Consider the following 72,089-nt stretch of genomic DNA (forward strand, 5'->3'; position numbering starts at 1 on the left):
CATTCACAATGGTAGACTGCCCAACAGTGAGGGACCTGAGGAGGTCAATGGCCTCCTCACTGAGGGCAGCAGGGGTGACAGGGGCAGGGGCTGAGGTGCCTGGGGCGAAGGTGATGCCCACCCTCCTGGATGAGCGGGCATGGGGCGAAGGCTGAGGGGCTGCTGGGAGGGCGGTGCTGGTAGGGGGGGTGGCGGCTGTACCTGTAGAAGTGGGGGGCACAGATGGTGCCGCCACCACAAGGGAGCTCCCATCGGAGGACGAGTCCGTGTCGCTGTTTGCTGATCCGCTGACCGCCGTGGTGCTCCCCTCACCCTCCGTCCCACTGGTGTATTCCGAGTCCGTGGTGTGGCCCTCCATGGCCATGTGGGACGCAGCCCCCTCGTGCTCCGGTGCCCCTGTACCTCCGCCTGATGATGCTGACGCACAAAAGAACAGGGAGAGCACAAAAAGGGGTGGGGAAACAGAAGAAAGACACGTTGAGTGCATGGCTTACCGCTACCGTTGGCGGACAATACAGACACAGCAGCCCCCTGCACTACGCCGCGCTCTTGGGCTCTACAGATGCAGTTCCTGGGATATGGCCTACATGGCTATGGTCCAGATCTGCACACATAGATGACACAGGGGCATGTATACCTGTACTTGGCACTCTACAGAGGTGGGGTGGAGTGGCACAATGGCCTGCATTATGGAGGGGCCTAGCCTACGGAACTCGCCCTGGCCTAGGGAAACCCACAGGCCTCCTCGCCCACCCAGACCCCTCCACTGCGCGCAAAGTCATCAGAATGAGAGTGTACTCACCCCCTTGTGTCTGCTGTGATGCCCTCATGCGCCCATCCAACTCAGGGTAGGCCACCGCCAGGATCCGGAACATCAGTGGAGTCAGGGTGCAATGGGCACCCCTCCCACGTTGGGAGGCCATCACCAGCTGAGCCTCCGCCGTCTTCTTGCTCCAGTGGCGAATGTCCTCCCATCTTTTACGGCAGTGGGTGCTCCGTCTCTGGTGGACCCCCAGGGTCCAGACGTCCTTGCCGATGGCATGCCAAATATCCTTCTTCTGGTGGGCGCTGACCTACATGACATGTACAGGGGAAGAAAAGTCCTTAACAACTGCACCGTCGAAGTGAGTGGCCCACATCCCTGCCCTTGCCATGTGGCGCATGCATTTACACTCCTTCATGCTCGCATAACTCTGCCCCCTTCCTACTTGGTGGTTCTCCATCTGCAGGGGGTGGGGTGCTGCTGTGGTGGTCCTGTGGCGGGCGTCCTGTCCACTAGCGCCTGCGGAGGTGGTGGGCAGTTCATCGTCCAGGCTAGTGTCAGGGGCCCCTTGGAGTGCCACGGTGTCCCTCATGGTCTTCTGTATGTCCTTCAGCACCCCTACGATGGTGCCCAGGGCGGAGCTGATGGTTCTGAGCTCCTCCCTGAACCTCAAATACGGTTCGTCCTGCATGCGCTGGGTCTCCTGAAACTTGGCCAGGACCGTCGCCATCGTCTCCTGGGAGTGGTGGTATGCTCCCATGATGGAGAAGAGGGCCTCGTGGAGAGTGGGTTCCCTAGGCCTGTCCTCCCCCTATCGCACAGCAGCCCTCCCAGTTCCCCTGTGTTCCTGTGCCTCTGTCCCCTGGAGCGTGTGCCCACTACCACTGCCCCCAGGTCCCTGTTGTTGTTGGGGTGGTGGGTTATCCTGGGCTCCCTGTAGTGGTGGACACACAGCTGATTGACGTGTCCTGGGGACGGAGGTATGGGCCCGCTGGGTGGGTGCTGTGCTGGTGTTACCAGAGGGTGGAAGGTCAGTGTTGGGCTGTGCCTGTGCGAGGGGAACCGACTGTCCAAAGGCCCACGATGGTCCGGGCTGGTCATCTAGGTCCAGTTGGCCAGAGCTGCTGTCATCACTGTGGGCCTCTTCTGGGGGTGGGGTAGAGATGTCTGGACCCTCCTCTCTGGTGACGTTAGGTAGTGGTCCTGCAGGGGTATAAAAGCATGATTATTGCATGTGTGTGTGTCATGGTGTGCAATGGGTGGGTGAGTGTGTACCCCAGTGCTAGCATTCCTGTGAGGGGGCTTGTGTGATGATGGTTAGGGGGTGTTATGCCTATGTGCAGTGGGCATGCTTTAGTGATGGGTGTCCATGCTTTGTTGTGTCATGCAGGGCTTGGTGTTGGGATGTGTGGTTTGTGTTATTAGTACATTAGTGAGGATTCGGCGTGATAGAGGAGGGGGTGAGGGTGGGGGTGTGTGATAGCATGCAGGTAGGGTGGGGGATATGATAGTTAAGATTTGACTTACCAGTGTCCATTCCTCCACAGACTCCTCCGAGGCCCTCTGGATGCATAATGGTCAAGACTTGCTCCTCCCATGTTGTTAGTTGTGGGGGAGGAGGTGGGGGTCCGCCGCCAGTCCGCTGTACCGCGATGTTGTGTCTAGAGACCACGGAACGCACCTTCCCCTGTAGGTCGTCCACCTCTTCCTGATGTCCTCCCAATTTCTTGAGTGCTGTCCCACTGCGTTGACCCTGTCGACTATTCTTCGCCATAGCTCCATCTTCCTAGCTATAGAGGTGTGCTCCAAATAGCTGTGGCTCTACCCGTACGATTTTCTCCACCATGACCCTGAGCTCCTCCTCAGAAAACCTGGGGTGTCTTTGGCGTGCATGGGGTGGTGTAGGTGATGTGTGGGGTGGTGTATGTGGTGATGAGTGTGGTGATGTGTAATGGTGTGGGGTGTTTTGTGCGTGGATGTTGTGTGGGTGATGGTGTTGTGTGCCTCTGTGTGGTGGGGTTGTCTATTGCTGTGGTCTCTCTGTCGCCTTCGTCTCTATTTTTGGGTTGTAGGGGTTTGTGGGTGATGTGGGTGTGTGTTTTATATTGTGTTGGGTCTGTGGGAGTGGTGTTTGTATGTGTTTCAGGTGTGTGTATTTTGAATTGTCTAATGTGGCGGTGTTTTGGAGATGTGTGTGTATTTTGAGCGTGGCGGTGTGTACCGCCAATGGAATACCGCGGTTGAAAGACCGCTGCATGGATTCGTGGGTTGTAATAGCATGGGCGTGGTTCTGTTGGCGTGACGGTGGAGGATTTGTTTTCGCCAGTTTATCACTGACCTTTGGTGTGGCGGAGTTGTGTGGGTGTCTGAATTTCGGCGGAATCCGAGATGTGGGCTATAATAGCTGTGGTGGTTTTCCACGGCCGCGGCGGTGTATTGGCGGTCTTCTGCACGGTGGTAAGTGGCTTTTACCGCCAATGTTGTAATGACCCCCAGAGTCTAGGCTCTGTACTGCACCCACTCTCTCTGTCTCTCTCCCTCCCTCTCCTCCTGGCTGTTTCCCTCCTTCTTCCTCCCTCTCTCAATGACTCAGCTCCCAGCACAGATAAAGTCTGCCACAGAATCTAGGCGCTGAACTCCACTCTCTCTCTCTCTCCTAGTACCTCCCTCTCTCTCTTCCTCTCCCTCCCTCTCTCTTCCAGCCCCCCTCGCTTTCTCTCTCCTGTGACCTACCTATCTCTCTACTCCTCCCTCCCTCTCACTCTCTCTCTGTCCCTCCCTCCCTCCCTCCCTCTTTTTCCATCTCTCTCCCTCTCCCTCTCTCTCGCCCCTCCCTCTCTCTCTCCGTGACTCAGCTCCCAGCACAGATAAAGTCTGGCTCAGAGTCTAGGCGCTGCACTCCTCTCTGAGACTGCAGGGGTTGGACGGGTCGGAGAGCCGCTGCTCAACGGGGGACCACAAGTAAGTGACCGACCCTTGCATTGGCGGGGGGGGCGGGGCTCCTGCACGGTATAGTACTGACACAGCTGGGAGTTTACTGTGGAGACTAGTACAGAACTAATGGAGAAATTATCAAACAAAGAAACCATTTCAAATAGGATTGTTTGCATTAGTCCTAAATAATTATTGAGGCAAACTAAACATAAGTGCAATGTTAAAGATGCATTGGCAAAGTCTGGAGGTCTCACCTTTTGGTCTCTTCTCTGCAGAAATATCGGTTTTGCAACTGCTTTTTTTTTAATGATGCTACTCAACATCGACAAAAAATGTGACTATCAGCATCGGCAAAAAAAGAAGGGTGATGATACATACGCTTCATGCATCATCCATGCGTGTGTTGCATCATGGTTGTACCGCAGCCACCACATGATGATCGGAACACATACATGAACACACGAAGACATGCATACTACATGACAGCGCTCATTTTTTAGGGTCGAGCGCACACGCTTTCTGGCCTCTGTTGAATCTCTCTGGGCTTTAAACCACACCCATGCCACGTCAGTCACTTCCATTGGTTCCTGGGCTTGCCTTTTAAAATTCGCTTGATTTCATGGTGAAAGGCACGCATACGTCATGCCTTTTCCAGTGTTTATCCCGCCTCCAGCGCACCGGCCAACTACTGAAAACTTAGGAGGCTCCATGTTTTCAGCCTGGCTTATGGACTACTTTATCTTTTTATTTTCCAGGCAGCGCGATTGCGCTCGCTTTCTTCTTTCAATTTATGTGGCAAGGAAAGTCCGGTTATTTTAGTAGTCTGTCTCCCTTTTTTGGTATTTCCCATCCTCTTATGTATTTTTTTTTAAGACGTTCTTTCTCCAGTGGTTTCAGCTTCTCCCCCCTTTATTTCTGCATCTCTTCCCTTCCTTCCATCCTGCCTACCTTTGTTTCTGTATCATTCCTTCTGCTTTTTCTGGTCTGCTTTTTTCCCACTTTTCTCCCCCACTTTTGTCTCTGCGTCCGTCCCTTTGTTATCCCATCCACTTCTGATTTTTTTTCTCTCTTTTGTTACTGCCCCTCCAGCCCTTTCTGTATCAACAAACATCTATTAAATATTTGCTTTCATCTGCCTCCTTTCTCTGGCACCTCAAACTCTGCGGGCCGTATTTATACTCTGGTTGCGCCGAATTTGCGTCGTTTTTTTCGACGCAAATTCGACGCTAAACTAACGCAAACTAACGCCATATTTATACTATGGCGTTAGACGCTTCGGGCGCCAAAGTGCCCGGAGTGTGCGTCATTTTTTAGCGTGAACCTCTTCCTTGCGTTAATGATATGCAAGGGAGGCGTTCCCGTCTTAAAAAATGACTCCCAGGCCTTTACGTGGTATTTATACTCCCGGGCAAAAGAGACGCCCGGGAGTGGGCGTGGCCAAAAACGGCGCATTTGCGCCGCTTTTTAACGCCTGGGTCAGGGATGGCGTTAAGGGACAAGTGGGCTCAAAATGAGCCCAGAGTGCCCTCCCCTGCCCCCAGGGACCCCCCCTGCCACCCTTGCCCACCCCAGGAGGACACCCAAGGACGGAGGGACCCATCCCATGGACATTAAGGTAAGTTCAGGTAAGTATTTTTTTTTTTAATTTTTGTGGCATAGGGGGGCCTAATTTGTGCCCCCCTACATGCCACTATGCCCAATGACCATGCCCAGGGGACATAAGTCCCCTGGGCATGGCCATTGGGCAAGGGGGCATGACTCCTATCTTTACAATGATAGGAGTCATGTTGATGGGGGATGGGCGTCGGAAAAAAATGGCGCAAGTCGGGTTAAGACGATTTTTTAGCGTCAACCGGACTTGCGCCATTTTAAGACGCCCTAACGTCATTTTTTCCCAACGCCGGAGCTGCCTGGTCTACGTGGTTTTTTTCCACGCACACCAGGCAGCGCCGGTCTGATTGCGCCGTCTAACGCCATTCCATAAATACGGCGCCCGCATGGCGCTTCAGAATGGCGTTAGACGGCGCAAAAATTTTTGACGCTAAACTGCGTTAGCGCAGTTTAGCGTCAAAAAGTATAAATATGGGCCTGCATCTCTGGCCCTTTATCACCGCCATCTGCCTCTTGTTCTCCAAACATTGTTTTGTATCCTTCTTTCTATTTAGATATTTTGTCATTTTTCGTGTTTGCCCATTTTTACTAGATCCATGACGTTTTTTCCGTTCTCATCTTTGACTCTGTGCTCTGATTTGGCTTTTGTACCGTCTGTCTCTCCCACAACCATCCTAATGATTTGGACACAAACTTTGGAAGCAATTAGGCCAGTACCCATTATAATGTTTGTAATTTAATTTTAATATTACAGAAGCTATTTTGGAGTAAATTCAGAGCAGTGAAAACCTTTTATCAGGTTCAAAGAATTCCTTATCTCATCCGATACCACACAAATTAATTATTGTTTTCTAATTGGCGTGCCAGGAGACCTTTGCTAATAAGGGCTTTGTGTTTTTGATGTTTGGTGATGATGCTGAATCAATGTTCTATAGTCTGGAGTCTGCCCAGTCAATCACTCCTGGCAGCCATCAGTCTCACGGTGTCAGATTGAGTTAGCTCTAGATGTGATGTGCTAAAGATCTTGGCTTCTCTTCAGAGCTTGACAATGTATTCAAATAGCAGCAAGAAAATAGTGCATGAGCTCGTACAGGCTCGGCGCAGAAAGAACGGGACAACGCTTCAAAGCGGAATAATACAATTGTGCTGCAGCTGGACTCCTCTGCAGCGTGGCTTTGGCGCATTCAGGCCCATATTTAGTCCGGGGATATTGCTCTGAACAATGTGGGGGCACCTTGGCTAGTACCAGGGTGCCCTCACACTAAGTAACTTTGCACCCAACCTTCACCAAGTGAGGGTTAGACATATAGGTGACTTATAAGTTACTTAAGTGCAGTGTAAAATGGCTGTGAAATAACGTGGATGTTATTTCACTCAGGCTGCAGTGGCAGGCCGGTGTAAGAATTGTCAGAGCTCCATATGGGTGGTAAAAGAAATGCTGCAGCGTAAAGGGGTCCCCTGGAACCTCAATACCGTGGGTACCTAGGTACCATATACTAGGGAATTATAAGGGTGTTCCAGTGTGCCAATCAGAATTGGTAAAATTAGTCACTAGCCTGCAGTGACAATTTTAGAAAGCAGAGAGAGCATAAACACTGAGGTTCTGGTTAGCAGAGCCTCAGTGATACAGTTAGGCATCACACAGGGAACACATATAGGCCACAAACCTATGAGCACTGGGGTCCTGGCTAGCAGGGTCCCAGTGACACATAACAAACACACTGACAACATAGGGTTTTCACTATGAGCACTGGGCCCTGGCTAGCAGGATCCCAGTGAGACAGTGAAAACACCCTGACATACACTCACAAACAGGCCAAAAGTGAGGGTAACAAGGCTAGAAGGAGGCCACCTTCCTACAGCTTGGTCGAGAAGTTAGGCTAATCTTGGAGACGTGCAAAGCATTTGTTGTACTCAAAGCATCAATCTTGCAACTCACACACTCAAAGGGTGGGTTGCAGTGGTGACAATGTTGACAACCAAGAGGGGTATCTTTCAGCCCAAGTGAGGAGATCTCAATGCGCATTTATTTCACCTCTTGGCTCAACTTGAGCAAAGGTAGGGTAAGATGTGAACATAAGCGTGCCGTCTTTTCTTCTTGAGATTGCCTTCTAAAAGTCCTCAAGTCATACCCTCCAGAGTCAGAGGGTGGTGGATGTATGGGCATTTTTCCACTGCTCCTAAATGTTCTATATGTTTCTCCCTTTGATGGTGGTGCTGGTGGTTCTCTGTTCTTTGCAGTCCTGTGGCTGTCATTGTAGTTCGAGTAATGCCTTTGTTGACATCTGGGGGGCTAATTTTGGTTTCACTTTTATGTCTTTTAGCTTACCACACTCACCTCTTCCGCCGAATGTGGGAGAAGTGGTATTTCCATTCTATGTTCTTCCCATGGGTTCCATGGTCTCTTAGTGAGTGGTTATGCAGCAGAGGTGAAAGTGGGCTAGTAGCCATAGAAGCCATGGAAGCATTGGAGTGGCTGTAATGAGCCACCCGCCTCCATGTTGGAGCGCCGGAGGACGGCTGCAGGAAGAAAGATGGCGAAGGGCTGAGGATGCTGCAGACGCACCCCCCACCCCTCTCTCCTCCGCCCTCCATGTCTTCTTAGCAGCCAAGCTGTGGAGCTGCCACTGAGCAGTTAGAGCCTCTGAACCACCCCCAGGACCTCCTAAGGGGCTGTAACGCCATATCAGATGTGAGCGGCCATCCTTACCTGTTTCCCGACTGGCTGTTGGTTTTCTCTTCTCTGTCCGCGCTGTGAACACCGGCATCTCTCCGATGATGATGCTCACTGACCGCCAGCCTCTTGGCACCTTCACTTGCAACAGCTGAGACTGCTCCAGGGTTGCACTGCGCTCCTGCCTTCTTAGGAGCCCGGCTAGCTCAGTGTGTGTGGGCCCCTGGCTATCAGCCTCTGCTCTTCAATTGCTGATGGCAGCTTAGGCTGGAGTGGGGTACCACTTGGCCCTATGAGGGTCTTACTGCCTGATGATCACAAGGCGGGCTACCATGGGTTGGAGGACAATAGCGCCACAGCACTGCAGTGCGGCAGCACTTTAGCAGGCCCTCGGTATCGGTGGTGTTGATCCCCACTTATTTCTCTCTTCTCTTGGGCTTGCCTAGGGAACCGTGCCTTGTTGATCCTCATTGATGTTTTGACTGCTGGTCCCTGCTTCCTAAGTGTAGGCGGCAGCAGGGGGCTGGAGCAAAGCAGAGTACTTGCAATATCACAGCACTAAAGCGGGCTCTCATTCGCTGAAAGTTGCTGTTCACTGGGGGGCTTTTTTTGCTGCGAGTGAAGCCCCCAATGGCCAGATTGCTCAGTTGAAGTGTGTATTTCATATCCCTGCTCTCATGTCTACCCTCCTGCTGCCTGGCTATGACCTTCTCTATACCTCTATACATTTACCTGCTAGTCTTGCTTGTGTTTGGTTGCTGGGGCAGTCTTCATGGCCCCTTCGAATCCCACAAGGATGGTCGTAAGCTGGGGTGGACGCAACACGCATGCCCCCTGGGCAGGACATTCCAGAGGGGCAGCTTCGGCTGTGCATACAGTTGGAAGCTCAGTGCCTCACCACAGTAGTGGCACTATAAGATTGGCAGACTTGTGCTTGATTTTTCCACTAACTGCCCAGCCTCAGCAGTCTCTGCGAGTACTGTCACTGCTGGGACCCCTTTTACTCTGGCGATTCCCACTGTCTATGACGCTTTGGATTTTACCTCCCCAGTCGCAATCCAGGTAGTTAACACTGTAATAGAGGGGGACTGGACAGGTCTATCCTCATCGCCTCCTGTGGCGCTCAGGGCCCCGAACCTGCCTCCCTAGGCAGTAAGGCATCCCAGTTGGCTATCATACGAGACTCAGCAGTAGCTACTGATCATGTGGGCCGTACACTCTGGGGCCTTCTCTCAGGATCTTGTGGGGCCATCAGATATGCTGGAGACCAGGATGCCTATAGTTCCTTCTGGAGGTGGACTGGCCATCCTCTAAGTAATGTTGATGTGGCTGCCACTGGTGGCGATTTCGGCCCTCACGTAATTAGCACCCCACTATTCCCACTCCTATCTAGATCAATTTGAGGAAGGTGTTGGGCACTAAAGGGGTGACATTTACTATTCTTCCTTCAATCTACACCTATTTGGGGAAGGTGTTGGATTTGCTTGTAATGGTGGAGAAATATCCCTGCTATCGTTGCGCTATTGACGTCCATTGCCCTAGTAGTTGTATCTTCAATTTGATTGGTTAGCTGCCAACTCTTCTGCATTTTGTTGACCATGCCAGGTGCTTCCCACCATGCTGGCTCTCTTCATAGAGCTTCTGCTGGAAAGCTTTCCTCCCTGCGATCAGCTCTGGGAGAAATAAGTCTCTAAGCCCTTGCTTAGCTCTAATAAACTGGTCTCATGATGCTTGCCTAGCCGTTGGGTGGATTGGCTTTGAAGCTTCGCTCCTTGTGATCTCAACTGCAGCTTGAAGACTCCTCGGCATGTTATGGTTCGAGGCCCTAGCTTGATTGGCCTTATAAGATATCGACTGTCCCCTGGATACGGCGTTATCTGACTACTTCACCTCAGTGCAGCTACCCCGGGTTTCCTGCATCCAGGAAAGTGTTTTGTGGAGGAAAATAGTTACAGGGGAAATAGCTGTCACCCTTGAAAGCATGGCAAATGCTAATGCCAGTGGAAGTGATGCCATACCCACCAAAGTTTATAAGGTTTTTGAGGCAGAATTACCCCCTTTTTTAACAATATATCATATAAAGGAACCTGTGTCCATTCAAAAGACTTTCAAAGAGTCTGTGGTATTGAGCTTCCTGAAAAAAGATAGGAATCCATTAGACCCTAATTCCTACCGCCCGTAAACCTGCTTAATCTGGATTATAAATTATTTATGAAAGTCTGGACTGACCAACTTGCACCTTGTGCCCACCAGATAATCCATCAGGACCAGCATGGCTGCCAATACCCATTGTCTGATTCAAGCTACTGACTATTTTATAACTAACAAAGAAAAGGCAGCAATACTAATGACTAACACAGAAAAACCAATCCATCTCGTCAACTGGCGGGCACTCTTGTTTAACCTGGGAAAATCTGGATTTCCATCTCCATTTGTCACTTTGCTTAAAGAACTTTTCAATGGATCATAATTAACTCCAAAGAGGCTGGGGCTGTAAGGATAAAGCGGGGTACCCCGCTGGGGTGTCCTCTGTCCCCACTGCTTTTTGTATTTTTATAGAGACCCTTGCGGTTAGGATTCATGCCAACCCTTTGATTTTGCCTCTTAGGGCTGGGATGGCGAAGATCACGTTGTTTGCCGATGACACAATTTTATATGTGAAGGCTGAGAGGGTAAACATTCAGAATGCCACTGACGAAATCACCTGCTTTATGCAAATAGGCGGATACAAAGTTAACCAAGCAATAACTGACCCTCTTTTGTTTAATGCAGCTCGTTCCACACTTCCCGCCAGCCTGCAGATGTTTTCAAATCACCCTATTAGATACTTAGGAATTTTTGTGTCAAACAACTGCTCTCCTATACCTTCAATAGTACTGTCGATGATATTTTTGATGTCCCAATATTCTTGACATGATATTTGCGTATTATGATATTGTTTCCGATATTCTGTCCAAACACCCTTAGTCTAATGAGTGCCCACTTGTTGCAGCTCCCCAGGTCACAGGATAGGTCCCGGGACAGACCTGGGCTTCTGTGCATGCACTAGATAAGAGTGAAGCTAGGGCCAAAAATCGATAGGCAGTTGTAGGAAGTTGGCTCTGTATGCACTATTTCAAAGTAAGGAATAGTATGCACAGAGTCCAAGGGTTCCCCTTAGAGGTAAGATAGTGGTAAAAAGAGATAATTCTAATGCTCTATTTTTGTGGTAGTGTGGTCGAGCAGTAGGCTTATCAGAGGGTAGTGCTAAGCATTTGTTGTACACCCACAGGCAATAAATGAGGAACACACACTCAAAGACAATTCCAGGCCTATAGGTTTGTGTATAGAAAAATATATTTTCTTAGTTTATTTTAAGAACCACAGGTTCAAGATTTACAAGTAATGCTTTAAATGAAAGGTACTTCACTTAGGAACTTTAAGAACTTTGAATTAGCAAAATACCATATACAGTTTTCACATAAATGACACATAGCTATTTTAAAACTAGACACACTGCAATTTTCAACAGTTCCTGGGGGAGGTAAGTGTTTGTTAGTTTTTGCAGGTAAGTAAACCACCTACAAGGTTCAAGTTTGGGTCCAAGGTAGCCCACCGTTGGGGGTTCAGGGCAACCCCAAAGTTACCACACCAGCAGCTCAGGGCCGGTCAGGTGCAGAGGTCAAAGTGGTGCCAAAAACGCATAGGCTTCAATTGAGAAGGGGGTGCCCCGGTTCCAGTCTGCCACGTGTGTTGGTTCAAAGTTGCTTCTTTGTTGCAAAGTTGCAGTCTTGGGTGAACAGAGCCGCTGTCCTCTGGAGTTCTTGGTCCTTCTAGAGCAGGGCAGTCCTCTGAGGCTTCAGAGGTCGCTGGTCCCTGTGGAACGCGTCGCTGGAGCAGTGTCTTTAGAAGTGGGGAGACAGGCCAAAGCAGTTTGTGTCTCCGTCTTCTCTGCAGGTTTTCAGTTCAGCTGTCCTTTTCTTCTTAGGTTGCAGGAATCTAGTTTCCTAGGTTCTGGGGAGCCCCTAAATACTGAAATTAGGGGGGTGTTTAGGTCTGGGAGGGCAGTAGGCAATGGCTACTGTCCTTGAGGGTGGCTACACCCTCTTTGTGCCTCCTCCCTGACGGGAGGGGGGCACATTCCTATCCCTATTGGGGGAATCCTCCATCTGCAAGATAGAGGATTTCTAAAAGTCAGAGTCACCTCAGCTCAGGGCACCTTAGGGGCTGTCCAGACTGGCCAGTGACTCCTCCTTGTTTTTCTCATTATCTCCTCCGGCCTTGCCGCCAAAAGTGGGGCCGTGGCCAGAGGGGGTGGGCAACTCCACTAGCTGGAGTGCCCTGGGTGCTGTAACAAAGGGGGTGAGCCTTTGAGGCTCACCGCCAGGTGTTACAGTTCCTGCAGGGGGAGGTGATAAGCATCTCCACCCAGTACAGGCTGTTACTAGCCACAGAGTGACAAAGACACTCTCCCCATGTGGCCAGCAACATGTCTGGTGTTGTGGCAGGCTGCTAAAACCAGTCAGCCTACACGGGTAGTCGGTTAAGGTTTCAGGGGGCACCTCTAAGGTGCCCTCTGGGGTGTATGTTACAATAAAATGTACACTGGCATCAGTGTGCATTTATTGTGCTGAGAAGTTTGATACCAAACTTCACAGTTTTCAGTGTAGCTATTATGGTGCTGTGGAGTTCGTGCATGACAGACTCCCAGACCATATACTCTTATGGCTACCCTGCACTTACAATGTCTAAGGTTTTGCTTAGACACTGTAGGGGCATAGTGCTCATGCACTTATGCCCTCACCTATGGTATAGTGCACCCTGCCTTAGGGCTGTAAGGCCTGCTAGAGGGGTGACTTATCTATACCTATAGGCAGTGTGAGGTTGGCATGGCACCCTGAGGGGAGTGCCATGTCGACTTAGTTGTTTTATCCCCCACTAGCACACACAAGCTGGCAAGCAGTGTGTCTGTGCTGAGTGAGGGGTCCCCAGGGTGGCATAAGACATGCTGCAGCCCTTAGAGACCTTCCCTGGCATCAGGGCCCTTGGTACCAGAAGTATCAGTTACAAGGGACTTACCTGGATGCCAGGGTGTGCCAATTGTGGAAACAAAAGTACAGGTTAGGGAAAGAACACTGGTGCTGGGGCCTGGTTAACAGGCCTCAGCACACTTTCAAATCATAACTTAGCATCAGCAAAGACAAAATGTCAGGGGGCAACCATGCCAAGGAGGCATTTCCTTACAGCAGTATACCAGATGTACAAAGTCAGGAGCCAGGGCAGGAGAAGGCAACTGTGCACCATGCAGAGACATTACCATCCCAACTGGGTGTCTGTGAGTCCTTGGAAGGTCTAGCTACCGGCAGCATTAGCTCTCTGACACACGTATTGTCAATGCTTCTCTGAACATGCCAGAGAGGGGTCTTCAGTGGAGTATTTGTCACTATCTGGTATAGGCTGTTAGGTTAATATTCCTCTTCCTAGGGAGTGCTTCCATGCAGAACATGAGGAGCTTTCTCCAGGAGCAGCATCTGGCAGGTACTACTAGGTGAATGCAACAACCATCTTGGAAAGAAGGTGTTCCCTACTGCAGTGCTACAGATCATCAGTCTAGGAAATTAAATCAGTTTACTGAACACATAGGATAATACATTTGCGAGCAGTGCTGCACCTAATGCAAAGGCTTTACTGTTGTTTATTCCATACTATGTTTTCTATGAGTACATGCGTTCCTAAATGCCATTGTGCAAGGTGCAGCCTGTCTGCAGCTCTTTTTAATATAAAGTTGTTTTTTAACTGTCATTTTCACTAACATAGCTGAGAAGGCGCCTTTATTTTATGTGTGCTTGTGTTAACTTTGATGCATTAACTCTGTTGTCTCACTTTCTCACTGTTCCCCTCTGCCTCACCCCAGTCTCCCAAGCAACTTAACTATAACACACTGTCATTTGTGCTTCCTCTAAGCTCATTCAAAAACTAGACCACTGATCTGGCATGTGAACTCCATTGGCTCACACGAGGAATCCCCTCATCAAAGATGGCTGCTGCATCAATAAGATAAGGCTCCACCATCATAGTTGACAAGCTTTGACTCACGAGCCAATGGCGATCGCCAACCTCGCTGCAATGTTTCTTCTCTTTCCATGATAGCGCATCTCCTTCCGCAGGTGCCCCATGCACTGTGGTTGTGCTCATCCAGGACCAGCAACAGGCTATCAGCCATGTTTAATGTGCCCTCCTCCCTTTCAAGAGTACACCACCTCAGCCAGCTGCACTCCTCAATACAAGAAACATTTTGTCAGCCTGAGGATGATGAGTCACATTGCTTTCCCTGCATCATAACCAGACTTAAGACAATCTAATAGGGAAACTGCTTTATCAGAAGTAAGGATGTTCCAAAAACCTTGCCCCATTCATCCTTCCGTCCAGTCCATCGGTATGCCCCTCCCCTCATCGGCTCTGGGGTCTGTCATTCATCTTCTTGGTCAGTCTCTGCGTCTGATGCCACTTCTCTCTCCCGCTGCTGCCTCCATGCAGCATCCCACCTTGGGCCTGATCCTTGTAACTGGTTACAACCATCAGCCTCTTTCTTCCTTCCATCCATCCCCCATGTGTGCCTGCACCTCCACCCATCCGGGCATGCCTCTGTGCCCATTTCTTGTCTTGCACAGTCTCTCCATCTGACTGACCCACAGATCCATCCTGCTGCTGTCTCCATGTCCCAGAGGCCTGTGCCACATGTCTATCTATCCCTGTCAGCTTCTGCCTCCGAATGCCAAAGCTAGACCTCTTGGCTCTGTCAATGCTTGATGCTCCTGGGGCTCCTTCCCCACTTTAGGCTTTCTTCCATGCTCAGTTTTCACCACAGAGTCACCTTTTCTAAAGCAGAAAAATAGTGAACAGAGGTGGCAAGATGTCCATGTGCGCCCAACGAGACACCTTGAACTGCAGTCAGCGCTGCCTCTATGATGTCTACCAACAAGTATTTCTTGTTATATTTGTTTATATGTGTACATTACATATCCTAATTATCTGTTTTCCTTCTTGCAGTGACACAGTACACCATCACCTACTTCAACATCCGTGGTAAGTGGCAGATCATCTCCTCTTTTAAGTGCACAGGGAAACACTGAGTAAGGTGGACTGAGGAGCACCATGAGCTGCGTGACCTCAGCCTGCGTAAAATGGCCGCTGACACCTTTCTTGGCCCTGAGCTCAAAACAGAGAGTTGATCCTATTTCTCTACTGAGTCTGGAGCAAAGGAATAGTTAGAACCCTCCGGAAGGACCACTTTGTCTAAAGAGAGGTGATGTCATTGACTACCCTCTGTGGCTATGCCACCACCTCCCACCTGTGGCATTGAGTACTACAGCAGCCTTGGACATGACTGCCCTCTATGGCCAACAGCATGTGCTGCAGCAGTGACACAACTTCCCACCTGTGGCATTGAGTACTACAGCAGCCGTGGATGTGACTGCCCTCTGTGGCCAACAGCATGTACTGCAGCAATAACACAACTTCCCACCTGTGGCATTGAGTACTACAGCAGACATGTAATTGACTGCCCTCTGTGCCGACAGCGTATACTGCAGAAATGACACCACCTCCCACCTGTGGCATTGTGTACTACAGCAGCCATATCATTGAGTGCCCTCTGTGGCCAACAGCATGTAGTGCAGCAATGACACCACCTCCCACCTGTGGCATTGAGTACTACAGCAGCGTTGGACACGACTGCCCTCTGTGGCCAACAGCATGTACTGCAGCAACGACACAACTTCCCACCTGTGGCATTGAGTAGTACAGCAGACATGTAAGTGACTGCCCTCTGTGCCGACAGCGTGTACTGCAGCAATGACACCACCTCCCACCTGTGGCATTGTGTACTACAGCAGCCATGTCATTGACTGCCCTCTGTGGCCAACAGCATGTACTGCAGCAATGACACAACTTCCCACCTGTGGCATTGAGTACTACAGCAGACATATAATTGACTGCCCTCTGTTCCGACAGCATGTACTGCAGAAATGACACCACCTCCCACCTGTGGCATTGAGTCCTACAGCTAGCATGTCATTGACTGCCCTCTGTGCCGACAGCATGTAGTGCAGCAATGACACCACCTCCCACCTACGGCATTGAGTACTAAAGCAGCCATGTCATTGACTGCCCTCTGTGCCGACAGCGTGTACTGCAGCTATGACACCACCTCCCACCTGTGGCATTGAGTACTACAGCACCCTTGGACATGACTGCCCTCTGTGCCGACAGCGTGTACTGCAGCAGTGACACCACCTCCCACCTGTGGCATTGAGCACTACAGCAGCTGTGGACGTGACTGCCCTCTGTGGCCAACAGCGTGTACTGCAGCAGTGACACCACCTCCCACCTGCGGCATTGAGTACTACAGCAGACGTGTCATTGGCTGCCCTCTGCGGGACTGAGTACTACAGCACCTGGGTAATTGACTGCCTTCCATGGCCCCATGAGCACTGCAGCTATTTCATGAGCTGCCTTTCCATTCATTTAATGAAGTCTACAGTGATGTCCTACTCTGCCCTCTTTTGTCATTGAGTAGAACTGTAGGTAGGTCAGACCCTCTCACCCATGGGCAGAAGACCAGGTAAGCTCACCATGTTTATGTGGTTCCTAATACTGGTGAATAAGGTGCTTCTAAGTAATTTTGCAAAGCAATAAAAATCAACATCAAGTTGTTTTGTGAATATGAATAGGTGAGTTTGGTGTGCTTGTCTCAGAGTTCCAAGCTCATTTGTGCATCCAAGAGGCATAGGTGTGTATAAACCCCTTACAAAGTCTAGGCTCATGGAGACTATGTATGCATGGCATGTAAATCATTTGCAAGTATGTGTAAGTCTACAGTATTGTGTGTGACTATGTAGTGCAGATTTAGAGCAAAAGAAACCACGAGGACTGTAGAATTCTGCTTAGCTTTTGTGGGAACAGTCTTTGTGTGTGGTATGTTCACTAGAGAGCAGGTATTTAATAACTGACCACCGATTATTGAAAGTCTGTTGATGAGTTTAATCTATCAATCAATCAGAGCCAATCACCTGACAGGGTATCAAGGCGCTTGCATGTTCTGGAGGCTCATTCGAACAGCCAGGTCGTGAGAACCCTTCAGAATTCTGGAAGTGAAGTGATGGATGGTCCAGAGTTGTGACGGGAGGCTGCAGAAAAAAAAAACAGGAGGAAACTCAAGGAGAAATCAGTGAAAATGAAGGAAAAGGATGGTGAAGGAATACAAAAATGGGGGAAAAGCAAGGAGAAGGCAGTGAGAATGAGGGAAAAGCAAGGAGAAGGCAGTGAGAATGAGGGAAAAGCAAGGAGAAGGCAGTTAGAATGAGGGAAAAGCAAGCAGAAGACAAGATCAGGAGCGATGCAGCAGCACAAGGAGAGCTGGACCTGGGAGTTGCATCTTAGCTGGTGTTGTCGTAGTCTTCCTGTGGGCTTAAGGTGAAAGGACTAGCATGCTGTGATGGCATGTGCTGGAATAAGCTTAATAGCCTTGGGTTGAGACATTGCGTGATGTGACGTTATATAATTGGGCGTGATGCCTGAGGGGGGTGGAGTGCGTGCTTGTGATAGGGTGTTGTTGTTAGTCAATGCTTGTTTATTGGCTATGTCCCAAAAGCACAAAAGCATATAGAATTGGCATAAAAATAAAAATAAAAAACGCACTTGAATTAGGTAGTAAGATAATGCGTACTATAGCATGCTGCATAGAGGAACATACATGTGTCAAGTACATTAATACACTTTCAATGGCAACATTAAAAAGTGTAGAGAAAAGAACAGACCAGCAGCCGAGTGCAGTAAAACTAAGGCTCGTCAAACAGCAGAATGAAACTTTATGGTTTATTTCGGGGGTTGTAGACCGAGCTGTGATTTCTTTTGGTCACTTTGGAGTTCTGTGATTGGTGAGTTAGAGACTAGCACAGAGGGGGAGGTAGTTAAGTCCAGTCAGATCTAGTGGAGGTGGGTGGAGGGGCTCCTGAAATTCTTCAGTCACACACCTCTTCCAAGAATACTTCAGCTGGATTCTAGTTTGAAAGCTTTGGGTTCAGTGTGTCTCTTGATTGCAGTGACATTGGACCTCATCTTTGCATCCACTGGAAGGAAGTGATTCACTTCTAGGCTGGAATCCCAGAATCCGTTTATCATGCTGAACATAAGGATATTTGTACTATGTGAGGCTGAACTGGAAGTACGCCTTCCTCACAGGTGTGCATAAGGCAACTGGAGTCATAATGATTTTGAAATATTTTAAACTAGATCCTTGTGACAAGGCCAGAGTTTTGCATTTTCACTCTGATTTCCCTCATGGTGCAAGGAGGCATGTGCTGAGGGTGTGCCAATTACATATTGAGCTGATGAACAGGTGTGTGAGTCCTCAAAAGAATCTGAGCTCAAAGATGCCTTCTTCAGCAGCTGAGTTCATCCACACTGACAGACCGTGGAGATTTATAATCTGATAACCAAGGCTTAGCAATGTTCCATAGCTCATTCCAGGCCTGGAAAACATTTAGAAAGGAAAAAAAGACTTTCCTTTCTAAATGCAGAAACAACCTGCCTTAGCCATTTTAAGAGGTATGCAAAGCATATTAGTGTGCAATGTCATGGATCAGCTTAGCTCTAAAAATTATTTCAAAGGAAGAATCAGTTATTGTACTTTTGTTTACGTTCATACTGCAGGACAGAGAGCGTGTCAAATGGCAGTTTCTCCCATAAATGAGAAATCTTTTCAAATTATGCCTCCACTGAAAGGCCAAATCATATTTGAATGAATATTCCCAGAATATATTTTGATCACAGAACTGCACAGTATGTGTGGAGAGTCTGTAGGTGCAGCAGTTGTAAGGAGATGTGCCCGTATGTGCAGGAGGAGCTCAGTAGGAATACAGTGATCGTAGTAAGCAAGGGTGGGGTTGAACCCACGAAGACCGGAGGGTCCTCAAACAGGTGAACAAGCGCCATGAGGCCCACCTGTAAGACTCGAGAAAGGCCAACAGTTGAATAAGGCCAGGCAGGAGCTGGAGCCCACGGCAAAGCTTGACTCTACTTGAGAGGAGGAACTCAGTGGAGGGTTGAGTAGCTTGAAGAGCCCGAGTGTGAAGGATCCAAGCACCGAACCCCGAGGGGACCTGAGTGGACCTGAGAGGACCTTAGTGTACCTGAGTGAACCCAAGTAGACCTGAGTGGACTGGAGGGCACCTGAGTGGACCTGAGTGGACCTGAGAGGAGCTGAGTGAACCTGAGTGGATCTGAGTGGACTTGAGTGGACTTGAGTGGACCAGAGGGGAACTGAGTGGACCTGAGTGATCCTGAGTGGACCTGAGTGAACCTGAGTGAACCTGAGTCGACCTGAGTGGACTTGAGTGTACTGGAGGGCACCTGAGTCGACCTGAGAGGACCTGAATGGACTGGAGTGGACTGGAGGGGACCTACGTGGACCTGAGTGGACCTGAGTGGACCTGAGAGAACCTGAGTGGATCAGAGGTGACCTTAGTGGACCTGAGAGGAGCTGACTGAACCTGCGTGGATCTGAGAGGACCTGAGTGGACTTGAGTGGACCAGAGGGGAACTGAGTGGACCTGAATGGACCTGAGAGAGGTTGAGTGGACCTGAGAGGACCTCAGTGGACCTGAGATAACCTCAGTGGACCTGAGGGGACCTGAGTGGACCTGATTAGACCTGAGTGGACCCGAAGGGAACTGAGTGGACCTGAGCACAGTGGAAGTAGAAGGGGCAGGTGTGCTGATGCCAGGCCCTGCAGACCATCTGCCTCCTCTCCATTGAGTAGCACGATAAACCCAACCCCAGGGGTTTCTTCCAAGCAGCACGAGTAGTCGTTGTCACCCCAGGAAAGATGATAAAGACATTTACAGTTGATACAGCCAACACAGTAAGGGATTAGTGGTGGGGTAAAGGCTAGGAGTATGCATTGCATTGCAGAGGTCCAGTAGGCATAGGGCCAGCATGCAATAAGACTATATTATTTCACTAGACACTAAAACCAGACTTTGGTGCAATGTATGCATTTGAGATAATTCCATTCCAAAGTGCCTCGGAGCAAAAGCAACCAAAGAACATAGGCCCATATTTATACTTTTTTAGCGCCGTTTTTGCGCCGCTTTTTGACGCAAAAACGGCCCAAACTTACAAAATACAATTGTATTTTGTAAGTTTGGCCACTTTTGCGTCAAAAAGTGGCGCAAATGCGGCGCTAAAAAAAATATACATATGGGCCATAGTGCTTTGTTCAATGCTTTCAGGGAAACTTGAACTGAATGAAGTTAAAAAAGCCTGTGGTCTCATTCCAAAAACAAATAATTTACAAAATCATTAACTTCAGGAAGGACAAGTCCCAACACAGAGGAGATTTTTGTTCCATAGATCACTAATAAATTAAGCACAAATAGTAGTCTGCAATCGGGTATGTTCGGAGCCCCCCCCAGTCCTGCAAGGATACAGGAGACATTGGAATCAAACCAAATCTAGGATCTCAAATGACAGTAGAAATATAGGACATTTTGCAACCCATTTTTAATCAATCAATCAGGATTTATGAAGTGCAGCAAATCACCTGTGAGGGTCTCAGGGCGCTGGCATTGCTAGCTGCTTCGCGGTGGTCTGTTAATTCAAACAGCCATGTCTTGAGTCCTGGAGTGATGCGGCGATCCTGAGGTGCAGGGGAAGCTCGTTCCGAGCTGTGGTCATTAGGTGAGAGTAGGAGGATCCTCTGATGTTGGATCAGCAGATTTGGGAGGTGTCAGCGAGGAAAAGGGAGGTGGATATCAGGTGTCTGGTTGGTTAGTGGAAGGTCACTCATTAGTTTGTTGATGTATGATAACTTGCTGAATGATTCTGATCACTATATTGAATGAGGTCACATCAGCTATATTGAAACATCTCCCAGATAGAGTTTGGACATCCCAAATGTGACACAAGGTCCCATAATATGCCGAACAAAGACAACAAAAGTGCAGAAATTTGAATTCAACCACCTGTTCCACAGAAAGCTACCAAAATGCATCAAACAGGTGGCCTAGGGAGCACAGCCCGTTCCAGCAGCCGAGAGTGGTCACCATTACTAAAGTGCACACAGCTGGACGATAATGGAAGAATGAGTAATTCAAGGCAAACAGGAATTAAGGGAGACATTAATGAAGAAAGCGAAGAAAAAAGGATCTAAAGAAGTGTGCCTGATCTTATTACAAAAAATGGAAGGGAGGACAAAACAATAAAAAAGAAAAGAGGACAATTGATGAAAACGCCTGAGATCGCTGTGCCTGGATAATACCTGTATCAGCAACACAGAAAGGGTAGATCTAATTCTGAACCTAAGTGCCTCATATCATCTTCTCCCACAGACAGCATTGAAAAGAATGACAAGATGTCAAACAAAGAGGCCGATCCCAAGAGACCCTTAGTGAAGGTAGAAACAGAGAAAGGCAGCGCAGGGCCACACTTGGATACCAGGAACGGCAGAGACGCGTATCAGAAGAAACAGATGAACATCTCATTCAGCTGCAAGTCACGCAGAGCCCTGATGACATTAGAGGAAAAAACTATCTGCAGATATAAATCATAAAGGTTACCTACAACTCTAAGAAGAATTCTGGACTGCACAAGGACCACACCTGAACTCATGAATTTAAAAGTAGTGGAGGTATTTGCAGTGTGGGTCCCAGATCCATTCTTAAATCTTTCCAGGTAAAATGGGGTTGGGTAGCCATGAGGCTCCCTCCAGGCCCGAATTTGGCCCTGGGGACCCCATACCCCAGGTCCCAGCCTTAATTGAATAGAGGAGGGGGGTGTGTGGCCCCGCTCCCTGGACCGATCTCGGCCTCGGGGACCCTATCACCTGGGACCCGGCCTTCAATAAATGGAGGAGGAGCATACATGCCAACCCTCCCGATTCAGGCTGGAGACTACCGGTTTCAAGGCTAGTCTCCCTCCAGCCGATTTCTGCATGTAAAAACCCGACTCCTCTGCGGGCTTCAGCTGACAGGGCCCGGTCTTGTGTAACTCACTGCCAGTAACTTACTCCTGCATGTCAGTCCACAGCACTTGCATCACGCTTTCTCTGCATGCCATAGAGCTGTCTCCATGCTCCTGACAGGTAAGGAAAAAAAACGTACACTTGCATATCTAATATCCTACTCTCCAGCACCAGACTTCCAAATCCCATACATAACAGTAACCCAATTCAGACCCTAGTAGAAGTCAATGGGGAAAATACATTCTTCTGACTTTTTTCTACATATCTCCCACTTTTCTCTTCTAAAATGTTGCCCTGTATGGTGGGGGTTTGCACGGCCCCCCACCCGGGCCGATTTTGACCCCTGGGACCTCATCCCTGGTGCCGAGCCATCTGTTCTGGGTGCCTCCCAGAGCAGTCATTGTGTTATGGGACTGCAGGGGGAACTTCAAGGGCCCCTGAGGTCCCAGCCGGTTGCCCGCCTCCTGCGGGTGCCGGCATTGCTTTTGCACACAGGAGCTGCTAAACATGCAGCTCCCTGTCTGTAAAAGCAATTGTTTCATCTGCTTTCCTGGCCGAATCTCTGCGGGCAGGGAAACAGAAGAAACTTCCACTTCCAGCGGGCTGGAGCACTTTAACAGCTCCCGCATGTTGGAGCCAGAGTATTTGCTCTGACTTGGTGGGACCTGTCAAACCTCCCACCAAATCACAACAAACAGCTATGTACCGGGGGTTGGCACCCTGTGACATAGCAGGAGGCAGCCCTAGAAGGGGCGTCGGTCCCTAGGGCCATTATTGACTCCTCAAAGGGGATGCGTGCCCCCCCTCAAACCTTTAATTTATCCCCAGGAGAGTGGTGGTCCCCGGGAGTCCACAATGGACCCCTTCATCATCCTATTTCAGCCCCAGGGAGGTGGTGGTCCCTGGGGCTGCGGGGTGACCGTGAGCTAAGGGGTCAGGGTGTCCCTACACTGCCCCCTTATCTTTTTTTTCATTTTTTCTTCCTAGTTGGAGTGTTGGCAGCCAATCAGATCTCAGCATGAGATTGGGAGTATTGGCAAAGCCTTCGCACCTCTAGATATTTATATTTCTTTTTCTTTTAATATCTCAAAAACTACTGAACCGATTTACACCAAACAACAAATGGGCTTAAAAGCCACTTTCTGGACCAAAAGCTACCTTTCTGCCAAATTTGGTATAAATCCATCCAGCAGTTCGGGCTGTAGTTGTGTTCAAAATTCCTATTGGAATTATAATGGGAAATGCACTTTTTTGACCCTCCCTCCCTTTTTCTCAGCCCAGCTTTACGTATCACTCCAAAATTTCCATGTACAACAAGATTCTCAGGAACACTTAAAAAAATTCTTGAAGATTTGTCAAACGGCGCCAAAGGTATAGCCAAGTCAAAAAAAGTATGGTAACTAGGTCCAAACTATAACAACCTACTGGTGGCCGCTGGTAGGTAATATATGTATAAGTATATTTCAAGTTGGGTCTTGTTGGTTACAGGGATGTTATACTTATGCTCACATTTTAAATGTACCAAACTATAGAAATTCACCTGTTATAGTTAACTATAACTAGCGCTCCCACAATGCACAGTTGTTTATGAATAACTGTACAACAAACGTTGGAATGATAGTAGCAATGATGTTATAAAAGATGTAACGAGAGCTGTATTATTTAATCTATTCGGTCTAAAAATTTAGACCATTAAAAGACAGTATGACAATCATAGATAACAGTAATAAAAACTTGTGGCCGGCATTCGAATAAATACCGTTAGTACATTCCTTGAAGCTAAAACCGGTAGCATAATCAATTTATGGATACAATAAAACAATCATACATGGCAATAGTAAAAACTTGTGTCCATCGTTCAAATAAATACAGTTAATACATTCCATAAAACTGAAGCCGATAACATGGTCGAATTGTGGACTGATACATTTCTTGTCATGTCAATGTAATTTGTAAGATGCCATGGCAATTTAACTGAAAATTAATCTATATGAACTAGTAGGGCCTCAACTTCTCACATGAGGGACCCAATGATCCTAAAATTCCTAAAAACCACACGAGGGTTAAATAAAATTCCCATCAGAGTCAAGATACATGACACTTCTAAGTGTTAAAAAGAGAGAATAGATATATCTAATTAAAATCCCCATCTATAGACAAAAGAATACCTAGCCAACTTAGAGCCCCAGGGCTAAGGTGAACCTATGACGAATGGACCAAGCTTCAGACAGATATTTGGTGACTGAGCTTACTACTAATGTGGATGCATCATATTTGCATATTATGATAGCATTAGCTCGGTCCTGCAGTAGTAAGACTTTACACAGAGGAATGATCCACCTCCCTCTGGGGCTCTTGTATAAGGGGCAGAAAAACAGCACGTGCTCAGTTGTTTCCTTACATTGGTGACAAAATATACATCTGTCGGTCATGGGTTTACTTGATGACCAGCGAGCCGTGAAGCTGTTAATGGGCAAAGTGCCGTATCTTAGCTAGAGAAATAGGGCGCGGGCACGTGCAGGTATAGGAAGGTCCATGAGGTTCTTGGGCCGGGGTTCATGTTTGACTTGCAGAAATTCTACTGTTAACCTGCCCACCCTGTTACGGTGTAAAAGATCTTCGTTGGTTTTCTCCCAATATCTCCCTTTGACGAGTTGCCTAGCGTTAGCAGGGATCAGCTCGGGATACTTCCAGTAGTGAGGGAAACCTAGCTTATCCCAGGCAGATTTCATCTCCTTCAGCCAAAGGATTTTTTTCCCATCCCTGTGAAGATGTTATAAGTTCTCTTACCGCCACCCTGAATGGTTCAAGTTCTTCAGTTTTCCATAGACGGATCCAGTAAGAGAGCAGTCTCAGACCCGCTGTGGCTTTGATGCTGTTTAGTCCTAGGTCGAGTCTGAGAGGGGTCATTGGTGTACCCTTCCCTAACCTGGATACGTGTCTAAGGAAATGATTTTCTTTAGTTTGTAAGATGTCCAATTTTCTGGGAGAACCCCAAAGTTCCGCTCCATACAGGGCCGCCGCATGGATTTGGACTTTCTAGATCTCGGAGATTGGATATAAGGGGGGGGCCTGCTGCAGTTCTAGCCTTACGTACTAATGCCCCACCTCTTTGGCTTATAATGAGTGCCCCTTTGCCAATAGCAGCCTCCCAACTGCCTGTGTACTTTAGCCTGATGCCTAAATAATCAAACTCTGCAACTCTTTCCAGCGGAATTGAATTCATTGTTATTCTTGCACGAAGTCTTTTTCTTGAGGCACTGTATATCATAAGTTTTGTTTTCTTAGCATTGACATCCAACACGTAGTCTCTGCAGAAAACACAGAATTGGTTGACCAAATTTTTTATTCCCATCGGTGATTTAGCTAGCAGGATGGTGTCGTCCGCATATAGCAGACGCAGTATTTTCTTTCCGGACAGTTTGGGCGAATCATTTGTGCAATTCTCTAAATATTGGATACAATTATTTATGTATAGAAGAAAGAGGGTGGGGCTAGGACACAACTCTGTCTGACTCCTCTTTTGATAGCTACAGGGTCTGTCAATTCGCCATCCTTACCACACCTAATTTGTGCGTAGGTATTCTTGTGCAGTAGAACAATGAGCTTCAGGAGGCCTATTGGAATGCCCATATTGGATAGTGTCGACCATAACAAGTTCCTGGGGACCAAGTCAAATGCGGCTCTGAGGTCAATGAAAACCACATACAGATTTCCCCCCACAGGTCCACATTCTTCCATTTGATTGCCAGGAACCTCAGGGCTTAGTCTATGGTGATGACTGCAGGTCTGAACCCTGCCTGTAGATAAGATATGGCTTCAGACTCTGAAATCCATTCGTCAAGATGGAACAAAAGTTGCTTTGCATACATTTTTTGGGAGTTGTCAAGTAGACATATCGGGCGGTAATTGGCAGGATCACTAGGACTGCCTTTTTTGAAGATGGGAACTATCTCGGCCCCTTTCCAGGAGGGTGGAACAGGAGCTCCTGCTACAACTGCATTACAGATTAAGTTTAAGTAAGGGGCCCATATGTCAGGTCTTGTCTTATATAGGTCGCCCAGGATCTTATCAGGACCCGGGGCCTTTCCCCAATTCAATGAAATTATTGCAGCTCTAGTTTCAGCTAGAGTGAATTGGTTCGGGGTGGCCCCTTGGATTGAGCTATCGTCAGGGGTCCTAAAGATAGCTTCGGATGGCCCTTCATATAGTCGACCAAAGTGCTCAGCCCACGCTGCAGGGAGGATTGAGGTACCGGGCGGGGAGGATGAATCTCTACTGTCATCTGCTATCAAATTCCAAACCCTAGAAATATCGTTTGCTTTTGCAGTCTCCAGGATAGCTACCCATCTGGCCTCCTCCCAGCTCCTGCGTGCCCTAGAACTTTCCTGTTTATAATCCTTCCTTGCTTTTCTTATAAGTTCTACATGACCCTCTTTCAGTGTTCTCAATAGCTTATGCTGGGCTTCCCTGCTGGGCTTCCCCGTGTTGCTAAACCACCTTGCACTGCACTTTTTCCTAGGTTTACTAATGATCTCTTTTGTGAGAAAGTACTTTAAAGAGTTGAACAGTTCAGTGTGAGCTGCTAATAGCCCGTCACCGTCCTCTAAGTGTAAAAGCATGCGCTCCATTTGGTCTGCTAATAAGTTGTATATTAATGAAAGGGAATCAGAGGAGGTAATAACAGACTCCCATTTGACATTACGTCTATTATTTGTCAGGGAGAGCTGTTGTGCATATGCCTTAGGGTGGGGAACTTCAAGCGAAGGCAGCAGACCCCTAATCGATAAAATCAGTGGGTCATGGTCACTCTCTTTGTGTTCTTGCACCCTCATGTCAGACATATGGCCCCACAGTCGAATGTCAAGTAAAATATAATCAATCTGGCTCCTGTGAGCTCCACGCCTAAAGGTGAAGTGCAAATTGGTATCTGAGCGGGAGCGACCATTACAAGCTCGAAGACCATGTGTTAATGTAATATCAGCAACTTGATGCGCTATTCTATTTAATCTGGGTCTTTTATTTGACACTAACTGGGGGATGCCCCAATAGGCGTCCTCTTCTTTATATAGCTCTTGGATCAGAGTGTAGGGCTCGAAGGTAACATTAAAGTCCCCTGCTATTAAGATGAAATGGGATGAAATGTTGTTATGGAGAAAGCTATCCAATATGGTCAGGGCATCAGAATCATAGTGACTGCCCACACTCCTGTTATAGATATTAATTATTAATAGAGGTCTCTCCTTGAGGGTCGATACTAGCAAGGCCTGTAAGTCAGGGCAGCCCATATCTACGACTTCAACCTTGCACCTGAGAGAGCTGCTTAGCCATATAAGTAGCCCTCCTGATGGTCTCCCAGAGGACACCTTGCGCGCTGCAACCCAGTCGCTTTTAAAGCCTAGTCTATATTTGGGCCCCAGCGTCCATGTTTCTTGGAATAGACAAATCTGATGTTCGTCTATAAATTGGCCCCATCCTGGGATTTACATTTTGCTCTCCAGCCCTGCATGTTCCAGCTAAGAACAATATCAAATGCGTCTGTTTTAGCTTGCCAATCTTCACTCGGGGTTGCTCACTGGGAGGGGGGATACAGCTAGAAAGCTTAGTGTCCCACGTGATCGTACCTTGACCCTTTTCTTTCTTACCCTGTAGATTATTCACCCCACTAGGTACAAGACCAGTCATATTCATGTCTGATAACTTGACAGAAGAAATAAACCCAGGATTGCAGGGAACGCTTGTCGCGAGGGATCCCCCCTCCTCACTGGCTACGAATGTGATATTCTTACTAATTCCCGGATTGCAGGAATCTGTCAGAGTGAATGGTATGGATGAAGTAAATCCACTAGGAACTGGGTAGACGTAATATCTGGAGTGATTTGCAGTGCATGGCAAGTGTGACCCATAGATTCCTTAGAGCACAAGTTATAGTTACTTGAAATAACTCTAACTATAACAGCTGAATTTCTATGGTTTTGTAGTTTTAAAATGTGAGCCTAACTATACCACCCCTTTAACCTTTGTTTTTTTAGTGGATATTTAGTGGATATGAGTATATATATATATACTCATATCCACTAAAAAAACAAAGGTTAAAGGGGTGGTATATATATATATATATATATATATATATATATATATATATATATATATATATATATATACATACACAATATACTATGCTTGCAGACATGGAGAATTACAACAGAAAATGTGATGGTAAAATATACACACGAGAATGTAGTGAGCAGTTTCTTTCAACATATATAACAATCACTTTAATGTAAATCAGATTGAAAAGGAGCTGTGGCTCAGCATGCGCTATAACTTACAGAGACATTCTCTTTCCTGTAATCAACTATGTACAGAAAATAAACACATTGTCATACATCTCTCCTTTCTGCTCATCACTGTTCCTTTTCGAAAATTAGATCATAAGGTTAAAAAGCAGGTTCTTGTTTTCTATGTTACACTGCAGCTGCAATGGTGCTCCGTGACCTCCCTGTATCTTGGCAGCTGGTTCTGGCAGGAGGCATTATGAGTCGCTACTCAAATGTAAAGAAGCATTACTGTTGAGCAAGTGAAGTATTTTGTTATCGCAGGTGACTATAGCAGTCACATCTTGAGTGTTATAAGGAAACTGGAGGGTGGGATTCAGACTCCCATGTGTTATATGGCTCTATAGTGCAGCTGGTATGTATCCCCACATGCAATATCTTGTAACATGTTTGGAAACTCCTAACCCTCCTCTGTCTTCTTCCCTGTAGGCCGCACAGGGGCCATGCGGTACCTGCTGGCAGACCAGGGCTGTGAGTGGAAGGAGGACAAAGTGTGCTCTCAAGACTGGAATGATGGAAAGGTTGAGCTCAAGAAGACAGCGGTGAGTATTTATGAAGAAGGATTTGGTTCCTATCACGCCTCTCGCTACGGTGAGTCTTCGTCGTAAGCTGAGCCAGTGTCCAGCACCTCTGACAGGTCCATCAGTATCTTCCTTTCCAGCTGTTAAGTGTCCGCTCACTCTAAGGTGTCACCAAGGAGATCCAGAGGAAATGTGTTTGTGTTGAGTGCTCGGTCCTAAGGTCCATATTTATGGGTTTTGTGACACCTTGCTGTGTCACAGGGTAAGGGCACGAATGTGCGGTATTTAAAAGAATACATCTGTGCTGACGCCCTCATAGATATCATTTCAAGGTTTGCTCCACCTTTGCATCAAAAAAAGTGATGCCACTGTGGCACGAGGGGCTCATATATACACCCTTAAGTGTTGAGTGGAGGTGGTGCAGGTAATAGTGGACTTCCAAACTGGGACATGAGCTGGGGTTATTGGAAGACAATTCTTTAGGGGAAGGGTTGCTAGTGCTGACTGAAGAGGGTAAAGAACACACTTTTCTGATGCAAGCTTTGATTGTAGCCTGGATGAGTGGAGATTCTTGTAATGAGAAAAGGATCATGACCTTGAAAGCCACAGGATCACCTTCCAATGATGTATGATGATATTTGTGACTTTACCTCAGGGCTATGATGTGAACAGCGTTCACTGGTCTGGAGAAAGCGGGATGTGGACACAGTCATTATGGGGCGTGTCTGTCTTCCAGCTAGACAAGGCTGCATGGATGGCTTGTTTGGGGCACAGCATGGCGCTATGAGACTGTGCTATATTGGTCTCATTGCAAACCCCTCGACTCTTACAGATAGGGAGGGAATCCCATAAACATTGCCACATGAGCCTGGAGGTTCTATGAAGTGCACCTGGCTTACAGCACACATGGGTACTCATGGGGTGTCCAGGCTGAGGATTTGACTACCCCTGGTTAAAGTCCCAGGTTACCACCTAAAGCTGATCCGTAACCGACTGGTTCGTGAGCGGGTGCCGTCAACCGTTGAGGTTTGACTTATATCTGTTAAATTCATCAGGATCCACTCACTGCTCCCAGTGCATTGACTGTTTCTTCTTTCTCCTGCTTTTTCAGGTTTTTGGGCAGATACCCATGTTTGCCGATGGTGATTTTATCATGTTCCAGTCCAATGCCATTCTCAGATATCTGGGGCGAAAACATGGTAAGCACCATCCAAGGAGGTGTGGAGCACTGTCTCATGATGGGCTTTGGGGTATCCTTTCTTTAGGTAGAAGTAAGGAGTAAGGTGAGCTTAGAGGGAGTTGAAGGTCTCACAAATGCTCAGTTCAACAAAATCATCAGTGCCTCAAGAGCAATGAAGCCCTCAGTACACCAGAGTTCAGCGAAGGTTTTAGCACCAGGACAAGGAGAAGCCTAACAGGGGAAGGTTTCTAATCTGGCTTGCTGTGCTCACAGGAGGCTGAACAAGCATAGACTGGTTGTGAAACCTGCCTCTATATCTGACTATTCCTGGTTTAGTGTGTTGCCTCCATTCCATCCTCTTAAACATGTCACCTTCCCTCACAGATCTCTATGGGAAGAACATCAAGGAAGCTGCGCTCATTGACATGGCCAACGACGGGGTGGAGGACCTGCGTGAGAAGATTTATAAGTGCGTTAAACAAGAGTGGGTAAGTTTTTCTTTATGTTTATTTCAAGGGTGCCTCTAGTATGATGGGTCCTCTCCTAAATCAATTCATGGCGCCAAAAGAGAAATCGGCAACAATGCACAGAGGTAGCTGGCCTATCCGGAAATGAGGTGACTCCCACCAGTCTATCTCTCTGTGAGGTGCAGAGTAAATCATGTCAGGCAAGTGCATAGAAGCCTACCCAGCTATGACAAATTGTGACGCTTCTTGCCTCAATTACTCATCAGTAGCATTAGTCTGAGTACTTCCTATGCCAAGGTTAATGACAAAATATGAGGCGTTGAACCTCCAAGACACACCCCATATGAGTAAAACAATTGTCGGTGTATAAATCTCTCCCACCTTCCTTACCTTTTTTAGTTATTGAATCAAGCTATTGAGCAAAGTTGGCCTGGTCAAGGAACTTTGCAAGTAATCTAATTACCAGTAAGTAATTGAGGTATTACCTCTTCGTACTCCTTTGCTGCAATGAATTACCAATTGCGAAATAGCAAGCAAAAAAAGATACCAGGAAAACAGAGATGCAGAATCACCTCACAAAAAATGTTTAATCAATCAACCACCTTTCTTTGTTGCATCACAGCAGATAAGACTTTTGAGCCAAAAGCATTTTGGATTTCTGGCTTCTGTAACCCTCTGTGAAGTTTCACAAATGATGGTGACAGTGCCTCCCATGGGGCAGCTCTGCATATTTCTGTCACAGAGGCACCTTAGGACTCTGCTACTGAGGTCGACAAATCACTTGTCAATCTGCCTCGAAAGCTTGGGGAAGAGGCCTTCCCGCCTTCTAGTATGCTAAGGTGATCATGGATTTGACATATCTGCTAAGTGATTGCCTTGATGGTTTTAAAACTTGTTTGAGAGGACCAAAGCTTCAAAAAGAGAATTTGACTCATATCTAATCAGAGCAACCCATTCCAAATAAGCCATGAGAGCCATCTTAACATCAAGATGAAGACCCTTCTCCCCAGTCTTGGGGTAGGGAAAGACCAGTAAGACCATCTCTTGCTCTGTAGGAAAGGTCGAATGAATCTTGGGCATGAAGGAATGGCTCAAATGCAGGACAACCCCAATCATGAACATTTAAAAAAATAGATGTTGAAAGGACAGAGAACCTAATTCTCCCAATCGTCTTTCAGAAGTTAAAGCAACAAGACAAAATGCTTTGAATGTCAAAAGCCTCAAACAGTGAAGTGAAAAAGTTCAAATGGTGAACCCTGCAACACTTGTAGGACCAATAAGGACCGAATGAGGGTCAAGAAGAAGGTCAGTATTATTAAAGCCTTTGAACAGTCTAGAAACTAAATTATTGTCATTGTCTAGGTTTCCTCCTGGACCTCAAAAGACTTTGCCAACCGCCCAGTACAACTTCAAAGTTGCAGTTTAAGGCCCAAACCAAACCGCCCTGGAGATACTCCAGAACCTGACCTAAAGTTGTTGTTTGTGGACATTATTGTTTAGATGTGTACCATCTAGAAAAGGTACTCCAATGACGATCATATGAGGATAGAGTGGACGTTTTTCTTGAGGCGTGGACAGATAATCGTCTATCCACCAGTGCAGACCTCTCAGACGCTAGGCTGCCAATCTAAGCCTTCTCAGGCTGCTGACATGACGATGAGGGTAAACAGTGTGGAAGTGACTTAGGGAAGAGGTTGTCCCCAATCCACTTTCATAATTGCTACCAGAGTGAACCAGGCGAGTGAGGCCAGGCTGGATCAATAAGAATCATGTCCACCAACTCCCTCCTCAGACTGATCAAGAATTTCTGAAGAAGAGGGAATTTCTAAAGAAGAGGCCCTGTGATCATGGACAAGACAGAGCATTGAGGCCCCAAGTGCATTCCTTCCTTCTCCTTGCACAGAAAAGTGGAACTAAGGTGTTCTGCTGGGTGGTAAATAAGTCTATGATTGTGTTAGAAATTGGGTCTCCAGTTGGCAGAGGTATGTACACTGGCCAAGTAGGGACAACAACCTTAGTCACGGTAAGGCAGATACATAACCTAAATTAACCTGTGCTTACCCGCTGGTTGCTTGGCACAGAGCAGACAGGCTTAACTTAGAAGGCAATGTGTAAAGTATTGTGCAACACTTAAATCACAGTGACACAGTGAAAGACACCACAAAAACACTCAACACTAGTTTAGAAAAATAGAGAATATTTGTCTAAATAAAAAAGAAGACCAAAACTACAAAAATCCAATGAAACAATCAACAGTTATACTATTTCCTCACAGAAGAGTTGAGTTCATAAAATAATAGCTGAAAATCTCCTTGTGGTATTAGAGGAGTGCTTAGAACCTCTGTAGTGCCCAAGTTATAATGTTGAGCAAGGGAAAAGTGTTTCCTTCAGCGTTCCCCCCCAATAAATCAATATGTGGCGTTAGAAGAATAGGCTTGTGCTGGAAAATATGCAGGCACTCCCTTTATGGGGAATACGGTAGTACTCTAGGTGACTTACGGAGTGCAGCGGCAGCTCTCCTGGTAGTGTTGGGCTTCACCGGAGTCCGACTTGGACCACACAGGCAGTGGCACCAGCACAATCCTTGAGATAAAGGGGGACCTGTGGCCGGGTTGAGGGTGAGCTGTGCAACATTGGCAGGCCCTGTATAAGGGGCCTGTGTCCTCGGAAGTGAGATGTCTATCTCCAGCCTTGCGGCCGACATAGTACCGCCCATGCAATTATGAGCCGGTCTACCGCCATGGTTTTCATGGCGTTAGCAACGCCACGAAAACCATGGCAGGAGGCCCTACCTGTGAGAGGGAATTCCTTCCCTGTCACTGGTAGGTGGCTCCCTCAACCCCCCCAACACTCATCTGATGCCCCCCATCCCCCCTCCATCCAAACTCACCCCCCAACCACCCCCATATACACACTAACCCCCCCAGATACCAAACTATCACCCCCACCCCCTCCAATACACGCACACCCCCCACCCGCTCCGATCCACAAACGCTCTCCCACCCCCCATACACGCACACAGACACACACACACCACACAACTGACCCCACCCTCCCACAGCCACACACGCTCACATCACATAATGAAACAACAAATTATAATTAATACACAGTGCAAACACTTGTTTATATAGTGGCACAGTAGCAGTTAATTGCTGGTCCCCTAGGGCCATTGGAATTTTGAAGTGACAGGGTCAGGTTTTCTCCACAGAGCCATCACATAAAAGCACTGACTGGTTGCAAGGAATTAAGCCAGAATACCACCAGATTAAAACAAAGTAATTTTTCCTTTTAAAGGATTTCCTAGAAAAAAAAAAAAAACACTTTGAGGGTCATTATGACCCCGGTTGTGAGTGTTAATATGGCGGTAGTACCGTCAACAGGCTGGCGGTACTTACTGCCACTTCTCCACTCATACCACCATGGCGGTATCAGTCACCGGCACAGTACCACTGGCAGCATTATGAGCCTGCCTACCACCATGGTTTTTGTGGCGTTAGCAACACCACGAAAACCATGGCAGTAGGCCCTATGGGTGACAGAGAATTCCTTCCCTGTCACCGGTAGGCAGCTCCCCCAACACACATCTGACACCCCCCACCCCCCCCTCCATCCAAACTCCCCTGATCATCACACCCCTCCAACCCCTTCGATCATCACACTTCCCCCCCACCCCCCATACACGCACACACCCGCAGACACGCACCTCGCATACACTCAATCACTCACACTGGCAGGCACGCATTCATACATGCATAGTTCCAGACATGCTCACACACATTCTTACACACAATCACACTGACATGCAGACACTCACTCACTTCACCATTCTTCCACACATTCACTCACACGCATACAACCATGCAAACAACACACACAGACGCATTCACCCACACACTCCTACATTCATGCACACAACCACACACACACACACACACACAACACCCCCTCCCCTGCTGGAAGCCCGACTTACCTTTGTCAAGGAGGTCTTCCGGCAGGGAACGGGAAAGGGCACGGCTACTGCCAGCAGAGCCCCACCATTAGAACACCGCCAGGCCGTATCACAGGTCATGATACGCCTGGCAGCGTTCTACTGGCGTGGGGGTGCTGGTGGTTCCAGCGCCAGATTTCCACCATCCGCCAGCATGATCATTGCCAGATTTCTGCCCTTCTCGTGATGGAAGTCCGGTAGTGATCATGATATGGTGGATGGATGGCAGCCGCGGTGACAGTATTTTGGCAACCGTCACCGCAGCGGTAGGAGGTTTTTACCGCCAATGTCAAAATGAGGACCTTTGTGTGTAAGAAGAAAAATAAATTACCTCTCATTAATGAGTAAGGCACTATGCAGCACAATTAATAGTCTCCTCATTGTGCAACATTAATGGAGGCATGCTAGGGCCAGGTACTACCCTGCTACGCTCTGCAGTCTGCAGCTTGGTGAGCTGTAATGTGCAATTTATGAACTCACCTTCATTCCGATGGCCGCCCTTCTCTGACTGCCTTTCAACTCTACCCGGACTCCAAGGAGGAAGATGAGTACTAATAATAATACTACGTCACACACATCACGTATAAAATGTGGATATCCTGTCTGTCGTAAGTAGACTGTGAACAAAACGATGCACTGCAGCACAGGGAAAGGAACGGGATATAGATTTTATTTGACACATTCGTCACAGAGTATCCTATCTGCCAAATTCTAAATCAGGCACTTAGTCCCACTTTACTCCCCAGGCTTCGCTCTCCAGTACACGTTATTTTCAACAAACACCTTCACTTGGCAGTAAGGAAAGTTAATCTACTGCAGGGCTAAGCTAGAAGGATCAGGCTAGGTAGAGGTTTTGGAACAGAATAGTGGGGTATCAGTGATCACCATGTGCTAAGCTTTGGCTTATTCACTCTCTGTAGTTGATGAATGACAAAAGGGACAGAGCTTATCAGAGAATGACAGAGTGGAGTACTAGTAGGAGGTGACTGAGAAGGTGTTGGGAAACACACCTTGTTTTTGGTTTATAATGCATTGAAAGCTTTGTAATGCCACATCAACTGAGGCAGACGCTCATTACACAGCCAGCACTCCAGTGCTGAATTGAACCATGCTGCAGTTAGGTCACGGGTGGCAGAATACCATGGGCAGAGAGGTGATGAACAATGATGACTCAAGGTTGGATATCTGCCTTACCTAACAAATGCAGTATTCTTAATTTGTCAACAGGCAAGCAATGTGACTTACCATCAACCATCCCTGCTGCCGCTGAGCCGCCCGCTCCAACCGCCTCTCGGGGGCACTGACGCTGCTGACACTGCCGACCCTGAGACTGGTGGTCTGTGCGACTAGAAAAAAAATCAAACATTTTAGATGCAGGATTCAACCTCCTAAGTGATTCTTTTTATTTTTGAAGTACAACCTCAATACCTCACTACAGTCCGGTTAGCAGTATCTTCTACTGAAGCTATTACCTTGGGAGGTTTGTTGGTTGACAATGCTAGAAAACCGAGGTAGTTAAGCTAAACTAAAACGTTTTGTAATGGGGGCGGAGCACTGCAGGGGCCCCCGTAAGAGGGCCCCAAAATGTATTTCACTGTCTGCCTTGCAGACAGTGAAATACGCGACGGGTGCAACAGCACCCGTCGCACCTTCCCACTCCGCCGGCTCTATTACGAGCCGGCATCCTCGTGGGAAGGGAGTTTTTCCCTGGGCTGGCGGGCGGTCTTTTGGAGACCACCCGCCAGCCCAGGGAAAAACTCATAATACCCTCCGCGGTCTTCTGACCGCGGAGCGGTATTACGGAGGGCGGAATTCTGGCGGGCAGCCTCCGCCGCCCGCCGGAGTCATAATGAGGGCCATGGTCTTGGTTTGCAAATGCAATGAGATCTCATACTTTGCTGCACTGTCATGGAAACTGCTGGTATACTGTACAAATGAACTGATAACACAACACTGTGGGTGTCCATGACCATGGCCACTCTCTCATTGATTGTTTGAACATGAGCAAGAAAGCTTTTTCACTTACTTGGGCCTGCAATCTTCACAGTACCAAAAATCAAATCTGTTCTCATTGTCTTAAAGTACAACAAGAAATATGAGGGGAGAGGGAAAGCTTACTAGCAAAGCAAAAGAAAGCTACAGAGTACAGACAGGAGGAAATCAGCTACAGAAACATGAAATACAGAAAAAACGATAATGCAGGGATAACAGGAATTAATTAACAAACATTAGATAGAGGAGTGAAAAAGGAGACAGTATACAAAATAAACAAAGCACTATTATTCTAATAGTGGAGACAGGAGACAGTATACAAAATAAACAAAGCACTATTATTCTAATAGTGGAGACAGGAGACAGTATACAAAATAAACAAAGCACTATTATTCTAATAGTGGAGAGAGGTGACAGTATACAAAATAAACAAAGCACTATTATTCTAATAGTGGAGACAGGAGACATTTAGGGAAATGATAATAATGACAGAACTGGGGCCAGCAGAACCATTGGCTGTGGTAATGGTGGTGGTTCCACCTGCCGCGGCACTGGTGGTGGCAGCCTGTGATGCCCTCTTGTCCTTGGGTACTGATGTAAGAAACAAAGACAAAAAAATAGATTAGTGGTACAGTTATTCTTCCAAAAATATTTTGACAGGCAGACACAGTAGCATTGTACTTTTCAAAATCAGATAGCCTATATTACTAATATTATTGAGCTGACCTATTCCTAATTTCATAAATGTAAGCCCTATTTCTAATTTCCTAAACCTAATCTAAATTTTGAACTACTAATGCATTGCAAATTTGCATCAAAAGATCTTTGCTCCTCAACCCCTTTCCATGGGCAACTCAGTCTCCTTTTTCAATGCATAGATACTACACATCACTGGGAGACTGGGACTGAGTGAGCTGCATAAAGAAGGGCACAGAGAAGGGAACACTAACTCACTCATATAGTACCACTACCTTAGTGACAGGACAGAGGAGTCTGCACGACTTAAATAATATGCCCAAGCGAGTGCTGACGAGTACGAGTAGGCAGCGCCAAGCACCTGGCTACATCAAGCTGGATCAGATATCATTTGTAATGTAAACTTAACTTACCTCTGAGAGTGAGCAGCATGCTATGTGAGAAAAAATATTAGCATTTTTAGGAAACAAAAATAAATAATTACTCGCCAAGCCCCACAACCTTGACACCCAGCAGGTTGAGCAAATACTGTTCGCGTTCAATGATGTCCACCCAGCAGTGCGTCCGGTGCTGTTTCGTGTGCTGCAGCCCAGTCCTACTGCACACTCATCGGTGCACTCTCCCCCACAGCAGCCGATGCTCCCGCAGGGCGTACTGTCTCCCAGGCCTGCCACCAGCATAGAAGGGAGGTGACTCTTCACAAAAAAAAACATCACGGCCACCTCCACCTCTGAAAAAATGGGGCAGGGCTACAAACCTTGGTGGCGGTGGTGGTTGCGGCGGCGACAGCAGGGTGTGTGGCTTGTTGCAGCCACACTGGCGCTGCAGTTTACTGCCTGTTCAGACATGGCGCTGGGGTGAAAAAAAAGAAGAAATAGAAAATCGCAAATCAGAAAGAAAGGAAGAACTAAAAGAAGTACAAAAAAAGGAAGAAAGGGAAAACAAAAAACTCAGTGAGATTCCGAAAGCACAAAAAAGTCACAGGAAATGTAAAAAAAAAAAAGTGAAATACACACACAGAAAGACACATACAGATAAAAAAGATAGATAAGGGGTGGATGAGTGGGGTGAGTTGGCGAGAACAGAAAGCAGGTAAAACAAAATGGCCACCAATGCAGACCGCTTGGTGCCGTTCACGTGGATTTTTCAGAGCATAACGTGCTGCTTTCCTGAAAAAGCAGCGTGAATGGGCAGAGGAGCATTCTTCTGCTCGTTCGTGGAGTTCGGTGGAATCTCACTCAGTGTTCTTTGGAACTCTGTGGAATTTCGCAGAGCAATACTCCCACCCAAGCCTAATTTTTATTTGGGTCAAGTGGGAGAATGCTGGATGGTAGGAGTTACGTGGATACCTCCTGATTCTAGAAGCTTCCATCACAGTAATGCAAGGCAAATGTGTCATTTTAGGCAGAGTTTGAGGTATGCAGAACATTGTGGGTAAGTGAACATCATGGGATCCACACAAGGCATCCCCTCCTGGACTCTCCTCAATGTCTAATTTTTCAAAATGTCTGGGTCTCGTAGTTTTCTCTGCGTGGCGGCCTACTCAAGCCTAAAATGTGTAGACATTCGCCATCGCAAGTGGGACAATATTGGTCTCCCCTCTCCTGGCCATCCTATGGGATGGGATGTTATAGTCCGCAGCAGACAAGAAACATTGTTGAGGCTTCAGGGGTGAGGGAGGGGCCTGATATCAAGTTGGGCCAGACCCACTCTATTATTTAATGAAAATGATAGTCTCGCCATCCAGCGGGCTTTCTTTCCTCAGGGACAATTGGGGCAAACTTCCTCTCTGCCATCCAGGGAGGCCAAAATACTGGTTTGTCCCCTTTGGGGTGAGAGTATGGGCTAATGCCAGAGTGCAATGCATGCACCCCTTTCTTCTGCCCCAAGTGCAAAATGCCTGTTATTCAATGGGCTTTATACCCCCAGGGGGCAGATTGAGGGCAACCTACCCAACTGGGACAAAGTTCCCATCTGCCCCACAGGCAGAAAGACACTATTGCCCTTTCTGGGGTGGGGGTAAGACGGTAAGACTTGATGCTAGAGTAGGCCACCACCTCCTTTTGCCTGTTTGGGTGCCATTTTGAATTCTCTGGTGTGTAGTGGGCTTTCTGCCCCTACAAGGTCAAATTGGTGGAAAATTGCCTGTCTGTGCCTGGGGAGGGCTAGGAAGACTGGTTTGTCCCTTTTGGGGTGGGAGTGCTGGCAATGCCAGAGTACAACTCCTGCACCTCTTTCTTTTGCCCCAAATGCAAAATACCTGGTGTCTAGTGATCTTTTCAACCTCCTGGGGGGTAGATTTGGGGCAACCACCCCAATTGGGGCAATCTTGCTAACTGTCCCAGGGGTGCTGAAAGACTGTCTACCTTATTGTTTGGGAGGGTCATGGTCATGCCCATGGTGGACAGCCCCCCTAACCTTATATTTCTTTTAAAAGTTCCCTGGTGTCCACTGGGCTTTCTGTTTCCAGGGGGATTGTAGGGGTAATCATGGGGTAATCTCTCCCATCTGCCCCAAGGAGAACAGAAAGACTGCCTTTTTTGTAGGGGCATTGCCCTTCCTCCCATTGTGGGCAGCCCCCCACTGCTGTATTTGTATTTAAAAAAAATAACTTGGTGTCTAGTGGGCTTTCTCTCCCCCCAGGGGTGGATGATTGAGAGTAATTACCACATCTGCCCCGCCCCCAGGAGGAAGAAAGATAGATATATTTGAGGAGGTTTGGGGGAGCACAAGCCCTTGCCTAAGGGGCTGTTCTCCCTATCCCTGCTGCCTAGTGGGTGGATCCTTGCTTGGGGATTGCCCTTCTGTGGTGATGCCCAAGCAGGGTCCACTGGGCAGAACTGGATAATACAGATTTTCTCCTTTCCAACAAAACTTCTCCCAAAAGAATCAGTGCTCGGGGTGACTGAGATATGCCCCCAAGCACTGATTCACTGAAAGTGAAACTAGCCCTTCGGTGCGCTGGGTGCGCTGATCATCATTAGAAACAATAAAAAAGCCCAGACTGCCCAGGAAGCTCTTCTAGAGCAGCCCGAGCTGCAGAAGAAAAGAAACCCTCTGGTGCAAACCAGAAGAGGAGCCTTTCTAGCCATCCCCAGTGACAGCCAATGGCTGACCGATGCACCAAAAGGTTGATGTCAGAATCCTCAGCTTTCAGTTACCCATAAATCAAGCGATGGGCTGACATCTCTGATCCTCTGATTTCCAGGTGCAGGCCTCAAACACAAGTCTCGTGAATTTAGAGCCACAGCTATTAAACGCATCAAAATTAATGAGCTGTGTGTTTAAGGACCGGCGTATCATCTGTTTTTTCCTGAATTAAAAGGCGCCGCTGTCAGAATTCTTCTGATGTGCCCTTATTGAACCCTCTTTATTTAAGTGCATAACTAACATTTTAATCACAGGGAGTATCTGCGCCTCTGTCGCAACAGTAACAGGAAAATAAAAAAGCACTTGAAGCGTTTAATGCTGGCATGTAATAGCGCTTTTTTTTTACTTTAACCCAGGTTGCACAGCAGCTCATGCTGCTGTGCAACATATAAAAAAAGGTATAAAGCCAATAGAGAATGCCTAAGCGAACCCTATTGGCTTAGCCAATGCTTGTTTCACCTTTTCCACTTCTATTTTTAGCCAGCCTTTTTTTCTCAGCTTGCTTTGTTCCTTTTGTTAATCTTCTCTGTTCCTTCCTTCGCTTCCCTCTGCCCACAGCTGCATGGTTCTCATGCGTTCTGTAACATTGGACGTTTATCCTTTTCGGTTGTGGCCATTACTATCCGGTCACGTCACGTCACTGTCGCTATCTTTGCTGTCAGATTTATAGTAAACCAGTCCTGGGATCTTTTGTTCCAGTTCATAGAGGACTGGGCTTGGCAGTTCAGCCTGGTCTATTCCTATTGCAGCAGGGTCAAGACTGATTTGCATATAGATGGGTCCAAACTGAGGTGGCATGGTGTGCAAAATAATGATGGATTAGGGTGCAGACTGATTGATTACCAGTGTCTGAAATTATTTCAAGCAGTCCATCCCTTACTGTTTTGTATATTCATTGTGTCACCCTAAGTAGGACAGGTATGCCCAGCCCTGGTTCCCATGCACACTGAGTCACTGCAACTAAGCTGTACTTGGCTGATGAGTCCATTACCAATGAAACACTGGTCCTGGGTTGCTTGTGTTCTGGTTCAAGAAGGACCTGGGTTTGCAGTTTGGGTTGGACTGATCCTATTGAAGCAGGGTTGAGACTGATTTGCATATAGCTGGGTCCAAACTGAAGTGGCATGGTGTGTAAAATAGCAATGGATTGGGAGGCAGCCACTAGCGGCTTAGATTCATTCAAGCATTCCATCCATCACTGTTTTTTGTATTTGTCAGATTTATAGTGGCAAACTTTTTCTCTTCCACTGGATGATTCCCTTCCTAATGGAGCGCTAGCGTTCGATAGATTTTTCACCTGTTAATTGTCCGAGATCTCGTTTTGGGGCTCTCTGATATGTTTGTTCATTTCTCCCTTGCAAGATTTCTTCACTTTCTCCCCGGTGTCACTCTTTAGAGGTAACAGCATTTCATTGAACTGGTTTTTAATCTGTTCTCTATATTTACTCAGGAGGGTTCTTTCTTGGCTTCTGGGTTTTTCCTTAGTGTGACATTGCATGTTTTCTGATTTCAACGACCTACGCTGTTGACATTTACTAGACCTGTAGTCATATTCGGATGGGTTTACTGGCCCTGTTGACACGTGGATGGGTTTACTAGACCTGTTGACACATTAGGATGAGTTTACTAGAACTATTGACCCATTAGGATGGATTTACTAGACCTAGTAACACATTTTGATGTGTTTACTAGACCTGTTGTCACATTTGGATGGGTTTACTAGACCTGTTGACACATTAGAATGGGTTTACTAGCCTTGTTGACACATTTGGATGGATTTAGTAGACCTGTTGACACATTTGGATGGGTTTACTAGGCATGTTGACACATTTTGATGGGTTTACTAGACCCGTTGACACATTTGGATGGGTTTACCGGACCCGTTGACACATAAGACCTCCAAGGACATAATGAGGGACTTAGTTTATTTAGGAAAACCTTGAGGGATATACATAGATGACCTCTTTCTGAAGTTAGAATTCTGTCTACTTTTCAGAAATCCATAGCTTTCCTCGACCACCCCTAGGTTTCACACTGGTTTCTACCTGAAAATAGGTGCAGGTGGAAAGCACAACAATAAGAAAACTGTCTGCCTATTTGAAAAAAGCCAAAACTGTGGTAAATAGTTAGATTGATTCACCTATGCATGTTCCTAAAAGCTGGGGCAGTGCTAACTTTAGCACAAAAGGCCTTTGGTTGATGCCATTTTTAGGAAAAAGAAAATACACTCATCTGGAGCACTTTTTCCTACTTTTTCAAAAAGACTGAAAACTTAGCTCTATTTTACCTATTTTCTGAGTCCCCTCAAGGGGAATCCACAAACCCTGGGTACGTTTAGAGTCTCCAGGATGTTGGAAAAAAAAGATGCACACTTTGCTTGGATACCTTATGAGGACAAAACGTTAAGGAAGCCTAAGTGTGAACTACCCCAAAATAGTCAAAAAGGGCTCAGCACTTGAAGGGGAAAAGGCCCAGTAGCTAAGGGGTTAAACCATGCACTGCTGTGCAACATGTATGTGTAAATGTAACTTGGGATCTGCAAGAACACAAGGGTGAGGGAGTGTGGGACAACATAGAAGATGGGAATCCACTGAAACAGTTGCCCACCATTCGCAGGAACATTCTGACTTTTATCTGTGTCGTGGGGGGTGTTCATTCTTAGGATTATGGAGATGTGTTCTTTGGGAAGTTTGCTAGCTTCTTTCTCAAGGTGGTGTCCCGAGTAGAGAATCTTCCTCTGGCAGTACTGCATTTTGAAGGGCGCACCTTGTGTCTGTTCTCTGCAAAGTGACTCAACAATGCAATTGTCTCTTGTTTGCAGGCCTCTCAAGATATTGACACCACCAATGGGTTATCAATGCACAGCACTAAAACCAAACTGCAAGGCAGCTGGAAGGTCTCCAGATTTCTCTTTAATGCATGAATAAAGATTAAGGGGCTTTCTGTATACTCCTGTGGGACTCTACACCACACAACAGTTTTCTAAAAAAAAGCAAAAAGTAGTTGGCCATCCTGATGTAAAGGAATGGAAAAGAACGCTCGACAAAGATCAATGAACGAGAAATACTCTGCATCACCTGGAATCTGAAAGAGATTCTCTGCAGCATTCATTACCACGAAACGTCACGGGACTAACATTTGGTTCGCATTTCTAAGGTCCTGACCGATCCACCATCTCTTGTTTTGTTTTTCCAAACCCATCTCTGGTGAGTTGCAAGGTCTCACTAGCACTTTCTTCAAGATAATAATGGATCTGATGACAGGAGTGATTCCTGCCCATGCTCAGGGGTGAGGTTACATTGAGGCATTAAGGGATACCCTGGATTAGGTCTCACTTTGATTCTCATTGCATTGATATTTTTAATCAATTAATGTTTTTGCCTGTAAAATCCCAGACTTCCTATTTTACTGTACATTATAAGTCAGGAGGTAAGTCTTCCTTGGTTAGAACTGGGAGCAACCCAACTGCTGTTCCTCATGTTTTCAATTTAAAATCTACCCCCTTCATTTTGCAGATTAAATCCCTCCCCAGCGTGTTTACTGGACTAGAGTCACATATTACAAACTGATGGACTTTTTCAAGGAAACCTATCATTACAGGGACTTTAGTTGAAATTGGGTTCATACTCTGTTGTGGATGCCTACAACTTGGACTTGATTTCCCTAGAGGGTTAGATTTGGGACCTCTACTGTTCTCACAATGTAGTGGGTGGCATCATTATCGATTAAAAATGATACAGAATGGTAATTTACTTTTCTCTCCACTTATGGTTGACTCTGGTCTACTTCTAGAACTGTTCCAAGTAGGCATTCCTCTTCCCCTCCCAGGCACCGTCATTGTGACTGATTAGTACCCAGTCCAATTGGACTGTCAAAAACTAGGAACTGTTAGAAATTTTCAGCAAATATGAAAGGGTTGGTTCTGCTGCACTGTAGAGTTTGGATTTAGACTGTACCTTCTGTTTCCCATATTTTGTTGCCTCAATAGGCTTGGAGCACATTAGCATTAAATTACATTTGAACTTATTCTGCATTGGCACTGCATTCACTTTTGCTTTCTATTTTGAATATACTTTTTACTCAATTTGGGTTCAGCCTTCATTCTCACTTCCAGTGACCCACCTTGTTACAAATATGGTAAGCAGTGGTTTTCTTCAACATATTTATGTCCATCCCTGTATTTGAGTAGGTAGCCAGCCCTTGGGCTGTACCTCGCGGACCAAAATTCCCTGTCTACACCAGCTGAACACCACCTTGAAAACCAACTCTGCACCGACACAGGGAATAGAATTAAACCCTGAATCTGTCACATCCTTTTTGAACCAGCTTTGTATGTGTTTATATGAATTGATACTTAATCGTCTTTTGCTTTGCTTCCAAATTGTCAGTGCAATATTTTGCACAGCCAACAATCTCATCTAGTGGCTTTGACTGCCAACAAATTACATTTTGCTCTATATGGGAACTAATTTCTGTACGCAACCTGAGTATGCACTGGGACAGGAATCCACCAAGATTCTCCCTTTCTGGATTTTCAATGCCACTACGCTGTCTGAAAACGTGCATCAACCTCCTATAATAAACATGCACCAACTCTTTAGACTGTGAATTTGTCCTGGTTATTTTGAACGAATCTAGATCTTTCCGAGGGACCTTCATTTTGAAATGAGGAAGTACCTGGTTATATGAGAGCAGGAGAATGCACATTCATCTGGGCCTCTCTGTGGTTCATTATTGGGCCAATCCGCAACTACATTGCATTCTGCCAACAAATCCTTGGGGACAGCAATTTCAAACCGAAAGCACCTTTAAGATTTTTACAATCCTTTCAACCTCGGTGCACCATTTGTCTGGATTCTTTCTTAACTTTGGAAACTGATGTGTGAATAAATAAGATCAGAGTGACTCCAGAGCACATGGACATACTCACCTCCGTGTACCTCTGTCAACAGGAACTCTCCAACCTCTGAGTCACTCACACTAGCTCTCACGTACATTCCTCCTGTTCCCCCTCTCTTTTTCATCCTATTCCCTTCCCGCTTCAACCATTAATTCTTCTATTTTTTTACTTTGTCCCACACTGTATTGCTTTCCCCCAACTTGTTAAGTGCGCTGTACGGGAGTAATCCAGAACAGGTAAGTTGTGCACATACTTTATTTTAGTAACAAGTACACCAAGTAAAAGAGCGGTGCCAGCTTGCTCTCGGCTCTCCATCTGCTCACAGCCAGATGCCATCCTCAGAATTCCCACTACATTCTGATTCCCGCCAGCATTCTCTAAATCTTCCTAACATTCTGGCCACAATGTCCCACACAACTCCTTAACATGCCCTTTCAAACTTGCCAATCTCATTTTCTTTAATTCACCATCTGTCTTCACCATCCTGAAATTTGTTTGCATGCTCTTACTTTCATTCAGATCAATTCCAAAATCCTCAGCCAACTCCCCCAATCTAGCATGTGCTTCACAGGTGTATCTTGTGGTCTCTCCACTCAAGAACATAACCCCAGCCCCAATGAACATTTTTATCAAGTCTAATTCAAGAATCTGCTTCACTAGCTCCTCAAATTCCGCTGTTAATTTTACTACATCTATGTTTTTTTGGAACTCTCTTCTGATTGGGATTGTGTTTCAGAAGCAAAAAGCTGTAGTGATAACAGGTACAAGGGTCATACCAAGATGGACTCAAAGTAGCAGGTTGGAAACATCCCTGTGAGGGTCCTTGTGCCAAAGGGCCACTTGCACCTTCTATGAGGCCCCCCTTCTGCTGTGGAGATTGCACTACACATTGAGGTACAACATTGTATGGAGTTGTTCAGGAAATCAATAAACCATCCAAGAACTAATCTTCTGTATCATTCTCATTCACAGGCTCTCCCTTGTCGCCCGACCTCCCTTTCTCTGTATTTTTGCCTGGTCTCTTCCTTTACAATTGCAGGATAAAGACCCATGCCCTTAAGCACACTCTCTCATCACCTCTGTTGCCTTGCGTTCTTTTTTGACCCCTTCAACCTGCTTTTCCTTTTTGTGTGCAGCATGTCCCATGTATTCATGTGCTTCAAATTGCATGGGTCTTGGGTGAGGGTTCATCGCATTCATCACTTTTCCCAAATTTTCAATGTTTCTCACATTGAACGTGCCATAAAGTGGAAATAGCAAATGCGCATCTCTCGCTGTTATCTTATTGTTTGACTCCAAACACTTGTGTGAAGTTCGACATTAGTGGCCATATTGCATATGGGTGAGCTCTCCGAAGGAGCTTATTCAACCTGGCAAGCAGATGCATCATCATTCCTCAATTTTTTCTATTTTGCTATTTACTTAAACAGATTTAGGGCCAGATTTAAAAAAATGGCACTGCACCCAGTGCAACATCATATTTCTTGCACCCCTTTGCGCCCCCTAACTCCACCATGTGTGCTCCATACCATGGCGGTAGTTAGAGTACTAGCGTCAAAATCTTTGATGCTAGTTAGCTCTACAGGATTAACTGCAAAAATGTTGATGCTAATCCTGCAAAGCCCTTTGTAAACAATGGTGTGCCTTCTTATAACTCTCTGAGCAGGCATTGAAAGTACCCAAAAAAATAACGAAAAGAAATCTCATAGATGTTCTTGGCCAATTTGTTTAGCCCCCACCTAACGGGGGAACACCCCCTTTGCATACATTATGCCTGGCGCAGGCATTATGTAGCACAAAGGGTTACCAAGTGGCACAAGGTATGCATTGTGCCACTTTGTAAATTTGGCACTGCGATTTTGGCCTCGTTGGGCCACATTAGTGTAAAACAAATGACACTAATGTGGCCAAAGAAGGCACTAGGGGTCTTAAATCTGCCCCTTAGTTTCCCTATTCACACAAAATAAACACAGAATGTTTCTATCCCAAATTAAATGACTACCAGTTTCCAGCAAATCACAATGCGATATTCATTGACACAAATGCCCAATCCCAGTGCGACTCCATGTAACCAACCAATTGCAGTACAGCACCAAATGACATAACGATGAATCCTAGCACTGCAATCAAAGCTGAACAACCAATCTCAGCATGACACCTAAATGATATAGCACACAACACAGCAGAGGGCGATTTTCACTTCACTCCCTTCTGCTTAGCATAAACAAAATATCACAAAGTACAACAATTCTCGTCTGCTTTACCTAAAGGAAAATAGAATCCGCAATCTCTATAAGGGTAATAAGGAATGGCATCCTCCTGGCACTACCAAAAGTACAAAGCAAGCTCCTGGCCAGGAGTAGCCCATTCCGACCTGCGGGATCCATTCCTGTGCACAACTGAACACCAATCTCAGTTAGTACAATGCCACAGCAGACATTTAATACGTCCTTATCTATGGTGTGGCCATAGTGCCTCACAGTCCAATACCTGAACCTTAAGAGACAAGTCAAATGCCGGTTACTTTTATGCTTATATGTCTGCTGGTCTATTTGCATGGGTACCTGTTTGGCTGTTGACCTTTGAACACAGACACCTGTATGTCGGTTGGTCTGTTTGCATTAGCACCTGTGAGCTTGTCGGTCTGTGTAAATGAGTGCCGATACATTTGTTGTTGACTATGTTGTCTATAACATATACATTTTTCTGGAAACGTCACTTGTGCATGTGTGTGGGTACTTTTGTAGAGAGTTATTTAATTGGATTCCTCTGTGTGTTTAGTGTGTGCTCATTGGTAGGTGCATGTGGTTGTGGGCCTTAAAATTGTTAGGTCTGCACGCATGGGTGAGAGTTTTGGTCGATGTACAAGGAGTATCTGTTCTTATGGAGGCCTGTGTGCTTGACTACCTGTGAGTCTGTTTTTCACTGTACATAAATGCCCATATGCATGTTGAATATTGCACATGGACATGTGTACGCCTGCTCTGTGTACAGTGGTGTTTGTGTGACTGCTCGTCTATTTGCTTGGATTTCTCTGTGGGTTGTTGGTCTGCATACACAGATGCCTGCATCTCTAATAGTCTTTATACCGTTGTGTCTGTGTGTCTGCTGGTATAATCTCATGACTGTCTCTGTTGGTCTGGGTACACAGGTGCCTGAATGTCTGTTGGTCTCTTTGGCTGGGTACCTGTATGTTTTCTGTTCTGCATACGGCTACCTGTATGTATATTGGTCTGTTTGCATGGATAGTTGTTGGTGGTGCCTATTGGGTATTTCAATGTTTGGCTTATTTCAACACAGAAAACCAACAAAGAGAAGTACTTAGAAGAGCTGCCGAATCATCTGAGGAATTTTGAGCGTCTTCTCTCCCAGAACTCGAGTGGATTCATCATTGGCAGCACGGTGAGCTAAGCTGAAGGTCCATGATTGCCCTCTGAAGGGGTGACACCAACCTGCAGGTAAAAGAGAGGTTGGGCTTTGGAAAACTAAAACGCTGCAGACTTCCAGTTCATCGTCCCATGGAACTGTCCCTTACAATGCATTTTGGTAACAGAGACATTTACTGCCAGATTTACTAAGATTGTGCCTTACCTTTGCATCGTAGTGTGTGTATAGTAAATATGGCGCATCCATGAGCCACAAACGTACACAGCGAAATGATTTCCCAAGCGAATGCAACCCAGCACTGCATGAGTCTTAGTAAACCTGCATCATAGTGGGAGAGCGGTCTGTGGAGTCTTCTCTGCAGGACTGTACAGAGTAACAGAGAGTGGCAGGTACAGAGGGGCGTATGGTCTATGCCAGTGATTCTCACAGTATGACCTGGGGCCTCATACAGCCCTCCCGACCTTCACATGTGGCCCCAGCAGAACGACTGCACTGGGCTGCCGTGTGCTTGATCGAGCAGTAACATTCAGAAAGATATTGAAGAAACAGCTAGCATTTATTTACACTAGCTGAACTATAAGAGAAGAAGCCGCTAAGGTGTCCTGGAACACAACTTTAGGAAAGCATTATTTTTATAAAGACATTTTGCAACAAACGTGTAAAAACATGATAAAGGGCCTGATTTAAAGGTTGGCGGACGGGTTACTCCGTTATTAATGTGACAGACATCCCATCCCCTGTATTACTATTTCCATGGGATATAATGGAATTGTAATATGGTGGACGGGTTATCTGTAACATGTGTGACAGAGTAACCCCATCCATCAAACTCTAAACCAGGCCCAAAGTCTCTCCAAAATTGAAAAAGTATATTCCATGAATATGCAGCTGTGTTTTCCCCCAGGACGTCTGATGATATCAGTGGGGTTAGAAGTATTTGTCAAACTGATAGTTTTCAAAAATGAAGGTAGAAACGTTAATGCCTCCGCCCACCCTGACAGTGCCAATAGTGGCAAGTCAGTTGCCACATAGAGCCTTTGGGTGGTCTAGGTTGTTATTATACATGGATAACATTATAGTTTGTTAAATAAAACTCAAGAGAGAAGGTTTTGTACAGCGCATATCCTGAACTCATGTATTTGAAGGTGGCCCTATATATCATAACAAAGAAAAAAGAGGCAAAATAAAATTTGACAAATGTCTAGAATCACACAACTTGGCCTAATGGGGAAGCCAGGATTGATCCCACGTTTTCTGGCTTCACATTGTGCAATGGATTCTATTTTATTTCAATTCAATAAACAAGCTACATCTTGATTAACACTTGAATCTTCCAAGCTAGCGATAGCACCCACCTTAACCTCTCTCCTCACAAAGCCCCACTTCCACCTTGCTGGCATCAGTGTGGCCAGCGGGCACACTACAGACCACCCTTTGTTTGTGAGAACCCACGGTCTATGCAGTTGCTCCCTCACACAGCATGGGGATGACTGATTCACGCAGTGGCAGAGTGGGCATATAGGCCCTCATTACAACCTTGGCGGTTGGCAGAGAAGCGGCGGTCTTACGGCCAACAGGCTGGCGATAAAAAAATTGGAATCATGACCATGGCGGTCATCACCCACTTCTCCGATCCGACCGCCAGGGCGGAGACGACCGCTGGGCTGGAGACTTGGGTCTCCAGCCCGGCGGCAGTCATAAGACCGCCGGCGGTATCATGACCCGGCTGACCGCCATGGATGTCATGGGGTTGGGAACCGCCATGAAATCCATGGCGGTAAGCACTATCAGTGCCAGGGAATTCCTTCCCTGGCACTGATACGGGTCTCCCTCACCCCCCACCCCCACCCCCGAGTCCTTCCCTGACACCCCCTGTCCCCTGCCACACCCCAAAGGTGGCAGGACCCCCTCCCCACTCCCGCCCCCAACATCACTATACAGACTCACACCGACACGCACGCAGACACCACCAACACACATACCCGCACACACACCAACAAACATGCCAACAGCCACACACACAGTCATACACGCACACCCACATTCAGTCATACACGCACACATCCATACAGACATACATACAGACAGACACGCACACATTTCCAAACACACAACACCCCCGCATGCATACATGCACTCACACACCCCCTCTACATACTCACACGCACACCCCCATGCACGCACACAACACACAACACCGCCCCACCCCCCCCAACGGACGATCAACTTACCTGGTCCGTTGATCCTCCGGGAGGGGACGGGATCCATGGTGGCTGCTCCGCCGCCAGCACCCCATCAACAGAACACCACCACGCCAAATCACGTAACGTGATTCGGTGTGTGGTGTTCTGTTGACGGGCGGTGGAGCAACCTCCACTTCCCCGCCGTCCGCCAGTATGGCTGCTGACGGCTCTCTGTCCGGAAAAGGACGGAGGGCTGCCAGCAGTCATAATTCGCCGAGCGGAAAGCCGCCAGCACTGGCGGTCTCAGCACGGCGGTCCCTCGGCGGTCTTGTGAAAAGACAGCCGAGATTGAAATTACCCCCATAGTGTTCTTGGCCTAACCAATATGTGTGGGTTTAGGAAACCGGAAACAGAAGAGACCAGGGAGGGTAGTTATGAGGGGATACTAGCTTTGTTCATTCATGTTTTCCATCTCTTTCCGGTCCCATGGACCACTCCCTTTTTCTCCTCAGTGTCTTCATCTCTGGATAAATTCTCTTTGTCCTTCCCCTTTTCCATCCCTCTCTCTCTGTGGTCTCTATGGAAAGTTCCTTCATCTCTGCCATTTCTTCTGCTCCTTCCCCTCCTTCGCCATACATTTCTTCTACTTGATTTGCCATACAGTTGCTGTATCACTCTCCCTTTCTCCATCACTGTCTTAAACCACGGGGGCTGCCTCATGCCGTAGGAGTCCCCTTGTTCAGAAGGATCTTCTTCACTTAACTGTTCTATCTGTCTGCTTCTGACAGGTCCACTTTCCTTTTCCATTGCACAATCTTGTCCCTTGGTTTTTCCTTCATCTCCATTGTTCTCTTCCTCTCATAGGTCTCTTTTCCTTTCTCTTATTACACGTTCCTCTTGATGATTCCTTCATCTCCAGTGCATTCTTCTTCTGACAGGTCTCCTTTCATTTCCCCCTAATACTCGATCTTGACTCTTGGTGATTCCTTCATCTCATGGGTCTTTTGTTCATCTTCTTTCAGGTCCCCTTTCTCCTGTTACTCTCTGTTGCCCCTTGGCAACTCCTCCATCTCCAGTGTCCTCTTCTTCTTCTGTGAGATCACCTTTCCTTTTCTCCTGTTCCTCATTCTTGTCCCTTGGTGTCCTCTTCAGGTTCACTCAGTGATTCCTTAATTTCCTGAGTGTCTCCTCCTCACAGGACACCTTTCCCATAGTGTTCTTCCTTTCTCTTTCTCTCTATTAGGGCTGATTCTTCAATCTTTTTGTATTCTCATTTAGAGACCTCCCCTCCAAATAAACAGAGTCATCAAGGGTAGGGTAGGTTAAAGATGAGCTGCAAAAGATCCCTTGTGTTTTTTTCCAGGAATGCAATGCGATCTTATGCTTCTTACAATCCCTTGCAGAAAATGCAAAAGACACAGGAATCTAAGATTTGTGATCCTTGATCACAGATTATGAATACTCTTGTTCTTTATCTTAGAAAGAAACATTTACTACTGCCCATTCATCTGACTTTTCTCCGCCTTCCTTTAACCACACAGTGGTTGCTTACCCAGTGCTGAGGTATGATATGGTTTGTTTTGAGGGTGGTACTAACAGATCAACAGATCTCCTTTGATTTTTGTCTTATTATTCATGCTGGTCACACAGAGGGTCACTTTTCTTCCCTATCTTGTCCTCTGAAAAGGTCTCTTTTGCTGAACACCTTTTGCTATCTCTTATCTCTTGAGCGATCTCCTCCTCACTTGGATGTCTTTTCCACTTGACAGGTCTCCTTTGCCGATTACAATCTCCTGGACATTCTTCTCTTCCATCTGTTCATCGCCCCAGACTGCCTGAATAGCTTCCCCCGTCTGAAAGCCTTCAAAGAAAAGATGGAATCTCGTCCCAAACTGAAGGCCTTTCTGCAGTCGAATGAACACAAGACCCGTCCCTTCTTACCTGAAAATATGCTGTAGTTGGATCATCATCCAATGGGCCATCGGTCACCTCAGAAAACCTCTCTTCCACCTCACCAGGAAGCTGTGACTGACCACTTCATCCAGGGGAAAGAGCTGATCAATCTCTGGGCTCATGGAAGGAAACTGAAAAATAAAAAGCTTTATCAAAAAGTCTTGTCTCCCCATCTGCAAGACTGTTTTTGAATGTTATTTGTATTTATTTAAAAAAAGCCCTTTGAAAAGAAACAATACACTTTCAAAATGGCGGCACAAAGGAAGATTGTTGGTAACAGATAGAAATGATGCTATAGTGCAGTTAAATAATACAGATATAAGGCTTAGGTAATATATATTTACGTTCAGTTACAAAGGCTAGCAGGGATGGGACGAGGAGTCTGGGGGTGTTAACAGTGCTGACTGTCCAGCCTGAAAAAGCTTCAAAAGCAGAAAAGGAGGTCTTTATCCCAGATTTGCAGGCAAGGGTGCTCCAGTGAAGAAGTCCAAGTAATTTGTAGGACCTTTTCGATGTGGGTTCTGGCTGGTTTGAGAATGGGCAGAGGTTCTGGGAGTCTAGAATCAGTGAGTGTGCCTGGGCATGGCATGAATATGCCATAAGAAACAGGGAGTGGCCATGCCATGTACTGCCTTCTAGGCTGTAGTGGGGCGTTTGTGTGGCGCTATGTCTGGTGACAACTATCTTGGTGCCTCTTGAAAGTAGTGGGGGAGAGGCTGGGAACTTAAAGGGCATGTGTTTGGCAAAATGTACTACGTGCTAAGTGTCAACCAATCAAGTGGCAATCACTTAAGGTACTCAGATAGTGGCTGTTGCACACATCCAATTTACTCAAGTCCAGTATTTGTATGTAGTAACTACACAAGGAGATAATAGTTGTGCCCTGGTGTTCAGCGACTAGAATCTGACCTCATTTATCCTTTGAGTTAATCAATTATTCCTGTCCAGTGCTGGAGTAGAATTGCACACCAGGCTCCCCGGGCAGAAGGTGATGATGATACCGCATCATGGCAGTGAAGGAGGAGCCGTGAAAGGCATGATGATTCCAAACTCTGTATGAAACACTTACACCCACTGGATGGTGTCATCAATGATGTAATATGAGATGTCAGAAGTGATGTCACTGACCATGTCATGAGTGATGCAATATGTGAGGTCATAAGCAATGCATTGCGGGGGCGTACGTTATCGTTAGCTCAGGTAACTATAACTGCTGAATTTCTATGGTTTTGTGTGTATTAAATCTGAGAATAATTGTAATGTCCCTGTAACCTTTGTTTTTTCTGTGAATTCCTAAGGTTTTTTTCATTCTATTTCCTAACTATAAAGTCCCTGTAACTGTGTTTTTTTTTAGCGAATTGTCTAGGTTTTTATTGGTTTTTCCTAAATATAAAGTCACTGTAAGTCTAGTCTAGTCTTCTGGATTTGTAAAGCACATGGCTACCCTAAGGGCTTCCCAGCGCTAAGCAGAGTTGAGATACTTGACTAGATAAGCTACGTTATGTAAACAAGAAAGTTTTTAACAATTTTCTGAATTGGAGTTCAGATTCAGTCCTTGTGATTTGAAGTGGTAGGGTATTCCAGAGCTTTGGAACCATGAAGGTGAAAGAGCGGCCTCCAGCTCTTGCCCTGTTGATCCTTGGCACTGTAAGTAGTTGCTGATTTGATGAGCGCAGAGGTCTTGAAGAATGATGGGATATCAATAATCCCTGTATAAGTGCAGTTCCTTTTTTATATATTGCTTTATATGCCAGCCAAGCAGTTTGAAGTGAATCCTTTTCTATACTGGAAGCCAGTGTAGTGCCGTCCTAGCGGCAGTCACTGGCTGAGATGTTGGGATATTCAGCACTGTTAGAACTGCCACATTTTGTAAAGTTTGCAGTCTTTTGATAGCTGATTAAGGACTTTCTAGATGTAAGGAGTTTCCATAACCAAGCAGTGAAATAATCAAGCTTTCCACTGCAAACCTTCGGTTTGAGTTTGGCAACCAGCTCAATAATCTCCTCACAGGAGGCCGAAGCAAGTGGCCATCAGTTTTTAGACCTGGGTTGGCCCAGTTGGCTTCTTATTGATCTAGACTCCAAGGCTTTTCACCTCTTCCTTATGACTGGGTTGATGCCCAGACATAGAGGCCAGTTAAGCTCAAACCACTGAGCCAGATTGTTTCCTACCATCAACACCTTAGTTTTGTCTCCATTAAGTTTGAGGCTGTTGGCAGCCATCAAGTCAACTACGTGCTTCAAGATTTGTCAAGGAGGGCAGAGGTCCTGTCTATTTGATGCAAAAGGCTTGATTATTTGAGTATCATCCACGTATGATATGGCTGTAAAGCTGTATGTTTTGATGATCTCCGCCAATGGACGGACATATATATATTAAATAGTGTTGGACTAATTGAGGACCCCTGCGGCAATCCACACTCCGGGGGAAAGATCTCAGATTGTTTATCTTCTTCACAGACTTGAAAAGTTCTGTTCTGAAGAAAGGCAGCATGTCACTTTAATGTTGACCCGGAAATCTCTCCACCTATTTGATAAAAGTGGTATGTGAGACCATATCAAAAGTAGCTCTCAAGTCCAGAAGGATCAGGGCAGCTGAGCCCCCAGTGCCCAGGATTCCCCTGAGCTCCGCTGTGGCTGCTGAAAGGGCTGTTTCCCTGCTGTTACCTATTCTGAATCATTTGGGAGAGATGTAAAATCTCATTCCCCTCAAGGTAGCTAGCAAGTGCTTTGTTAACAATTGGTTCCAGCATTTTGCTAGGTCCTGGCAGGAGGGAAATGGGGTGCTAATAATAATAATAATAATAATAATAATATTAATAATAATAATAATAATAACCTTTGTATTTTTACAAAAATATATATTTATTAAACACAACCAACTATAACATTATTTTAGCCTTAGTTTGTTTTTAAGTGATGGTAATCTAGAAATATTTTATGTAAAAAAAAATATTAAAAAATATTGTTAATTCTTGTGAAATCAAAAATTATGTTTTTTTCCGCATAAATGTTGTCCATCAATGGAGACTATAAAATTGATGTTTGAGGTAAGCGATTTAGTAAAATAACATAGACACTTACATTCCAATAAGTAATTCCAGCTTACAAGGCTGTTTAATACATATTTCTGGATTCACAATGATGTCACAGTACCGCCTCGACGGCCATTGAATCCCACGTGACAGAGCTACAGATACATGTCATTGGTCCTTCCCATTTCTCCTTAGTGGGTCTCCTTACTCTTCACACCTCTGCAGCTCAGGAGGAACTCTGCCTGTTTTTTTCTGGTGTTTTTTTCTAAACAATCATTGAGAATAGCATCAGGTGGAGCAGGAACAAGAGGAAGGAGAACTGCTGAAAAAAGGAATCTATTGTTGGAAGTTATTCTCCATGCCATCAGTAGAAAGGTAATAATGATAGCAAATGTAGTAAAATGCAGCCTTTGCAATAAACAACTCTCCAGAGGGATAACCGAAAAGTACTTCCAGGGTAACCCTATGGGATGCTGCATTTATTTTGCCACCCATAGGGAGCCCATGCAAAGGCTTCTGCAGGACTGCCATTGCAGCCTGTGTGAAAAGGTACATGCACCCTTTCACTGCCATTTACACTGCACCAGGTCACTTATAAGTCACCCTTATTGCAGGCCTTCCAGCCCTAAAGGCAGGGTGCAACGTACCTGTGTGTGAGGACACCCCTGCACTAGCAGAGGTGCCCCCAGGACCTCCAGGACCACTTTCCCAGACTTCGTGAGTGCAGGGATGCCATTTTATGCATGCACTGGACATAGGTCACTACCTACTACCTATGTCCAGCTTCACAATGGTAACTTCACAATGGCCATGTTTGGTATCAAACATGTTGGAATCATACACCAAGGCTTTTGCAAGCATTGGTTGTATGATTCCATGCACTCTGGGGGTCCTTAGAGGACACCCAGTACTGCCATTACAGCCTTCTGAGGTTTTCCAGGCAGCCCCATCTGCTGCCACCTCACAGACAGGTTTCTGCCCTCCTGTTGCTTGAGCAGCCCAATCCCAGGAAAGCAGAACAAAGGATTTCCTTTGGGAGAGTGATGTTACACCCTCTCCCCTTGGAAATAGGTGTTACAGGCATGGGAGGGGTAGCCTCCCGGAGCCTCTGGAAATGCTTTGAAAGGCACAGATGGTGCCCTCCTTGCATAATCCAGTCTACACGTGTTCAGGGACCCCCAGTCCCTCCTCTGGCATGAAACTAGACAAAGGAAACTCCAGGGGTGGTGCTCAGAGCTCCTCCAGAGGGTCCCTGGGTTTTGATATCTTGGGATTCCAAGTTGTCGGGGAACTCTAGGAGCATCTGAATGGCCAGTGCCAGCAGGTGACGTTAGAGCTCTCACCTGATAGGTGCTTACCTGTTTAGCTGACCAATCCTCCTTTCAGGGCTATTTAAGGTCTCTCTTTTGGGTGGTTCTTCAGATTCGTATTGCAAGACTCCAGCTGGAATCCTCTAGATCCTTTACTTCACCTTCTTACCAAAGAAACTGCATCTGGACCCTCCAGGAACTCTACAACAGCAACAAAGAAGCAAAGATGACTTCTGCAACACTGTATCTTCAGCTCCTGCCAGCACCTGCACTGTTTCCCAATCATGCATCCTAACAGGACAGCCAGTCTTCAGCCTGCACCAGAAAAACGAAGGAATCTCCCTTGAAGTGAAGGAGTCACTTCCCTGTTTCAGCAGGCACCCCTCTGCAGCGACGACTGGTGGCTTGGGTCCCCTCTCCTGACAAAGTGCGTGGATCCAGCATCAAGGGTGGTCCCGACGGTCCTGACGGCCAACTCTGGTGGAGGTAAGAGTTTGGCTCCCCACGCAAGAAAGTACCCCTGTGCACCACGTGTTTTGTAGTTGCCAAGGCTTGTTGGCAAACTTTCACAAACTTCTTGGCGCACCATGCAGATCCAGCCCCCAGCACTCCTTCCCAAACTGCCAAGCCAGGTCCTCCCTGGACCGGAAACAAGCATCCTGGGACCAATTTCAGGGTATCACCACTCATCAGCCAGGATAACTTGAATCCAATGGTTATTGTGCTTGCCATGTCACCCCAGTATGGACCCAGCCTTATGCAAACAGGTCTTTACACTGATCCCCATGGGAACAGGTCCTCCCTGGGCCGGAAACAAGCATCCTGGGACCAATTTCGGGGTATCACCCCTCATCAGTCAGGCTAGCTTGAATTTAGGGTTTGTCTAAGGATCTGATTGCCTATGCAGTGTCCAAGAGAATCTGTTGAGAGTGAAGGGGTTTGAGTTTCTTCATGGTGAGATATGAGGGAATATTGACGGGAGCGCAGATAATATTTTCAGGGTCTAGCCAGTGGGGATGATCAGTTTCATTGTTTGATACCCACTCGTGTTGCTAGAAAAGTGGATTGCTAGTGTCCAGTATTGGAAGTTGTACCCTCCTTCAGAAGAGTTTCACCCTAAGGCTTTTTAAGAGATTCTGGCCCTCTTCCCACTCCACAGAAAATTTGTTGTTATTTTATCAGTTGTATGAAAGAAGTTATTTGATAATCTCAAAGGGAGCATTGAGGAGGTAAAGTTTTTAATCGGGGTAATCATCATTTTCAAGGTTTGGATTAGACACCATCAGGAGATATACTTGGGCGACCAAGATGAACGCAGGTTTTTTACTTTGTCAATGGTTTTGGATTCTTTATTTGAAGAGTCCCTGCTAAGACACTGGAAAATCTAATTCGTAGGTATTTGAGCTGTTTTGCCATTAAGCCCAGAATCCCCCAGGTGGACAGCGAAGCAGCATGAATTGAACGGGAACACCTCTATTTTTTCTTTATCTAGAGTGTATCCCAAGACTTGGGAGGAGTTCTCTATAATTTTAGTTAGTGCGGGGATCGTCCTTAGAAAAGACAAGTATATAGTCCACGTAGGCTGCAGTCTTATAAGATTTGGCACCAAATTGGAAACCTTTGATCTCAGGCGAGGAATCAAGTAGCAAGAGCAATGGATTGATGACAAGTAAAACAAACATTGGCACAGCCAATAGGTCTCACTCTTTGGACCTTATAAGTGTTTAGCCAGAGCTATTGGTTTTGGCAATGTCTTTAAAGGATTTTATTTAGCAGTAGCAGGGTTTTTGCCGATCTGGGTCACTTGATTTTTGAGTGAATGATCAGAGGTGATAATACCCAAGCTGCGCACTGTCTAAGAAACCTCACAAATAACACCTAATAAAATAAATGCTATGCATGTTATTTTAAAAAGGTGCAAAACCGAGAGGTAGGGTGCCGGGCTGACGGGCGTGGGGAGGGGGGCTTGTTCAGACTGAGAAGGAAAGGGCACTGCAGAGAGTAACTATCAGACAGGGAAGGAGTAATAAACCTTGACTAGCAAGGAAGGGGTACGCTGAGCCAGCTCTGCACGCCAAGAGGTACAACAGCCGCCTGAGCAAAGCAGGATGTTTGTGCAACGGGCAACCAGCTGTGTGTGCAGAAGAAAGCGTGTGCTTTGCACAGTGAGCCTGTGGAGAAGACACGTGTGTAGCAGCCAGTGGGAGCAGCGGCAGTGGGATGCGCAGGAAGCAGCGTGAGCAATGTGCGGGGAAGGCTGATGGGCACTGTGTGCAGCGCCACTTTTCTTAAATATGCCCCTGTGTGTGCAGGAGAAAGCGTGTGCTTTGCACAGTGAGCCTGTGGAGAAGGCACGTGTGTAGCAGCCAGCGGGAGCAGCGGCAGTGGAATGCTAAGGAAGCAGCAAGAGCAATGTGTGGGGAAGGCTGATGGGCACTGTGTGGAGCGCCACTTTTCTTAAATATGCCCCGGTGTGTGCAGAAGAAAGCGTGTGCTTTGCACAGTGAGCCTGTGGAGAAGACACGTGTGTAGCAGCCAGCGGGAGCAGCGGCAGTGGGATGCTAAGGAAGCAGCAAGAGCAATGTGCGGGGAAGGCTGATGGGCACTGTGTGCAGCGCCACTTTTCTTAAATATGCCCCTGTGTGTGCAGAAGAAAGCGTGTGCTTTGCACAGTGAGCCTGTGGAGAAGGCACGTGTGTAGCAGCCAGCGGGAGCAGCAGCAGTGGGATGCTAAGGAAGCAGCAACAGCAATGTGCGGGGAAGACTGATGGCCACTATGTGCAGCGCCACTTTTCTTAAATATGTCCCGGTGTGTGCAGAAGAAAGCGTGTGCTTTGCACGGTGAGCCTGTGGAGAAGACACGTGTGTAGCAGCCAGCGGGAGCAGCAGCAGTGGGATGCTAAGGAAGCAGCAAGAGCAATGTGCGGGGAAGTCTGATGGGCACTGTGTGCAATGCCACTTCTCTTAAATATGCCCCGGTGTGTGCAGAAGAAAGCGTGTGCTTTGCACAGTGAGCCTGTGGAGAAGACACGTGTGTAGCAGCCAGCGGGAGTAGCGGCAGTGGGATGCTAAGGAAGCAGCAAGAGCAATGTGCGGGGAAGGCTGATGGGCACTGTGTGCAGCGCCACTTTTCTTAAATATACCCCGGTGTGTGCAGAAGAAAGCGTGTGCTTTGCAGAGTGAGCCTGTGGAGAAGGCACGTGTGTAGCAGCTAGTGTGAGCAGCGGCAGTGGGATGCTAAGGAAGCAGCAAGAGCAATGTGCGGGGAAGGCTGATGGGCACTGTGTGCCGCGCACTTTTCTTGAATATGCCCCTGTGTGTGCAGAAGAAAGTGTGTGCTTAGCAGCAGTGAGCCTGTGGAGAAGACACGTGTGTAGCAGCCAGTGGGTGCAGCCGGCAGTGGGGGGCTGTTAAGAAAGCAGCGTGAGCAATGTGCGGGGAAGGCTGATGGGCACTGTGTGCAGCGCCACTTTTCTTAAATATGTCCCGGTGTGTGCAGGAGAAAGCGTGTGCTTTGCACAGTGAGCCTGTGGAGAAGACACGTGTGTAGCAGCCAGCAGGAGCAGCGGCAGTGGGATGCTAAGGAAGCAGCAAGAGCAATGTGCGGGGAAGGCTGATGGGCACTGTGTTCAATGCCACTTTTCTTAAATATGCCCTGGTGTGTGCAGAAGAAAGCGTGTGCTTTGCACGGTGAACCTGTGGAGAAGACACGTGTGTAGCAGCCAGTGGGAGCAGCGGCAGTGGGATGCGCAGGAAGCAGCAAGAGCAATGTGCGGGGAAGGCTGATGGCCACTATGTGCAGCGCCACTTTTCTTAAATATACCCCGGTGCGTGCAGAAGAAAGCGTGTGCTTTGCACAGTGAGCCTGTGGAGAAGGCACGTGTGTAGCTGCCAGTGGGAGCAGCGGCAGTGGGATGCTAAGGAAGCAACAAGAGCAATGTGCGGGGAAGGCTGATGGGCACTGTGTGCAGAGCCACTTTTCTTAAATATGCCCCTGTGTGTGCAGAAGAAAGCGTGTGCTTTTCAGCAGTGAGCCTGTGGAGAAGGCACGTGTGTAGCAGCCAGCGGGAGCAGCGGCAGTGGGATGCTAAGGAAGCAGCAAGAGCAATGTGCGGGGAAGGCTGATGGGCACTGTGTGCAGCGCCACTTTTCTTAAATATGTCCCGGTGTGTGCAGGAGAAAGCGTGTGCTTTGCACAATGAGCCTGTGGAGGAGACACGTGTGTAGCAGCCAGCGGGAGCAGCGGCAGTGGGATGCTAAGGAAGCAGCAAGAGCAATGTGCGGGGAAGGATGATGGGCACTGTGTGCAGCGCCACTTTTCTTAAATATGCCCCGGTGTGTGCAAAAGAAAGCATGTGCTTTGCATGGTGAGCCTGTGGAGAAGACACGTGTGTAGCAGCCAGCGGGAGCAGCGGCAGTGGGATGCTAAGGAAGCAGCAAGAGCAATGTGCGGGGAAGGCTGATGGGCACTGTGTGCAATGCCACTTTTCTTAAATATGCCCCTGTGTGTGCAGAAGAAAGTGTGTGCTTCGCACAGTGAGCCTGTGGAGAAGGCACGTGTGTAGCAGCCAGCGGGAGCAGCGGCAGTGGGATGCTAAGGAAGCAGCAAGAGCAATGTGCGGGGAAGTCTGATGGGCACTGTGTGCAATGCCACTTCTCTTAAATATGCCCCGGTGTGTGCAGAAGAAAGCGTGTGCTTTGCACAGTGAGCCTGTGGAGAAGACACGTGTGTAGCAGCCAGCGGGAGTAGCGGCAGTGGGATGCTAAGGAAGCAGCAAGAGCAATGTGCGGGGAAGGCTGATGGGCACTGTGTGCAGCGCCACTTTTCTTAAATATACCCCGGTGTGTGCAGAAGAAAGCGTGTGCTTTGCAGAGTGAGCCTGTGGAGAAGGCACGTGTGTAGCAGCTAGTGTGAGCAGCGGCAGTGGGATGCTAAGGAAGCAGCAAGAGCAATGTGCGGGGAAGGCTGATGGGCACTGTGTGCCGCGCACTTTTCTTGAATATGCCCCTGTGTGTGCAGAAGAAAGTGTGTGCTTAGCAGCAGTGAGCCTGTGGAGAAGACACGTGTGTAGCAGCCAGTGGGTGCAGCCGGCAGTGGGGGGCTGTTAAGAAAGCAGCGTGAGCAATGTGCGGGGAAGGCTGATGGGCACTGTGTGCAGCGCCACTTTTCTTAAATATGTCCCGGTGTGTGCAGGAGAAAGCGTGTGCTTTGCACAGTGAGCCTGTGGAGAAGACACGTGTGTAGCAGCCAGCAGGAGCAGCGGCAGTGGGATGCTAAGGAAGCAGCAAGAGCAATGTGCGGGGAAGGCTGATGGGCACTGTGTTCAATGCCACTTTTCTTAAATATGCCCTGGTGTGTGCAGAAGAAAGCGTGTGCTTTGCACGGTGAACCTGTGGAGAAGACACGTGTGTAGCAGCCAGTGGGAGCAGCGGCAGTGGGATGCGCAGGAAGCAGCAAGAGCAATGTGCGGGGAAGGCTGATGGCCACTATGTGCAGCGCCACTTTTCTTAAATATACCCCGGTGCGTGCAGAAGAAAGCGTGTGCTTTGCACAGTGAGCCTGTGGAGAAGGCACGTGTGTAGCTGCCAGTGGGAGCAGCGGCAGTGGGATGCTAAGGAAGCAACAAGAGCAATGTGCGGGGAAGGCTGATGGGCACTGTGTGCAGAGCCACTTTTCTTAAATATGCCCCTGTGTGTGCAGAAGAAAGCGTGTGCTTTTCAGCAGTGAGCCTGTGGAGAAGGCACGTGTGTAGCAGCCAGCGGGAGCAGCGGCAGTGGGATGCTAAGGAAGCAGCAAGAGCAATGTGCGGGGAAGGCTGATGGGCACTGTGTGCAGCGCCACTTTTCTTAAATATGTCCCGGTGTGTGCAGGAGAAAGCGTGTGCTTTGCACAATGAGCCTGTGGAGGAGACACGTGTGTAGCAGCCAGCGGGAGCAGCGGCAGTGGGATGCTAAGGAAGCAGCAAGAGCAATGTGCGGGGAAGGATGATGGGCACTGTGTGCAGCGCCACTTTTCTTAAATATGCCCCGGTGTGTGCAAAAGAAAGCATGTGCTTTGCATGGTGAGCCTGTGGAGAAGACACGTGTGTAGCAGCCAGCGGGAGCAGCGGCAGTGGGATGCTAAGGAAGCAGCAAGAGCAATGTGCGGGGAAGGCTGATGGGCACTGTGTGCAATGCCACTTTTCTTAAATATGCCCCTGTGTGTGCAGAAGAAAGTGTGTGCTTCGCACAGTGAGCCTGTGGAGAAGGCACGTGTGTAGCAGCCAGCGGGAGCAGCGGCAGTGGGATGCTAAGGAAGCAGCAAGAGCAATGTGCGGGGAAGACTGATGGCCACTATGTGCAGCGCCACTTTTCTTAAATATGTCCCGGTGTGTGCAGAAGAAAGCGTGTACTTTGCACGGTGAGCCTGTGGAGAAGACACGTGTGTAGCAGCCAGCGGGAGCAGCGGCAGTGGGATGCTAAGGAAGCAGCAAGAGCAATGTGCGGGGAAGGCTGATGGGCACTGTGTGCAATGCCACTTTTCTTAAATATGCCCGGTGTGTGCAGAAGAAAGCGTGTGCTTTGCACGGTGAGCCTGTGGAGAAGACACGTGTGTAGCAGCTAGTGTGAGCAGCGGCAGTGGGATGCTAAGGAAGCAGCAAGAGCAATGTGCGGGGAAGGCTGATGGGCACTGTGTGCAGCGCCACTTTTCTTAAATATGCCCCTGTGTGTGCAGAAGAAAGCGTGTGCTTTGCACGGTGAGCCTGTGGAGAAGACACGTGTGTAGAAGTCAGTGGGTGCAGCCTGCAGTGGGGGGCTGTTAAGAAAGCAGCGTGAGCAATGTGCGGGGAAGGCTGATGGGCACTGTGTGCAGCGCCACTTTTCTTAAATATGTCCCGGTGTGTGCAGGAGAAAGCGTGTGCTTTGCACAGTGAGCCTGTGGAGAAGGCACGTGTGTAGCAGCCAGCGGGAGCAACGGCAGTGGGATGCGCAGGAAGCAGCAAGAGCAATGTGCGGGAAAGGCTGATGGGCACTGTGTTCAATGCCACTTTTCTTAAATATGCCCCTGTGTGTGCAGAAGAAGCGTGTGCTTTGCACGGTGAGCCTGTGGAGAAGACACGTGTGTAGCAGCCAGTGGGAGCAGCGGCAGTGGGATGCGCAGGAAGCAGCAAGAGCAAGGTGCGGGGAAGGCTGATGGCCACTATGTGCAGCGCCACTTTTCTTAAATATACCCCTGTGTGTGCAAAAGAAAGTGTGTGCTTTGCACAGTGAGCCTGTTGAGAACGCACGTGTGTAGCTGCCAGTGGGAGCAGCGGCAGTGGGATGCTAAGGAAGCAACAAGAGCAATGTGCGGGGAAGGCTGATGGGCACTGTGTGCAGCGCCACTTTTCTTAAATATGCCCCTGTGTGTGCAGAAGAAAGCGTGTGCTTTGCACGGTGAGCCTGTGGAGAAGACACGTGTGTAGCAGCCAGTGGGAGCAGCGGCAGTGGGACACGCAGGAAGCAGTGAAAGCAACGTGCGGGGAAGGCTGATGGGCACTGTGTGCAGCGCCACTTTTCTTAAATATGCCCCTGTGTGTGCAGAAGAAAGCGTGTGCTTTGCACGGTGAGCCTGTGGAGAAGACACGTGTGTAGCAGCCAGTGGGAGCAGCAGCAGTGGGGGGCTGTTAACGAAGCAGTCAGAGCAACGTGCGGGGAAGGCTGATGGGCACTGTGTGCAGCACCACTTTTCTTAAATATGCCCCGGTGTGTGCAGAAGGCGTGTGCTTTTCAGCAGTGAGCCTGTGGAGAAGGCACGTGTGTAGCTGCCAGTGGGAGCAGTGGCAGTGGGATGCTAAGGAAGCAGCGAGAGCAATGTGCGGGGAAGGCTGATGGGCACTGTGTGCAGCGCCACTTTTCTTAAATATGTCCCGGTGTGTGCAGAAGAAAGCGTGTGCTTTGCACAGTGAGCCTGTGGAGAAGGCACGTGTGTAGCATCTAGTGTGAGCAGCGGCAGTGGGGGTTGTTAAGGAAGCAGAGGGAGTAATACGCAGCGAAGGCTGACGGGCACCGTGTGGAGCTGATAATATAGACACAAAACTTCTTTTTTGGAACAAGATTCTTTGCAAATAAGATGTGAAGACCCGTAATTGTTTGAATGCGGAAGATCCTATAAAGAATCCAGAATCGTGTTTTTTGGCGTGTGTGGGGGGGTTTAAATGTAAAGTCTCCTGATAAACCAAGGGGCATATTTAAGAGTCCCTAGAGCCACATATAGCCCCACCATACCGTCATTTGTTTTACGCTACGGCGGAGCTGATGTGCCATTTTCCCTGCACCATATTTAGACAGTGGTGCAATGCTTGCATTGTGCCACTTTGTAAACCCTTGTGCCACATTATGCCTGCGCCAGGCATTATGTATGCCAGGGGTACGTTTCAGCGCTGGGGGGGCCAAAAAAATGGTACAAGGAAATCTAAGTGGCCACTGCTTAGAGCAGGAATTAAAAGGGGGCATGCCATTATTTTGGTGTTACTCCTGCAGAGTACATTAATAGCATTAAAAAATGACGCTATTGGCCCTTACCCTACTCCAGGGTGTATCGTATTTTAAATACGGCGCACACATGGTGGCGGTAGGCGGGTGCTAAGGGGCGCCAGGAAAGAGGCCCTGCCCTGGGTGCAGCGCCACTTTACTTAAATCTGCTCCCAAATGTCATTGTGTAGCCAATGGCTACATCTTCTGTCCTGTTAATTATCCTACTATTAACCACAGAGGGTGGGGCACCCATGGTACTATACACTCATAGCACACGCCTTCAGGAGTATAAGCCTTGCAAAGCGCACAAAATGGTCTTGAGCAAGGCACCCCTCTAAGTACTGTTTCCCTCAATTCTCCCAAATATTACCACCCCTTTTCACACCATCTCCCTTCTCCCCCAAAGTGCATGCTGTGCTTGCAGACACCCTAAAACAGACAGCACCCACAACCGCAGCAGGAGGTGGCATGAGCTTTCTACAGAAACCTGTTGGGCTAAAAGCATATTCTGTATGGACAGAACCCAACACATACAGTGATTCTGTGCAGATTCACCTGAGCCTTAAAGGAAAACACTGAGGTCCTGATTTATGAAAAGTTAGCACCTCCTTGGTGGCATATTCTGACGCAAAAGTGGCGCGAACTTACAAAATAAGGCCCATATTTATAGGAAAATGACAGAGCGCAACGATGCACCAAAATTGGCAGGGCACGCCCACAGCAACACTCATTGCACGCCCCTCTGACAACTGCGCCGGAGGGCCCATATTTAGAAGGAGGTGTAATGCCACAAGAAGTAGCGTTACACCTCCTGTTTATGGAGCCGAGGTTAGCGCCACTGGAGCGTCACGTAACACACGTAGACAACAGTAAAACACTAAAGCCAAACAAAAACAGTTATAAGAAACCTTCGCTTAAACTGACAAATAAATAGAGTCAATAGAATTATAGTAATCCTTTTGCAAACATTTTAAACCAAACCAAAAAATAAAGGCACCCCAAACAACGCAAATAAAGCACTGAAAACGTAACGCAAACACGGCGCTAAGCCAGTGAACGGAAACACAAACACTTCTCACCTTCAAAAGTAAAACAAAAAGTCCCTAAGGCAGGATATAGGAAAAGATAGTGGAAGGGTACAGTACTTCGGCCACGCTCCATGGGAGTAAACAAATGTCAAAAAGGTGGGACAAACAAGGCACATTGACCCCTTACAAGCGACCAAATTTAAACGACATTGACAAAAAGAAACAAAAATCAGAAGGCGGGATGTGAGCCCACAAAGTATAAAAGAGCCGGCTGCCAAGTGACCGCACAAGCGCTCTCCAGGCTTGACCTCAGAAGGAGAGGGGATAAAGGACATCCTTGCCTTGTGCCTTGATGTAACTCCAAGGGGAGGAGAGTTCACCATTTCTTCCAATCTTCGCTCTATGATTGGCATAAAGAGCCCAAGGCACGTTGATAAAGGGCATGTGCCTCCAGGACCACCTGAAGGGAAGGCCAGTATCACTCGCTCCAACAGGCATAGAGGAGACCCTCGCCTTTTCCACAACATGGCAAAAGGTACAAATGTTATCTCTGGCCAATCTGCCCTTAACAAAGACCACTCAAGAGTTGTGGATGAGTTTCAGAATAACAGTTTCTATTCTCATTGCCCAAATGTTAGCAAATATTTTTGCTTCCAAATTGATCAATGAGACAGAGCGATAGTTTTTGGGTTCTGAGTGGTCTTTATCTTTTTTAGGAATTACCGCAATGGCGCATCTGCTGCGGTACCGGAGACGCAACCCTTCCGATGGAAGTAATCTAGGGTGTTCCTGAGCTACCCAATCAGGGAATGTTTGAAGGTTTTTTAGATGGTAACGGGGAAGCCCTCTGAGCCTGGAACTTTCCCAGAACGGATGGAGTTGCTGGCATTTAAAATTTAGGACTGGTCAATGGGTTTATTCAGCTTAGATTTATCGGGTTCTGAGAGTTTGACAATATAGAGTCAAATTAGGAAGCTTTTGCAGTCGAGCTTCTCGCCAGGGGCACTGGGTGTATATAGTTTAGCGTAGAAATCTTTATATATCTCTAATATCTCATTTGTTTCGTGTTTGAGGGAACCACTTGCGGCTTTGATATGTGTAATGCTATTAGAGGCGTTCTTAAATTTGAGAGCGGCCATTAAGGTTTTACCAGCCCTAGTAAGAAATAGAGGTTGTTTGGATTTTTGGGCGTGTACCCAGAGGTAGGCTCTTTTACTGACAATGGAATTGAAATTGTATTTTAATATTTTGATATAATTGAGTGCACCCTTAGCTTTCGTGTTCCTGAAAACTGGCTCTTTATTTTTCATTTCAGTAGCCAGCTTTTGGAGGGTTTCTTTAATCTCATGATTTTTCTTGGTCTTGAGTTTTATGATATGGCCCCTCATCCAGCATTTGAACTCATCCCAGAGAACTACGGGTGAGGAGACCGATTTTGTGTTCTCTTTGAAGTAGAAATCAATCTCTTTTTTTTAGATCTGTTATATCTTTTGGATTTTCCAAAATGTCTCCATTCACGCACCAGATCCTCGTTCTCCGTCTATTGAAAGTGTTTTGGATGTTCATCAAAATTGCGGCTTGGTCAGATATCAAGATGGGATAGTTTTGGTCACTGATGTGGATTGAAAAAGAGGGTCTGAGACCTGTAGATAATCAATAGAAAAGAAACTGGAGTGTTGGGGAGAGAAAAAGGGAAAAGTCATTACTGGTGGGATTATGGAGTTTCCAAACATCTCTTAGTCCTTGTTTAGTGCAGAGGTTAATCATTTGTTTGTGGGATCCGGGGCTCCTGAAATTGAATGCCGAATGTCGATTAAGGATCGGATCCATCGGGAGATTAAAATCTCAACCTAGGATCAGTTTTGAATTGACCATCAGTTCCGTCTGTCTCCTATTGATAGACATCCAGAATGCCCATCATCTGCATTAGGGGCGTATATGTTCATGACTTATAACTCTTGTTTCCCAGCATTCAACCTAGTGGGCAACCATCCACTGAGAGTGTTGTGTTCAGCTGAAATTACTGCTAGTCCTGAAGCCTTCGAGATAAGGCTAAACACACCATTTTTCTTCCCACATGCGTCTGAATTTACCACCTCAGCTACCCACCCTCTTCTCATTAAGGGGTGCGTTTCTATAGCTAATTTTAGCTTCTTGCAGCAGTATGATATCCCCTGCTAAACTTTTACAGTAATCCAGGGTTTTTGTTCTTTTTGAACTGTTTAGTCGTTGTTCGTAAGCCACTGGTTATTTCGCCTGATGTTTAGATGTGCTTCTCAGTGTCACCTCATGTTTCCAGATCCATATGAGGAGGTCTTCCTCAGTCCAGAGGCATGCCATTGAGTCCATCGAGTGGCCAGGTGTAGAAGGGCAAGCGCTGTACAGGTGGGGCACTGGAAGCCGGATCTGTCTGCGGGCTTCCGATGGTGGTGCTAAGAGGCAGCGATGTTTCCAGAAACCCTTAGACAGGTGTGAGAGCAGGGATTAAGCAAGGCCTTAGTGATGTGCAGGGCCACCTAGGCCATGCACATGGGAGTACACAATCTAACAAGCAGACGTGTTCAAAATAGCTTGGCACCAAGAGCTGTGTCTCCTACTCAGGCCTGTTCCCTTAAGCAGTGAAAATGACGTGGATCAGCTCGGTTGGCACAGGGAGGGCAGGGTGCCTGAGAGCTATGTACAATATCTCACCACCATCCTCAACATCAGCGCGTCACTGCTCGTACAGCAGGCCTCACTTGGCTTCAAAGCTCTGGCCGAGAGGATTGCAGAAATGTTTGCTGATTGCCGCCTCCGTGTCCTTGAGGTCATATTCACTACTCCAGCTTGCTCTGGGAGAACGCGTTTCGTCCCCTCACTCCTCCGGCCCCCCGCTTCACTCCGCTCCGTCTGCCATCTTAGGTGAGCACACAGGTTGTGGCAAAGCGGGTCAGGTACAGCGGGCCATCGGTACCTGGCAAAACCAGCTGCAAAGATCTCTTTCTTCACATACTAGGCTTCGGCCATGATGGTGTGGGCAGCAGAATTAAAAATCCAAAGATGAGGCCGGCATTGCGCAGAGCGCTCTCCGGAGCGCAAGAGTGAGCCACCATCTTGCCTGGTACCAGGCCATGTCCCCTACCTGTTTAAAAAAAATATATATCTAAACAGTAAACATGCAACAGTGGCTCTTTAAATATTGGTTACCTTGTCAGACCGTCACACCTTAAAGGCCCAACCATCTTGGCAGTGTTCCCGCCTCATTTACATCATGGAACGGAATTAAATTCTACCATTGACAGGAGTGAATATCCAACGATCTCTGGAGTGGGGATGGATTGGGGAAAATGTTCTGTACATATAGAAACTTGTGAGTGCAGCCAAACAACTAGTTTTACCTGTTGACCCTTGTGTGCCCCAGACCTACAAACATTCCTAGAGATACTATCTCTCAGACTGTTCAGATGGCTTGTGATCCAACTTCTCCTAAACTCCAGACACACAAGGCTGGCGACCACCCCCACCAGAGCCCTCACCACATAGCACACACTAATTCACAGCCATTTTCACTGCACTTAAGTAACTTATAAGTCACCTATATGTCTAACCTTCATTTACTGAAGGCTAGGTGCAAAGTTACTAAGTGAGAGGGCAACCTTGCACTAGCAAAGGTGCCCCCCACACTGTCCAGGACCAATTCCCCGGACTTCGTGAGTGCGGGGATACCATTACATGTGTGCACTACATATAGGTGAATACCTATAGGTAGATTCACAATGGTAACTCCGAATATAGCCATGTAAGGTGTCTAAGACCATGGATTGTCCCCATTCCAAATCTGGTATTGAGGGGCCAATCCCATGCATCCTGGGGGCTCCACCATGGACCTCCAGTACTGCCAAACCAGCTCTCTGAGGCTTGCACTGCAACTACAGCTGCTGCCACCTCACAGACAGGGTTCTGCCCTCCTGGAGTCTGAGCAGCTCAGTTCCAGGAAGGCAGAACAAAGCATTTCCTTTGTGAGGAGGGTGTTACACCCTCTCCCTTTAGAAATAGGTGTTACAGGCTTGGGAGGGGTAGTCTCCCAGAGCCTCTGGAAATGCGTTGAAGGGCACAGATGGTGCCCTCCTTGCATATGCCAGTCTACAGCAGTTCAGGGACCCCCAGTCCCTGCTCTGGCGCGAAACTGGACAAAGGAAAGGGGAGTGATCACTCCCCTGTCCATCACCACCCAAGGGGTGGTGCCCAGAGCTTCTCCAGTGTGTCTCTGGCATTCGCCATCTTGCTTTCCAAGGTGTTGGGACACTCTGGAGATCTCTGAGTGGCCAGTGCCAGCAGGAAGGCTGGCCTGGCTTGTAGTGGATACCAAGGGGTACTTACACTCTGTACCAGGTCCAGTTATCCCCTAGACAGCCAGGGTCATAATGACCCCCTTTGTCTGTGATCCTGCACTACAAACTCAAGAATTTCTCCAGTATGAACAAGAATACTCCATGCCCACTAACATAATGCCTCTAGATCAGTATAAATGTATAATATATACTGACGGATCAGCTCAGCCTGCTATAGGCACCATGCACCAATACTCTGCAGCTTGCTCCGCTGTATATGGAGTAATGAGGGATGAAGAATTCCACCCACAACAGACCTTCACACAGTCTCTAGGGGATTGCACTGCATAACTGGATGATTCTGGCACTAGAAGACACCAATCCTGAATTCCCCACACTAATAGTGTGTGGTTCGTGTTACTGTCTCCAGTCTTTTAATGAGAATGTGCACTATTGGCACCTACATGGATTCAGAGACTCAAAAGGGAATACTATGAAGCATAAAGTGCTTTGGGGAAAGGTGGCAGAGCTCAAACACAGTCTGCCACGGGCTCATGCAATTCATACATTGAGGGCATGATGTAGAGTTTGGCGGATGGGGTTACTCCATCACGAATGTGACGGATATCCCATCCGCCATATTACAATCCCATTAGATCCTATGGGAATCATAATACGGCAGACAAGATATCCGCCACGTTTGTGACGGAGTAACCCATTCGCCAAATGCCGAATCAGGTCCTGAGTCACCAACATGTTGGAATACACGTAGGGAATTCACTGGCTGATGAAGCAGCCAAATCTGCAGTTACGACACCTACAGGAGCTTCAATTACTCGTTCCCATATGAGGGTGGATGAAGAAATAATGGCTTCGTTAATGCTTCCGGCAACGGCACCCTTTACCAAAAGCATATCCAGCAAAAGTGTCCTACTACTTAAGTGCTTTTGCTACCATTCCAGGTAGGGGGGGTAAAGAGGGAGGTAGGGTGATTGAGTGATCCCCACTAAGACCGTATGTTAGAATAGAATTAATTAAAGCAGCACATGAGGGCGTCGCATTTGCCCATGCTTGTGTGGCGGCCACAGTCTCTGCTAATGGTGCCATGGTCTGTACAACCAGACAAAGCAGTGTGTCCTCTGTTGTAACATTTCCCAACAAATGAAAGC

The 72,089-nt window shown here is 47.3% G+C and overlaps 1 protein-coding gene across 1 annotated transcript; it reads left to right on the top strand.

Annotated features, from left to right (window-relative positions):
- The first annotated feature begins 3,597 nt into the window (after positions 1-3,597).
- On the top strand, positions 3,598-52,900 carry LOC138293744 (glutathione S-transferase P 1-like). The gene is made up of 7 exons (XM_069233081.1): positions 3,598-3,724; positions 15,012-15,047; positions 28,752-28,864; positions 29,955-30,042; positions 30,408-30,511; positions 48,520-48,621; positions 52,559-52,900. Coding segments are annotated over exons 1-7 (633 nt in total). The 5' UTR covers positions 3,598-3,723; the 3' UTR covers positions 52,748-52,900.
- The last annotated feature ends 19,189 nt before the right edge of the window (positions 52,901-72,089 follow it).

This window comes from Pleurodeles waltl, chromosome 4_2 (genome assembly GCF_031143425.1).
Source record: "Pleurodeles waltl isolate 20211129_DDA chromosome 4_2, aPleWal1.hap1.20221129, whole genome shotgun sequence".
In the NCBI taxonomy this organism is placed as follows: Eukaryota; Metazoa; Chordata; class Amphibia; order Caudata; family Salamandridae; genus Pleurodeles; species Pleurodeles waltl.

Bases quoted from the DNA above. Each gene is read 5' to 3' on its own strand.
- LOC138293744 (XM_069233081.1), top strand. The intron at 15,048-28,751 runs GTAAGTGGCAGA...TCTTCCCTGTAG, and splicing joins CACCTACTTCAACATCCGTG to GCCGCACAGGGGCCATGCGG. The intron at 30,512-48,519 runs GTAAGTTTTTCT...ATTTCAACACAG, and splicing joins AGTGCGTTAAACAAGAGTGG to AAAACCAACAAAGAGAAGTA.